Below are 67,354 nucleotides of genomic sequence, written 5' to 3' on the forward strand. Positions count from 1 at the left end.
TTTTTTTCCCGTAAGGCATTGAGCAAAGACTATCTCGCTAGCCCTACATTGAGCTTACGTCCGATATTGTCGTCTCCGAGTTCATTACCGGGGATCCCCCGGAACACGTCAATCGCGGACTGGCCCCCTTCACCGGGGGCGACGTCGATGTCGCGGAGCGGTTCGAGAGGATGGCAAGGGCCATGACGGACCGTGTGCGCAACGGGCTGAATGCACAGCGTGCGCGTGGGGAGAGGCTCGATGGCGTGCAGTATGTTCGAATCCAGTGGGAGTATCTTATCGGCCTGTGGCGATGGAGGCTGTGGCTGTTCTTTTTGCTGTCTTGACCATGTTTCGGAGCCGGGAGAGCCGCGGCGTTCCACTATGGAAAACCTCGGCGCTTGCGGTGCTGGCGTGTCAGCATGATCGTGATGCTGACCTGATACGGAGCACGATTAGGGATATCAAGGAGATGGACGAGGTCGCGGAGAAGTCAAAGGTGCGGTTGCAGTAGGTAGTAGGTAGTAGCGTTAAGACATGGGTGGTATATTATATCGGTGATTGTATCTTGTTGGAATCATGGGCAGCGCCATTTTCAGTCTGGGTTCGCGTAATGATGAATTAGTTTCCTTTTAGAACAAGACTTTAGATATCCACTTCAGATGCACTACATCAAGTACTAGGGCCTCCAATCACAAGAAGCCAAAGGGCAGACTGGTCGACTCGGCAAGCCGCTTGCCCATATGGCCTTGTGTGGCGGATCGGGCGCTCGCTTCTCTGGTGAAGTACGCTGGGCCTGCTCGATAAGACTTCGAGGTCCTAAAGGGCACGGCAGCAGCTCGGGCTTGGCAGGCAAATTTTAGAGGGCTTAAGGGCGTTCGGGTGAAGGACTGAAGGTAGGGGGCGGCAGGGGTGCAAAAAATAAAAACATACAACAGTAGGGATTCGCATGTGGTCACCCACCATACTACTAACCTACCGGCGTGTGGCTTAAGTACGGCTGAGCGGACGGGAAGCCCTGTTCTCCACACCCTGTGGTCGTATGTGCCGGAGACTTTTAAGTCTGAAATTATATGCGAGGTACAAGACGTAAAATAAGCAAGTAAGACGGGCTGAACGTTGGCACGTCAATCACAGGTCATAAATAGGTACCTTCATCCAATAAAACAAACACTCAAGCCTCTAATGCCGGACCACTACTGGCGAGTCTGGGAGGGCCATCAACCGGGCTGGATAGCTTAGAATCTGCTGCGTAAAGGGATCAAAGGCAAGCGGGAGAATAGTGACCCCTGCGCCAAACGAGACCATTGACCCCCCACGTTTGTCCCGCATATAGCGATAGAACAGCAGGCGGTGAAACATGCAGAGATAATTTCCCACAGCCAAGTGTCTTGGAAGGTTCGTTTTCGAAAGTATTTGTGGTCTGCTTTGGCGTGTGCTCGAAGGCTTTTGTCTGGCCTTGCGACGCTTCAGCGCCTTCGCGCTGGCTCAAACCAAGGAGCGGAAGCTCGGTCGCCATTAAACGTCGGTTTTGCTAGATGCTCAGTGGCGTGGGTGAAGATGGAGAAGTTAAGGTTGGAATCGCGCATCATGGGATGCTGGGGGGTGGCGCCCTAAAACGGAGAGGAAGGCACACCCGACCCTGTGGTGTAAGCTCTCAGCAATTTTGCGAAATTGGGAGGAGCACCTGCCAACAGTTCTTAGGCTCGCGCCTAAAGCAGATGGGAGAAGGAGCGCTGGTAGCTTCTGCACCGTGTGTTGCACGAGCAACAGCCACATAATCCCCACCAATAGGCCAACTACGCCAGCATATAAGTAGCCCAGCTCGCTTGCAGAGTAGCCAACTACCAGTGATAGTCAACTTTGTACTACCTAAACTCCTTGGCGCTGTCTCTTGGCTGATCAGCCTCAGCGGCTCGAGGCTCTGCAACCCCCACGGACAAGTCCCCCGAGCACGCAAGGCCTTCTGCCTTTGTTCTGGGCAAAGATACTTTCATACGTTTATCATTCAAACATCAACAATACATGAGCAACAAACCAAGTCTATATCTAGTCTATTGATAAAGGACACCCATCACAACCCATATCGCCATTCTCGATCCAGCATCTACTCACCAACCACTTTTTTCAACCACTCCAACCTCGCCCTCACAGCCCTCCGACTAACCTCTGCCCCCGGAACAAAAACATCAAACCCATGCCAACTCCCCGGCCAAACATGGAACTCTGTAGACACCCCACCGGCCCACAATTTGGCCGCATACGCCACATCCTGGTCCCGGAAAACATCCGCCTCGCCCACGTCCAGGTACGTCGGCGGGAGCCCCGCAAGGCTCGCGGCATGCAGGGGCGCAGTATACATATCCGCGTGTTCACGGTTCGCACCAAAGGCGTAGTCGTTTATGGTAACCAGGTTCGCTTTTGAGACGGGGGCTATGTCTCCGTATTGCTCGATGGATGGCCACTCGATGCTGTCTGAGACCCAGGGGTACATGAGGACCTGGCCGGCGAGCTGTGGCCCGTTTCGGTCGCGCGCGAGGAGCGCGAGGCCCGCGGCAATATTCCCGCCGGCGGATCCGCCGCCGACGATGAGTTTCTGTGCATTGAAGCCGAGGTCTTCTGCATGCTCTGCCATCCACTGCAGCGCCGCATAACTATCCTCCAGCCCCGCTGGCGCCGGATGGTCCGGAGCAAGCCGGTACTCAGCCGTGACAATCACGGCGCCGAGCTCCTCGATCCAGTCGTTGAATGTATAACCCAGGAACCGGGTTCCCGTCGCCAGGCCGCCGCCGTGGATGTGTAGGACGCCGGGGGTTTGGGCTGCGGTAAGTGTGGGGTTCTTGGGGCGGAGGATTGTGGCGCGCATGGGGCCTGCTGGGCCGGGGATGTCGAGTTCGGTCGTGGAAATCGTGTCTTCTCTGCCCCGGATTGCGTTTTCAAGAGTGAACATTGGGTGGATGGTTTCGCGGTAGGAGTGCAGTTTTTCGGGGGTGTCGATGTCGAGAAAGGGTTTTGTTTTGTGGGCCGATGCGAGGTCGGGGTTTAGAGGTGGACGGGGGATTGGAGACGTCATGTTGAGGTGTGAATGTAGACCAAAGAGACTCTGTATCTATAAAATAAGGAACAAGTCTGCCTCGAAGCACTGTCGGATGTTGATGAGAGAATCCATCACCGATTCTCCCCTGGAAGCCTTATATAGATCCCCCATGGTGTTCTCGTCGGCCACATTTCTAGGTATATTGACTAATCATCGACAATAGAGTGTTTACAACGGCTGGATAGTTCCGAACATCGAATTGAGGCTTACGATAACGCGGAGGATCACTTGGCTCTAGGGTTGAACTGGGGTTGGGGCTGGAGGGGAAAATGTCTCCGAGACGGGAGGGCGAACTCTCCGGGACCCACTTTGATTCATCTCCGAAATCATCAAGGTGTGTTTCCGAGATTTGTCTCCGAGATTATTGAGGATTTGTATACTGGATGGGTTTTGTTTAGCCGAGATGTTCGTTCGGCGCGTTCTGAGATATTAGAGCTTGGTGACTCCAGTATAACTGCTTGAGGTCTAGGTATTACACGCAGATGGGCAGGGCCCGGTATACTCGTAGTACTCGTTGGCATGTTATTCTGCCACCTGCCACTTGGAAGATCTGTGCCCTGCTTGAAATTTGCCGACGTTACAGATCCATGTGCAATAAAAGCTCCAAAGGTCTGCGACTCGATGGTGGTTACTTCACACTATCAACGAGGCTTTGGAGGCTTGACGTATTGGAGTGGTTTGTGCGGACGATTGGGGATAGGTTGAAGAAAGCCGATGCTGGTTTATCAGCCGAGCTTGGGTATGGATGGACTGGAGCTATGAAGGAATCGGCTCTGGATTTGCCAAGGGTAGGTACGTGGCTAATCGTAGGGTAAATTGGGCAGGCACGCCTGTCCCGCCCTCAGTCGTTCCTGCCGCCTCAAGCTCAAGTAAAGACAGGGATCGCACCTTCTTCAAAAGTCCATTATACTCCTGGGCTAACAGAAAAGAGCAACCTGGCGCCAGTGGTCCGGTAGCCTGGGTAACTGGCCCATTTGCGAGGCAGGTACGGTGCATGAGTCCCATACCCCTGGCCCAGCCCTAACTGCAGCCTCCCCATGTGATTTGGCTTATTATGCCCTGGCTATTAATTAATACGACATCACATCCAACCCTAGTAGATACCGACTTGAGTAGGGGTCTGGTGATTATCTCGAAGAGTTCCAAATAGTTTACGTGATCCTATTGACCGCTTTATCTGATCCTATATACGGGGTAGAATCCTCTTGATAGAGCGCTAGCGTCACAGGTTGGACGCTTGTTGGGAAGTCATTGAGCAACCAGCTTGGCTCTGGTTTCTTCTGCGACGGCGCCCATTTCATATGACCGCGACATCACTACGCTTGTAATGACTAGGTTATTTAGAAACAAGGATGCCCATACTAATGGTTCATATATACAGTAACCATCTCCTCGCAGTTTGAAAATTGGGTCCTCGGCGCAATATGTGGACACGGCATAACCAGGAAGGTCTTAGCTTAATTCTTATAGTAACAAACAGTCCTCAATTTAACCAAGTTGAGCGATAATGGACGACTCATATAGCGTGCGTCATATGACTAGCCGCTAAATGTACAGTGACACATGGGGCCAGGGGGCTCAACCACACGGGTGCGTTTATCACTGTTGGTTACGTCGAATGTCCCCGCGCCAAGATGCAAAAAGTTTCCGACCAGATCTATAAGTATAGGCATCTTAAGGCTTTCGGAGATCAGAACACGATAGACTTTTTAAGATTTCACCTTATATCGCTCAAGTCATTTCATACTGTATTCCTCAACATGTCTACTAGTACTACTACGCCTTGGCTCCTCTACGCCTACCCCTGGCAGCCCTTTCCACGCCGAGTAATTATCTACCTCCGGGAACGAAACATCCCATCGTCGCTCGTCACAGTCGTTCATGTGTCAGACGTCCAGTTCGGTGGCGAGACGCCCAAGGGGTTCCCTCCGAAGCCCCCGGGGAGTCTCCCAATCCTGGCCATTCCAACAGCATCCACCGGAGGAGAGTCCAAAGATGATTTTATCTACATCAAGCAGTCCATCGCAATCATGGAATTCCTCGAGGACGCCTGCAATACGGGCCGATGGGGGTTTCCGAAGCTTCCCCAACCGCCGATTTTGGCGCTGCCAATCAACACACCGTCGCTCAATGACGGCATTTTTGACGTTAATTCAGATGGAGATGATAAGCAAGGAGTTCCCCCCCTTCTTGCAGCAAGACATGGCGAGTTGCTTAGTCTCGCGAGCGGTCTCACTGATAGCTGGAACCCGATCCGCACGTTTGGATCCGGGACGGGGACGATGCGGATCCCGGCCGCCGCGAAGGAGATGCTCGGATGGACGCGGCGGAGTTTGCTCGCAATTGAGAACTGGTTCGAGGAGAATGGGTACTCCTCCGCGGACCTGAGATGGGACGAGAGAGAAAACGGCAGCGGCGACGAACGACATGTAGGAAAAAGACAAGCAACCATTGCAGAAATCGTGCTCTTCCAGTTCTTCGACTTCACACACGATTGCTATGGGATCGACATGACGCGGTCGTCGGGGAAGAAGGTGACTGATGTTTATGGTCGCGAGGTGTTGGAGAGTTATCCGCGGCTGGAGAGCTTCTACAAGGACTTTTTGACTAGACCGAGTGCTAGACGATATGCGGAGCTTGGAGACGTGCCGCATGAGAGCTGGGTTAAGAATATGACGGATTGGTCTGCGGGGATCTTTGATGATGAAGGGAGAGAGGTACTACAGGGAAAGAATTAATCATGTTATTGTCGCGAGGTCTTGAGGGTTGGTCGTAAATGCGACATCGAGTGATAAAGGGATAATATGCTATGGAGAGGAGGGGGTTGTAAAATTGTACTAGCAGACTTTAGTCCTGTTCTTCGATGATTTGACTGCTATTAACAATATCCGAACTTGAAATCTGTAGTTGTCAGTTAGGATAAAACACACAGTTGTCTGGTTACCAAGTGCTCCCAGGAAAGTAGTTGGTGGGGACTTCAACTTGGGAACCTGCCTAGAGAGAACACCTAGACAATCAACGTACGTGACTAGGGCCCAGGGGCTGGTATTATTGTTCCTATCCTCAAAGACGTGCATTGTGGAGCTATTGTGAATACTCGGGTATACTTCACCCGTAGCTTTGATTATAAGAGGACCAATTGCATGTCTCGGGGTACACGGCTGTAATTGCGGGACATCAAACGAGTTCTCTATACATATCTTAGCTAGAGCCAAGTTCTGGGTCTACCTTTCGGTGTGGAGACTGAGAGCAGTGACACGGGGTTCCGGGTGGCGAAGGCCCTGGGCTCATAAGAAATACTTGAAATTCTGCCCTAGATACCTGCTAATCCAGCTTCGAGCGGACTCAAAGGTCGTCCTATTTCTGTTTAACTTTCCCCGATCGCACGCTCCTTACAACGTACTGTTGCATCCCTTCTATGCTTGTTTGACTAGCGACTATGCGCTTGCTGTGCTTTATACTTCACGATATCGTAAACGGTCGAATGTTCTTTGCCAAGTCTGGCTTAGAAGAGGGAGGGTTGTCAGAGAATACATTTGATGATTTTATTGGCTATGCAGGGAGAGGGCATCCAAAGTTGAGGGTGATAAATAACTGCTGTGGTTGCACATCTATAGCTTGGTCCCGTCACGATCCACTGGGTCTGCCCACATGGAAAGTCTTGACATCAGCGTTAGGTCAATCGCCACATGCGACCTGCTGCACTATACATAAGTAAGATTTATCTCTCCTAGGAAATCCTAAACAGAATATATCCAGATACCTTCCTCTGCTCATCGGACCACAATCCAACCTCGATCGAAGCGAGCCCGCACAACGAACGCGAGAACCAGCTGAGCCGCACTGCCAACCACAAACAATCAAAAACTGTCAGCTGGCGTAAAATATGTCCCAGAGGAACTTTCCTGATACCAGACAACAGGAAGGCGGCCCCAAGTCCAACTATCAGAAGCCTTTCGCTACGGATCTCGATGACGATGAAGATGTAGATACACATGCCGAAGAGGACTTGACTCATCCCTTGGACCTTGATGTATCTCCCCCGTCAGAAGGACGAGGCTGGCTTGGGCAGCGTGCTGCGCGCGATGCGAATGCGGAGTTGGAGGAGGCTGGATCCGACGAATACGTTACTCTCACTGGGGTAGAGGATGAGGGGGAAATGTTTGCGTCGTGATTTTGTGGACTTGGGAGATTGTGAATGTTGTCTTAGGACTCTACTCAGCTCGATTTGTCTATTAAATTGGAATGTTCAAGCGAGAGCTTCATGCTTACGGCCTGTATTCCTGGGATGATCTGCTAGAAACATACTCAGGGCTGAGGGTGGGCCAATTTTTTCAAATCAACCGTCTCACCAGCTCCTGGGGTGTTGATAAAGGGATGCCCAGTTTCATATTATAATGTTCTCCTCTTCGCGCCCATTTCTGATTGGCAATTTCTCGCTTAATTATGAAGATTCGCTCAGCTCGTCGTCTCATCATTTCCCCATTCGCAGTCTTTGCGGCCGCTAGCGGCAGAGTGTCCCAGTATAACCCCCAACGAGCCACTGTGTAGGCGGTAATGCGGAGGCTAGCGGTGCCTGAACCTGCCTCAGCTCGCCATATTTAGGAGCTGAAAGCTGAAAAGGTCGCTCATCCAATTAGATCTAGGAGATCAGGGTCCCTGAAATAGCCAGTGCTCTCTGGCTGTTCCTGCAGGGGCGCAGAGCCCTCCCCGCTGGGTTTCAGCATTGGTGTGTTGAGTCTAAGCCTTGGGATAAGGTTCTAATGCAAGGTCGATCAGTGGGATTAGCCAGTTGTCTATCGTATTTCCTGCGGACCTTGCGGTCTAGCGGCTGGAGTGTGTAAATTTGGTTGGGATATTGGTTTGTATAAATCGTTGAACATTCAGCGGACTGAACAGCAAACATCAAGATTGAATCGCTTCGCAACCTTTTCAAGATGGGTCGGCTTCCTATCCTCAAAAGTCCTCTGGTAACATTATCCCCGCCCTCTATAGCAAGCCATAGCCTGACTCGATAGACCAAGGCACACTCCCACCGCGGCGACCATGTCAATGAACCCGCCGAACTCAACACGCAAGATGAGAGCCTCTTCGAGAACCCCCAGTTCGAGCACTATGAAGCAACCTCCAACATCCAGCTCTTCTTCGATCTCTTCTTTGTCGCCAACCTCTCATCATTCACCTCCGTCCACGAAATCAACAGCCGAGACAGTAAGCCCTCTAGCCCAACAACAAAAAACTCTAGAACCGACTTCTAACCCCTCCAGCCCTCGCCTCCTACATCGGCTTCATCTGCGTCCTCTGGTTCACCTGGTGCCAGGTAACCCTCTACGATGTGCGCTTCGCAACAGACAGCATCTTCGAGCGCATCGCGCACGCCTGCCACTTTGGCGTCATGGTCGGGCTCGCCGTCATCGGGCCCAACTTCCTCACGCCCGACGGCTGGGGTCCGCTGCAGCAGCTCTCGCTGATTCTCATGGTCAGCCGGGTGATTCTCCTGTGCCAGTACGGGAGCACGCTGTTTTTCACCTGGCGGTATCGCAAGACGCGCGCGCCGCTGATTGTCGTCATGATGTCGCTGGTCGTGGCTGTCTTTGTATATCTTGGGATCTCGTTTGCGTTTTATAAGAGGACGGCGTATGATGCGTATATCGCGTGGTATGTTCTTGCTGTCGCCGAGGTTGTCTTGGCTGTTGCTGTGGCGGCCTTGTGGCCTGCTGTGTCGCTGTGGAAGACGCATCTGGTCGAGAGGATGACGTGTTTGACTTTGATTATTGTAAGTATAGGCTCTTGTTTCGATGACACCGGGCTGACCAAGACAGCTCGGCGAAGGCATCATCGGCCTGACCGGTACAATCGGTAAAATCCAGAAGCTCGACGGCAAGTTCACAGCAACAGACATTGGAACCCTCATCTCGGCGGTCCTTATCATCGTAAGTCAAAATCACACTCACCCTCATTCTCAACATACGTGACATACTCATCTGAATGATAACGACAGTACCTCATCTACCAACTCTACTTTGACAGCATCCGCCTCGAACCCATCAGCGGCCGCCGGCAGCACCTCAGCGCAATCCTGCATTTCCCGTTCCACCTCGCCCTCTGCCTCGCAATGGAGGGCACGAACCAAGTCCTCCTCTGGGTGCACATCAGCGGCGACATTGGCAAGATCTTTGACCCTTTCCTCAACGCCCTCCTCGACGGAACAACCACGACGCCGCAGCTCCAGACCATTTTCACCGAGATGCTCAACGACGTCTTTAGCCGCTTTGACACGACGGATGTTGTGTTCAACGAGGTCCAGCATTCGCTAAATGAGACTCTTGCCCTCCCGGCTACCGCGGACCCTTCAGAGCTTCTGGTTACCGGATTGGATGCCGTCACCGAGGCTATGAAGACTGTCATCGAGGGTTTCGGGTGGGAGGCTCCGACGGAAATCGAAGGCGAGGGCATCGAGGGACTCGAGGCGGCATTTACAGCATTCACCTCGGTCTTCAAGATTACATTCGGGTACTTTACCATCTGCACGGGCCTGATCCTAATCTTCATCGCCGTCTTCTCGCTCCTCTCTCTCCAGCCGGGCTCGCACCACAGCAGTGAGAATCGGCTGCGGTATATCTGTACGGGTACCACTATGGCTGTGGGCCTGGGTATTGCGCTGCTCAGTCTGACGACCAGGAGTGGTGCCGGGGAGAACTTGGGCGAGTCGCCGTGGGCGATTGCGGGATTGATGCTCATTCTGCTGGCCTGTATGTTGCCCTTCACCTTGTTATATTCCAAATCTTGTTTCGGGGCTTGACTAATTGTGTTCTCTAGTGCTCGTGTTGAATCATCTTCCTCGAGGGTATTACCATGTCGTTGTTGAGAAGCACGTGTAGTCGACTCTGCAAAGAAACATTACGCTTCAGCGGAACTGATCGAGGTGTACAATATGCGCGAAAGCATTCATTTGGAGTTATCTCGGCTATAGTACGCCCTTTGAAGTTGAGGCTACATTGACCCGATGGTCTTTGGATTGGGTAAATCGACAGTCTGCAGTTTTTCTTATTTATTTTTACTTCATTACCTCTATTCTACTTCTTTATACATCAATCAGCCATATTTCGAATGTAGAATAAGACGAATTGGGTTACTGGCCTCGCGGGACGGACCTTGATCTTGATGGCAGACTGCAGCGTACACTTGATTAGCCCTAATTAGATACTCCTCCACGTGCTTAGTAGCCCATGATAAAATCAAGAGTGCGGGCTCAACAGTTCCAGAGAAAGCACAGTGCAATATGAGGACAGATTATAGACTTGTTTACAAATACCAATACCCTGGTGTGTGTGCACCACAAGCTGGGACTTTGGTCAGAAACAACCCACCAAGTCGCGATGTATTTGAGAGAACTGGGTGTGGCGAAACGGCGTAACCCTTGTTAAGCTGTATGGGTTTGGCTCGGCCATGTATATTGATCTCAATCAATTGTACATCATTAACCAGCGTGATCGACTCTAGGAACTGATAACCCATGGTTACCCTGAAATCCATCTCTCGAGCACCACCTGCGTCAAGATATATTCCCGACGAATCATGTCAAAACAAAAAGTGTCTTCTCTCTCGACCGGGATGCAGGTTGTGGCTATAGCTAGAGCTACGATGTAGCTTTTATTGCTGCAAAATACTATTCAGTCTTCTCAACCAAGGGTATGTATGCAGAAAGAACGATCAGTGGGAGTGCGAGTACCTGGAGATGGTCGCATAACAGATGCCTAACCTGAGACTCTAGAGTAGCTTCATAGATCTTGAGATGATTGGTCACCCCGTGTTCAGAATCCGCCCCATTTCGCACAGCACTGGTACCTGCGTATGATTGGTCCGCCCGTGTTCGAGCCTGATCCGCTGTGGAGCCCTCCTCATCTCCCAACTTTGAACTTTGAAGGCCAATTGAGGCTGAGCTGCCCAGCCGTGACGTAGCCAGAAGATCGGTTCTCGGGGTCTGAACGGCAGTCTACGAGCTCCTGCTGCCCACTTTGAAGCCGCTGTACGCTATTCTGATAGGTTGGTGCGTGTCCGACTTCACCAGGACCAGTTGGTCAGTTAGGGCTTGCTCTCGTTGGGCCCACAGCTATGCTAATATCAAGTAGTATATGCGGTATGGACCGTGGATGCTACCAGGTTGACACATGGCAGTGGACATCTATTATCGCATACTTGGTACCAGTTATAGGCGGCTAATCTAGTGCCCATCGCTCGCGCTAATTGGGCGGCGCGTGTTTGGACTCGCCAAGGTTGTTGCTTATGGTTGGATCAAGGGCCTGTTTTAGTCGGGATTTGTATAGAGCGGTTCTGGGGTACCACGATGATGGGTTGGGAGGGGTCTGCTTGGTGGATAGTGGCCCCGGAAGAGGGAATCCAGTTTGCTCGTTCGTGTTTGAGAAAGGGACTGATGACAAAGGTCCATCTGATCCAGTGGAGGTACTGCGACTGGTCAGGGGGACTAGAAGGCTCGTAGAAGTAGAGGAGGGTGTTATATATGAAGAGCTCAAGAGATAAATGGAGATTCATTCTCAGCATCAATTCATCTAAATCAGAGGACACAGGCAAGAAAGATCGATCCCCAGAACCACAAAGTACCCCATCGATCCCAAACCATGTCTACTCCCACCACCACAAACACCTACACATACATAATAGCCGGCGGTGGCCTCGCAGGCAGCACGCTCGCCTCCCTCCTCTCAACCAGCCACCCCAGCTCAACCATTCTCCTCATAGAAGCGGGCCCCGACGTGTCAACACACCCGTTGACATCCTCCCCACTCGCCTGCTTCGGCGCGCACAACTCGCCCCTCGACTGGGCATACACGACCGTCCCACAAGTCCACCTTGATAACAGAGAATGCTACAACGCAGCGGCAAAGGCGCTCGGCGGCGCGTCGGCGATCAACTACGGGACGTGGACGAGGGGTGATGCCAAGGACTATGATCGGTGGGCGGAGACCGTTGGGGATCAGGGCTGGAGTTATGCAGGACTCTTGCCGTATTTTCGGAGGGTGGAGACGTGCGTTGATGCGAGGGGAGATGAGGTAGATGATGTACATGGGATCGACGGGCCGATTCATAATGGGTCTGTTTCGGGGAGTCATGTGGAGAGGAAGTATCCCCTCCGTGAGCCGTTGAGGAGGGCGTGGGAGAGGGTTGGGGTCACGAGTATTACTGATATGAATTCGGGATCACCGGTGGGGTTGGGCGAGTTGGTTGAGAATTGGCGGGAGGGGAAGCGGCAGATTGCCAGTGAGGTGTTTGGGATTCGGGATCGGGCGAATGTGACGATCTTGACGGAGACGATGGTGCAGAGGGTCCTTGTTGAGGAGGAGGAGGGAGGAAGGAAAGTTGCCAAGGGAGTGCAGCTGGTTGGAGGCGAGGTTTACCATGCGGAGAAGGAAGTCATCATATCCACAGGAGCATATCGCACTCCGCAGGTTCTGATGCTCTCAGGGATCGGGCCGCGCGATGAGCTCAAAAAACACGGAATCGAGACTATCGTTGATGCAGAAGAGGTCGGACGAAACTTTCACGATCACTTTGCCTTTGTGCAGTGGTGGAAGCTGCGCAATCCGGAGAAAGGATTGTCTATTGGTACACCATTGTGGACCAGTCCCGCATATGCCCTGGGCCTTCCCTGCGACTGGATCGCTACTACTCAGGTTCCCCGCGATGAGCTGATTCGTGCATTGCATCGAGACGGAGAAACCGATATCGAAAATCACGCGTACCTCGTGCCCGGTGCTGGCCATGTGGAGACGCTCGTTGTCTATGCGCCCGCTGGTGCAGCGGTCTCCCGCGTCAATGTTCCTATGGACGGCACGCACATTGCATCTTCAGTCCTATGCATGTCATCAACGTCGCGAGGCCGTATCACTCTTGCGTCCGCTGACCCGAGGACACCGCCTCAGATTGATCCGAACTATTATGCGACAGAATTCGACCGCACTGTCCTCCGAGCTGGTATCAGACAGGTTGCGAGCCTTCTCCTGGAGACGCCGGAGGGTCAAGAGATTGTTGAATCTGAATCGCCACGTCCTGGCTTCAAAGCTCTCGGCACGCAGCCTACAGACGAGGAGATTGATTCCCAAGTAAAGGCAGGCGGGAACACGTTCTACCATCCTGCTGGCTCGGCTGCAATGGGCAAGGTCGTTGACACCCATCTTCGGGTGAGAGGGGTAGAGGGCTTGAGGGTCGTGGATGCGAGTGTATTGCCGCACCCGGTCACTGCGCATTACCAGGCGCTGGTGTATGCGATTGCGTACAAGGCGGCGGATCTCATATCCAGTTGATATCGCAATGTGACTGTTTATATGTGGTAACTTAGATGCGAACCACCACTTCAGCTGGTTTCTCGTGCACATAAGTAGCAAAAGCGCTTTCTGGCAACGGAGGCAGACACGGCGCATTGGGAGAAAAGTTGAGCATGCCCTCCCTAGCTTGATGGATTGCCCGGACGCAAGGCCACCTTTCCATGCATTTCGTAGAGTTCAAAGCATGTTCAAGTGAAAAGCCACTAATCTCGACGCCCGTCCACCTTCCCTTGTCCGCCTTGGAATGGCGGCTATAGGAATCAGTCGTTGTTCCGCATTCTGGAAGATTATTAGACATCGTCTCGGCCTTGATCTGCTCCGAGGCTATCCAAGCAGCCCACTCGGACTCGAAAGAGCCCTCGCGGTGGGGCCAGGATTTCAGGACGGCAATCGCGCGGCGTCGCACACTGTGATCCCGACACCACATGGCGGCCGAGTACAGAGGTGGAATGATGCCGATGTCGAGGGTCACGCTTGGGCGGTCGGGAAACCTGCTCATGATCTCCTCCACCATTGAAATGTGCAATTCATGCTCTGACGTATAGTAGTTTAGTGCAGTCTCATCGCGGAGGAGGCATGTCTTAACAGTCAGCGCGAGACTGCGTTGCACGAGCCGCATCATATCAGCGCCTCTTTGCTCCTTTGCGTTGAAAGTTCTCGATGCGCAAAACGAGTCAAAGCTGGTCTCGAATTGACTGTATTGAGACAGAAGCTCGAGTTGTTTCTGGTGCAATGCCGCGTAGTCTGAGAGGATTTCCTCTTCCGATAGGCCGCCGCACCGTGTAAGGAACCGAAACACCGCGCCCAAGATGGAGTCGAGTGACCTGCGAGCCTCTTGAAAATTGGAAAAGACTGGCGGAGCCTCAAAAGAGCATATTTGCGTCTCGATCCTGTTATTCTCCAGCACAACCTCGCAAGCCCCATACTGAAGAGATTGAATTTCCAGGTTGGTGAACGCCGCGACGATACACAGCTCAACGTTCGTCTCAAGGGAATCCTCTTTCATCTCATTCAGAATCCTCAACCCGCACTGTAAATGCCGAAAAGCCTCATCATACTGGTTCCGCAGTAGCTGCGTAAGAACAAACAGCAGACAGCACAAAAGCATAACCTCGCGAAACCGCGGATCTTGCGATGCTTGCCGTCGGCTGAGCAGAGAAAACGACCGTGCGCACTGATCGAGCGCGAAGCGATTCCAATCATTCTGCAGGTCCTGCCCCGGTAACGGTAAGCCGTGTATCTCAAGATCCTGGTGCACGGCACTCAACGCTACAACAGCGTGGTAAACTGCGGGGTCTGAGAGGCTTCGCTGGGGCAGGATCTCCTGCCAGAGGGGCGAATCGAAGAAGCCGGAGAGTGTGGAGATGGTCTGGGATTTGAAGTACGCGTAGCATCGTCGCTCATCGGTGGTGACTGCCCAGCGCAAACCGTTTTCGATTGCCCGAAGCATAAGCTGTTGGGTTGCGGCCTCCTTTTCGGTGCTGGCTCGACCCAGGCGGGGAAGTCGCTGGAGGTCATATTCGCAGGACCGACCGGTACTCGTGCAATTTTTGCATGATTCAGGCGCCTCGTCGCATTTGACGTGCCGAGCTCTAGATTGGAGTCAGAATTGCACTCCGCAATCGAGGTGTGCATGCTCACCTGCAAGTGCGACAGCCTGTCCTCGACTTCTTGGTGCCAGCGCGTTTTCTTGCGGGTTCTGCCTGAGGCCGTCTCATTGTTGTTACTGAACAGGAAATCTGAAGGACGGACAGATAGCCAGAAATGAAACTCTGTTCTGAAGACGAGGCTTAGAAATAAGGCTGATCGACTTCAGCCCCCCGAGGTCCGCTGTTTAGGCCCCCAAGCCCCGTGACCCGCGCTAACCACACGCTAAATATCTCCGCCTAACGCCGGCTCTCGGGGCACGGAGACATGATTGCCAACCCACGACACACCGCTTACCTACTTAACGTCAACAGACATTCTCCGATCGTCCACACCTTCCCTCCGCAAACTCTCCGACACCAATTCAATCAAACCACCTAGCCACCTACCTCCCCTTTCCCCCTCCTCCACGAAAAAAAAAACCGAAAATAAACAATGTCCCAGCCAAACCTCCTCCGCCCGCCCCCACACCACCGCCCTGCAACACAATCACACTCACAACCTTCGTCCGGATCCTCCACACCCAAACCCGCCTTACCACCCATAACAGCCAGCTCCAGCGCAACAATCGCAGAATCTGCTCTCTTCCAGGGCACATACCCGGTCACAATCGGCCGCGGCACAATCATCCACCCGCGCGCGCGAATCTACAGCTTTGCTGGGCCAGTCGTTATCGGGAATGAGTGTATTATTAGTGAGAAGTGTGTTATTGGGACTATTCCGGGGACGGGGACGGTTGTTTCGACGATGACGACGGGGGATAGGAATAAAGAGAACCAACGAGTGGGGCAGACAGGAGGAGGAGGAGGAGGAGGAGGAGGAGAAGACGGCGCGATCCAGATCTCATCGAGCGTTACGATCGGACCCATGGCGAGCATTGCGGCGGGTGTGGCGATTCATTCGGGGGTTGTTGTTGAGACGGCGGCGGTTCTCAATCCCGGTGTGGATATTGGTGCGCATTCGAAGATCTGTGCGCGGGCTGAGGTCTCGGCTGGGGCGAGGATCCGCGAGTGGACTGTTGTTTGGGGTGCTGGGAAGGGGGTTGGCCTGCGCAGGAGGGTGAGGGTTCAAGGAGCGAAAGTGAATCCGATTGTGCAGAGTTTGAATGGTGACAATGCGGCTACTGGTGGTGGTAGTGGTGATAAGGGTGAGGGAGGGGGGCTTTTGGAGGGAAAGATTATTGAGGATGCGAGGCTGTTGGGGATGAGAAGGGAGAGGGAGGCGCTGGCGAGGTTCATCGCGGGATCTAAGGGGAGGAGATGATCATTGATCTATTCCTTGATATCATGGCCGTTGATTTACTGGCTATTTGGTCTGTTATTTAGCGTAGATCTACTATACCCCTGTTGGTTATTTTATAGTCGGTGGATGTTTCCTATTTACACCACGTTCTGACAGTCACAGAATCACTTATTGTCGAAGAAGGACTCATGCCAGGGAGGTATGGGCCAGATCCGGAGTCTCATTTTCTATGTACGCAGCCTGCAGTGACTTCGATCGCAGGGCACAATGCCTGATAGCACCTGCTGATTGCCTCGGTGGTCATTCCACTTCAATGGCCTGCCGAAGGAGGTGCGATATCGCCATATAGCATCATCTGCCCCACTCATACTGAGCATTTTGTGGGAACCGGGGTTTATTTTGGAGAGAAATATGACGCGTGATTACAAGGACGGAATCTACTCACTAACATGTCCATCTTTGTTTGCAATCCCCATATAAGGGCTGGTATCCAATGCACTGTCTTAATCGCATCTCAAACGCGCCAACATGAAGGGGTGGAAGGGAGGACGGCGCGATCCTGGTAAAATGTCTGGGGTAAATTGTTAGGGGTTAAAAAATGCAGTGCGTTTTGGGAAACCCAATGGGTTGTCTGAGGTCAAAACCCCACCCCAACTCGTGCGTTAACAAGTCCACCCAGAATCCAGTGGGTCATTATACATAAATAACCCACTGGGTTTTTTGACCTAGCAACCCAACCCAGCACACAACAGGTCGGGTCGGGGTTTGTGGGTTGGGTTTAACAATTGTATTTAACATTGATAACTATTTTTGACAACTATTTCACTATTGGAAACGTTGGTAGCTTACCCAGGAATGGTGGCACACCTGGTACTAGAATTGATATAGCCGGTTCAATACTAACATATCTGACAATTCAAATATCAAGAGAGTCTCTTGAACATTCTGCTCACTTCCTGAGCCTTCAGTCACACCTTAATCACTTGAAATCGTCACCTCGAGCACCGTGACTGGGATAGGTGTTCTCCGCAGTACGTAGACCATCAACCAGTTAAACAAGGCCAAATTCTGTGATCATATCTACAACATCATCCCATAACACCTTTGGCTGCTCCAATGCTGCAAAATGGCCTCCCTATTGGACATATAAGCTGTGCCTTGTAGCGGAAGACCCTTAAGTCCGAGAGCTGAAGGAGAGGTTTGCTTACACACTCATGTTCGCGGAACCACTTCACTATGCCAATGATATCACGCCATTGCTTTGGTGGATTACTAATCTCAGACTTGAACCAAGAATATCCCAACGGACACTGGATGCCCACCCAGCCAGACCGGACATTTGGTGCTTCGGCAATCATTAGACGGTAAATCCAAACTGATGTTGGATAACATTTCGTCAGCCAATAGAAGGAAACATTTGTGAGTATGTACTCTAAAGATGGTCTTGAATCAGGATCTGACCACTGGAGAAACTTTTCCCCAATCCTAAGGAACACAGCCACAGCAGGAGTTAGCACAAGGCAATTGGTGATCGAAAATTGACCAAATGATACTCACCACGCAAGGAGGGCAACCGGGCTGCTACCAATAGCCAGGCCACAGGTTGCAGGTCTTGTTCCTTGGATCGCTGCGTAAGCCGCTCCATTGGCGTGGAATTTCATACCATTACGCAGAGACTCCACCTCATCCGCAGTGTACCTGCCAGCTCGGATGTCATCCTCAACATTTGTCCCAGCAGGTGGTGGCATTAAGAGCATATTGACATGTGTGAGACGACAGTTTTCAGGGTCAAGAACCGCCATTTTAGGAGCAACAAGGCCACCAAGATCCCCACCCTGGGTCATATAACCGCCATTTTTGACTGTAAAACCTAGGCTATGCATCATCTTAACAAGAATCCGCGCGTTATCCTCGTAGGTGTAGTCCTTATCCATAGGTGGGCGAGATGAAAAACCGAAGCCGACGAGATCGGGAACAAGAATGTGATAAGGTAGGGACTCAGCAGTCGGGTACTGCTGCTTCACAAGTTCTAGTAATGGAAGGAATTCCACTGCTGACCCAGGCCATCCATGAAGGAAGATAATCGGTAGCGCGTTTGGGTTGCTAGAAAAGAGAGCGTTGAATCGGATGCTGTATGGCTTCTGGTCATCGTCCTTGATATCGATCATGTATTGAGGGTACGAGTTAAATTGAGCTTCCCAGTGGCGCCTGAGTTATCAGTCAGAAATGCTTACAATAATTACGTCGGGAGCTTACCAGTTATAATTGTAACGCCAATCCTTTATAGCATTGTTTAGCCAGTCTCTGGTCACGCCAAAACGACCATCTTCTTGCGAATTTTCCCAGTTCGCATCAACCAGAGGGCAGTTATCAAGGAGTAAATTGAGCCTGTCGATCTCAAGCTGGGGTATGGAGATGTGGAAACGCTCTATGTGAGCATCCCGAGCCACTGGATGCGGCAACGTACCAAAGTTATCAGCAGACATTGCCTGTTGAATGATGATGAGTGCAGGACGAGTTGGGGAAAATAGACGCTTTTAAAATCAAAACCCCCACTACGGCAAGGCCGGAAGCCGCTTACGAAATAGAAGCATTATTAATATCATGCACTCACCCTGATTTGCAGATCTACAGGACTTGGGAAAGCTAGAGTGGGCCAACAATCAAGACTAATGACCTCCGCCTAACAACCTAATCAATACACCAGCTAAAAAGTGGTCTTCTTTATCTTACTCCTCAATTGCAGAAGCTGTTTGAGATGTCCTACGCACCAAGGAAAGGCACTTGTGGCGACAAAGGACGTTAATGCGGCGCAGTAATCTTCAGACGGCATCGCCAAATCTCTCCACACTACCGAGTGGGGGTTTACCAGTTACATTACTCAACCTGATTGTCTTTAGATACGTACAAGAAAAGTAATAACTTGATTTAATGCAAGATCTAATCTTTCAAGAATAATTTATTCATCTTATTAATATTTAAGCGGCTGACAAATTGAGTTTTTATATCATTCTTCAAGATAAATCTTCCACTTTAAAGAAATAACGTTAAAATAAGAGAGGAATATCTAAGTTAGTAATGCAATCAGCTATTATTCTTTATATCTATTGGCGGCTTGCTGCGAGATTGATGGATTATACAGAACATTTGAAGCGCTCGTCATATTCAAGACTCCGGCTAGGATTGCCGTGCTGCTTCCTGAGACTAGCAACTGCTAAAATATGGCTACCAAGGTAGAATGGACGCTATGTTCTAGTAAAGCTGCAGCCAACACCTGCAGCAGTATACCCGTGGCAAGTTTTAGGGTTACCCCACAGTCTCAATTCCACCCACGAGTGGGCCACACTCTTCTGAATGCAATATTGCCCAGCCATATACGTCATGAAGTCTCTGGTTTGTAATTACGCATATCATTTTATAGACTCACTTATATGTATTTTGTATAGGATGCTACAAAGGAGTTCTTGGGGCCAGCAGAAACTCTCAGGCTCACTGGGATATCTTTGATGACAAAGGTAGTGAGTGATAACTAAGCCTTGTACGCGGACTCGTACCCCACTTTGTGGGGTACCTCAATCTAAGCGGGTAACAAGTCTATATTGTTGTAGCCAACTTTCTATGGTAGCTGTAACTCCGGTTGACCACGGTAAGAATGTTAGTACGGTGGGACCTGCTAGGATTCGATTGCTTTGAAGCGGTGAGGCCTCCAACGCACCACTTTTTTAAACCAGCCTGATACAGCCATCCTCCTGAGATTTATGGTGGAGACACTACTAAGATGCTACCTACCAACCCTCTTGAGGCACTTTTGAGACGCCTGAAGCGCCTGAAGAAGCCTAAAGTCTAGATGGCTTAAGAGGGATGATCGAATTCGCATTTTGACTTTACAAGATGCTGGATTTACTTATCAGCAGATTTCCTCTTAGCTTAGATTCAACTATCGTCAAATACTGTAAACCGCCCGCGACGTAGCAAGCAACATCAAGTGTCGCCACCGCCACTACGGAGATCTCCAACCTGCAGCAGACCGGCAGCAAAACCGCGGCGATTGGTGCGGATTTTGCAGCGATCTAATGTTTAGATCTCCTTCCTAATTGGGAATCGCTAGTCTGCCACAGTCGTACACATAAAAGTCAGGTTATTCTTAGTTATTCAGAATGCCAGACCTCTTTTTGCTTTACCTCCTGATCTCTAGGATTGGGGCCGAATATCTCATCTATTAGTTATGAGCCCGGAGACGCTGGACTAGCTCTATATAACGACCTACATATGATATACCTTAATTGGTTGAACTTGAAGCTATTCCCACCATCCGCGACCTTCCCGCGGACCTTCGCCTTTAACGAAACGACCATATTCCCACTATGGAGGATTTAGTGACGACCAACCACCACCGCTAAGGTCTTAGTCATCTTAGCTAATAAAAATGACTAGGCTCTAGTATAAATTAATATAAATGACCGCGGTTTCCGTGCCTTTCCGCTACACCCAACCGCCTTCGCCTTATGGATGCGCCACATATTCTTCGTAGTCACGTATTCTTTGTAGTTTTTTAATATTTAAAGCTATTCAACAACCACAACAACTAATCATTAATAAAAAAAGGTCTTCTCCAGCCTCTCTAGCAAATCTCTCGTTTTCAATCGCCCTCTGAATTCGATTCTCCAAGCGCTGCGTGGTTGGTGCGTGTCTCCACTCATACGACAACTGGTTGTAAACACCCAACTAACTACCCCTTGAAGCACCGCTTCCTGAGGACGTGGAACGAGAGTCTCCTGGAATGGCGCACAAATGGAGTGAAATCCAAAGCACATTCAGGGTCTCCCCCGAGCTGTGCGGGCAGACCTGTGCGTTCATTTGGACATGGAAAGTTAAGGACCTGAGAGGAAGATACTTTGATTGGGAGCAAAGCATCATCAAGGTACTCTCTACTGGGTCAGACGTCCTAAACGGGCTGTACAAGCTAAAGGCCGACTTCTTCGATGGGCTGCCACACGATGGTGGAACAGCTCCTATGGATATGGAGGGCTGAGCTGTTCGTTGAGCAGACACCAGGCTATTATTGAAGTCGCTGTGTCGTTCTTTTAGACTTTCTTCTCCTATTCAGCTCAGAGCTTTCATACACGTCGAATAGTAAATCCAAACGTGCAAATAAACCAAGAGTAGAGGAAAATATTTCGCGAAGATCATCTTGTCGCGTGGGATGGAATGATACACATGGCAGAGCACACTACCATCATTGCTCCACCTCCATAATCTGCTGCTCCCCTAAAAACAGGCATTGTATCCCATTTAGTGTGTAAGATCCACGACTCTCCGAAAATATGGGTTATGTTGAAAGCTATAAACAGGAGATAGTACCTCACCACCCACCGGGCCATACTCAGTATAGGAGGAATCAATTATCCACTTTGTCCCTCTCCCTTTCTGAGCAATCCAAACCCGCACAAGCTTAGAGACGGATCTTGTCTCTATAGCCCTTTATTGCTAATTCAGCCCGCCAGACTGACGTTGCCCGGATAATCCCAGCTTTTTCAATTGAATATGCTCCAGCAAACGGGTTACCACGGTACCTGCCCTTGATGTGATATTGATTATGCATCCTTCGCCTCTCGCTTGCATAGATGGAAGCACTTCATGTAAACAGATCATAGCCTGAACCTCAGTTAGATCTATTTCCACTTCAACCATCAGGACTCGGATGTAATACTCACGGACTTGAGGTTCACCTCGATTACCTTCCAAAACTCGTCTAGAGTTTGCATTGGCATAAATATTCTGGGGTTGTGTCCAACATTATTCACCAATATGCTAGTCAAATGTCAGCCTTTTGTACTAGAGAATTACTCAATGTCATACTTGATCGGTCCGAAATCTTTGTTGATCCGACTAAATATTTCCTTCACGGCTGCTGGCTCAGTCACATCGCAGATGTATCCTATGGCCTTCACGCCATGGCGCCCACAGGCGACTTTTGTACAATTCAGGCGTTCTCCGCTAATGCGGAGTATGGCCACGGAAGCTCCAGCCCTCGCAAGTCTCTCTGCGATAGCCATGCCGATTCCAATTTTGGATGCATGCTAGGCACCACTCCTTAAATGTGAGCAGGTTCATACCTCGGCCAGCGCCCGTCACTACAGCAACCTTGCCATTGTTCGTACCCACAAGTCATATGGTTCTGTGTTCAAGCTTGCGCGGGACATTGCTTTCTGAGTGATATTACAAGTAGTCGTGCAAATTATTGCTGGAGCAGCTGTTGCTACCAAAAGACCAGATTATAGTAATACTTGAGATAGAGAAAAGCTGTATATTTTCTAAGTTATATTGATCACACCCCACACAAGTCTCTCATTAGAGTGGATGCGCTTGGACTGGCGACCCCCACAAAATCATACTTCCCCGGATCCCTACATGTCTACAAAATACATTATATTCTGACTAAAGAGCGATGGGCCACTGATGCTATACATTCTTATCACTTGCTGATTTCCTCACATTCTCCTCCAGGGTAAAGGGCCTGAGTTGAAAACCGTGATCATTGTTGGTGCTGGCCCAGCAGGGCAGCTCCTAGCCTTGCTTTTGGCGAAAGCTGGGATCTCAGTAGAGCTCTTTGAAAAGGCCGACGGGCTCGATACCAATCCACGAGCGACCCACTACGCGAGTTCCGCTATATACCAGCTCCGCCGAGCCGGAGTTCTGGAATTTTCCTGAAACCAGGATTCCTCCCTCGATTCGGCTTATGGCGCAAGCTCGACGGTTCGCTGATTGCTGGAATCAACAACGATGACCTTGAGACCCATCCTGACTGAATGGTGTGGCTTCCAGCCAACGAGCTCGGGAAGATCCTGCATGACCACCTCAGACGTTACCCGTCCGCCACGATTCACTGGCGGCATGAGGTTGTTGACGTTGGTCAAGATGAAGATCGCGCGTGGATAAGGGCGACTAAGGTTGGATCGTCCACCACCGCCTACGCCGACTATGTAGTTGGATGTGATTAGGCCAGCAGTTTAGTGTCATAGTAGTCTGTCGAATTCCGCTCACGGCGAAACGACATGTTCGGTATGCGGATTCCGATCTGCAGAACAAGCATGATAACCTCTTCCACCAATCCGGATTGCAAACTATCGAGCCCGTTCTACCCCCGTCTGTCACCGACAGTTCGAGCGAGCCCTGGGATATTTGCAGAAGTAGTCGCAGAAGGGGTTGCTGTCACTGGTTCGGATTTGATCAATTACATTGACCCCTTTGAATTACGGGAGGCAGAGGCAAAGGACGTCCAAAGTGCAGCACTGTGGGACGTCTACTTGACCCTATACCTCAACCATCCAGAGCATCAATGCTGACAACTAACCACCTATACCCTAGACGTGTAAAGGAGGTACAGGCTGTACTCTTGATAGCCAACGATTTCCAAATTCCGATTTGGTCAATCTTGAGAGGAAAGAACCTGGGGTTATGTCGACCGTTAGGGTTACTTGTTGTCATATACTGACGCTTCGGCCCTAGCTATGGTGGACCGGCGCCCCTGGTTGCTGGGTCTGTTGTCCTTGATCTGCATCGAATGAACCGTATCGTCAAGGTCAGCGAGCAGTATTCCTATGCTGTCGTCGAGCCGGGCGTGACCTTCTTCGACTTGTACAACCACTGCAGAAAAGAAATTCCAAGGTTTGGCCCAATGTGCCGTCCCTCGGCTGGAGTAACGTTTTAGGAAATGTCTTCAATCGACCACATATTGAATGCGGAGTGTAGACGCTGGCTAATTCCGCAATAGGCCCTTGACTGCGGCTTCGGCTATACGCCCATGGGAGACCATCATCAGCAAATATGCGGGATCGAAGTCGCCCTCGCAAATGGAGAAGTGGTACGAACGGGCCAGTTCGCAATGAACTATTCCAAAACCGCCCACCTGTCCAAACTATCCTTTGGCTCCTCAATAGAAGGGCAGTTCCTCCAAAGCAACCTAGGTGTTGTCACAAAGCTCGGTATCTGGATGCTCCCACAGCCGCAAACATTCATGTCCTGCACTCTCGACATGGATGAGCCGGAGGATATTGCGATGCTGGTTGATACACTCGGGGCGCTGCGGCACCAGGAAATTCTTCAGAATAGCCCGGTCATCCGCAACCTCATTGCCTAGACAAGCATGAAAAGCCGGCGGGATGATGTTTGGAAAGGTGAGGGTCCGATCCCCGCTTGGCGCTCCGAGAAGTGCAAAAAAAGCTCTGGGATGGGCTATTGGATGTCGCGTTTTGGCTTATACGGCCCGAGGAAACTGGTCCTAGAGCGATTCGAGATCGTCAAGGAGGCTGTAAAGCAGCGGGCACCAAGTCCACGTCCCAATGGCCATCTTTTCGAGGACGAGAAAGGATATGTTGAGGCGGAAACAATCCACACAGCCTTAGGTGGAGGTCAAGTCGGTGTGCCCGATATGTGGACGCTGCCCAGCGTGCAATACCGGTGTCCAAAGGCCGAAGATGGGGTTGGCGCACACACCGACTTCTCCCCTGTCCTACCACTGCGTGGAAAGGATGTGCTCGAAAGGTTTCTGGCTGCCCAACCCATCGTTGAGGCGGGAGGGTTTGACATATACTGTGGTGGTCACCTTCACCCGCGGTACATGATCCTGATCAACATGTTCGTCCTGAACAAAGCAGATCCTAAGCAGCGGACGGCGTTGAGAATATATTCCGCGGTTTGTATGCTGCAGCAAAGGAACGACGAATCAGCAAGAATCGATCACACCTCGATCACATAGGTACGTCTTCCGGAACCCCGTAAATGCTGCCATTAACATCCCCGGTGTACAGACCTTGTGGCGGATCTTTACGATTTCTACAGGCAAACAGGGAATCTGGCCACGCCAGTACCGTGGCTCCCGCGACGAATCCAGCAAGTTGTGATCTTATCTGAATTAGGTATTGTCTTCATAGATGTGACTGAATAAATTTGGACCCACTGGCTTCTTTCTGACGCCGCTGAAAGACGAGTGGGACATCTGTATCATCCTTGGGTGGACGAGACCTTGGCCCACAATGTATGTATTACTGAGGGATATAATATCCGCTGCACACAAGTTTTAGAGCTGGCCCAATGGGTCTCTTTGCTCTATACAGCCCGAGGACACTGCCAATTTCTATTTTAAGAGTTCCAGAAGCTGGCCCACTGCAGCCGTGTTCTGGACATGCTCGTTTGCATAATCAAGTACATAGGCAAACACAGCAGCCCGTTTCATCCGAGAAGGGTCCCAAAGCGGATCAAACATTAGCCCAAGCGGCATCGGTTGAGAGTCCTCCAAGGGAGCAATGCTCTTTATTGTTTCTTGTCCAGGTGTCGCCGGCTCGGGGTTTGTCAGACCCACCGTCTCGTCCAAGTCAAAATCTTCGATGCTTACGGTAGTAGATGCCGTGGCGTGCGAAGGTATACCCATCGTAGGATCACCCGGAGTGACGCACTGTATGGGAGGCATGAAAGCTACGGATCTTGCTGGAGTCGTAGTAAGTTCGCGGCTGTGAACGACTGGTTCCGATTCGGGTTCGACTGTCGGCAACTCTCGACCGTCGGAGTATGAAGTCCACCGGGTCATGAAAGACGTGGGGCTGCGAGAGCTTTTTTCAATTGACACACGAGACGAGTCCTCCGTCAATGGCTGCGCCGACTGGTGGGGTTCCAGGCCCGCCTCCGACACGCAGGAGCCCCGTGTCCCTAGCGTGGACTGCGGCTTGGATAGATACTCCATTCCGCCCAATCTTACAGTGTACAATGCTTCGTGGTTGGTTTTCTCGTGGCGGACTGTCACGTCCCTGTATGCAACCTGTTAGCATTCTTAGATCATCCGCTGCGCATGCTGATAGGCTACAAACCCTCTACCATACCGCTTGAAGCAATACCTGCACTGGTATGGCTTTTCTTGCGTATCTGGTACCTATTAGCTTGATTGAAGATAGGTAGTGACTCGATTGACAAACGGGCACGTGTGTGACGCGCGCAATGCTCACTCCGCTTGAACGCTTTGCCGCACACCGGACAAACATGGCTTCGCGCGGCTTCCAGAACCTTTTTCTTTCGCAAGTGGGCATGGGGCATGGCGAGATACAAACATGCGCTGTCCTTTCTCTCCTAGCGGAAAAGTCCAATATGTATCCTTGCCGTTATATCTGATTTGTAATTTTGAATTGAGATTGTAGAACAACAGGCTTTGATGATGGAGACGAGATTACCCCACCTGCTCTTGTGGCCTTGTGGGGTAATTCGTCTGTTGTTTGCCATTTGCACCGGATGGACCTCAATTCAGGCATGATAGTAGTCAATAGCTTACTCCCTTACTCTCTTACGTGACTGCACTCTCCCCTGGGATTATCCGGCAGACAGAGGTCATATGCACTTTAACAGTATTCGAATTTTCCAGACGCTCTAACTGGGAAACATCCTTCAGCCGAGACTCGGTCCAGGCAAGTCCTTAGTAACCAGATGCAGGATGACGAAACAACACCAGCAGGGCTTCTCTATCCCCGTCGTACGCAATGTTTGCTGCCTAATTGTAATGCTTCGTCTTGATCCCACCCACTGTTTCTTCCTGAACTCCCTCACCTTTCCCAGCAAACAATTTCGAGGTACCGTACGCGCTGATTCTCGCCGACCGATACATTTCCGACGTTGGTTCCTCCCCTGGCTCAAATCGCCGCCTAACACCCGCAGCACGCAGAACCGGTGACTCGTCCAGCAAGGTGTTGATCTTGACCTGGTCGTTGGGCAGCACAAAGTAAAACAGGCCGCACCGATCCTGGTTACGTTGGTCGGCCGGGGGCTGTGTCACGCGGTGGATGGTCGCCTTGTAGAATCCCCCCGTCCACCACTCCATCATCTCCCCGGCGTTGATAACAATTGCCCCAGGGGCGTAGGGCACCCAACGCCATTTCTTGGTGAAATGGTCCATCAGCTGCAACGAGGCCATTGGCTGGCTGAAGAGCATGGTCACGGAGCCAAAGTCGCAGTGGCCTTTCAGCCAGACCCCGCCGGTCTTCTTCATCTCCTCGGCGTTGTGATCGTGAAAGTACATCATGTAGCGGAACCATGAGTCATCCCTGACGTCGTATTGATGGCGGTCGATGAAGAAATTCTCTGGTAGCTCCAGCGAGATTGCAAACAGCGTCAAGACCCGGTAGAGGACTGTCTTGTGAATGTAGTCATTCAACTCTTGAATTTCGTCCTTGAATGGCACAAAGGTCGAAGGATGCTCACGGAGGGAGAGGTCTCTGTTCCAGTTGTACTGCTCGATCTGGTCCTTGACCCCTTGATCGATGGTCCAGTAGTTTCTCAGCTTGAAGCCCTGATAGCTTCCTTTCTCCTTCATTTTGCCCTCGAGCCGTCTCTTCTCTTCCAGGGGAGTTTTTGTCAGCACGTGGTGGCCGATGTCAACTTGCCGGTTGATGGTATTGAGGTCAATGCCGTGGTTTTGGATCAAGAAGAATCCCTGCGTACGCATGGCGAATTTTAACTCATCGGCGAGCTTCTGACGGGCTTCAGGGCCGTCATCGTACTTGGACAGATCTAGTGTCACAAGCTTCGCATACTCCAGCTTCTCCTTAGTGGGTGCAACAGGCACAAAGTGCTCAATTTCGGGCCCGGTGGTAGAAGGCATTTTGGTGCCGGCTAGGCGTAGTAGGCTGTCGTAGAAGGAGGATTCTTTTGCGCTTGTCTTGTTATTCAGGCTAGAGGCGTTTCTTCTGCTAGAAGCGTTACCTTCTGTTCAGTTATATGCATCGCGTACGGGAGAATGCATGCTGCTGATGTGGGGTATCGTGTGGAGTGGGCTATGCTTCCATTCCCGAACTCCCTTACTATACATCTTCCACGACATGTATAATGTGACGTCAATAATCCCTAGCAATACAGGCGAAGAGGGCCTGCCAAAGAAGGATATGTGGGGTGATAGCTCCACATGAAGTGTGCGGCACCGGATCTCCGTTTCGAACTCAGTGACATGCACCTGTCGTAGGATCTTAGTTTTGGGCAACCATCAAGTGCTGGGTCGGGCTTGAAAATTGTTGAGGAGGAGGACTAGAACTGTATAGGCCGAAAGATAACCTTACAATCAACAGACATACTACAATCTCAATTATGTACTAATAGCTATTTCATCCCAAACTGAAACAGATTCAGAGCTTTATTGAGCCGATCGATATCCAGAGAACGCAGGATACCAGCAGCACCGTGGCGATGCTTCGCGTCATACTCAGTGGTCGAGATGGTCCGTTCTTGATGATCGGTGTCGAATAGTACAGTTGTCCGACGCGACTCTTTGTCACTAGGAGAATCTAGCTTCCCATAGGCCAGATCTAGAAGGTAGTCACCCATTCGATGGGATACCGCACGGGATTCCTTAGGCAGAAGATTCTCATATGTCTGCAGTGCATAAGCGACATCAAGGACGTGGGTTGCATGGCCTTTGAATATGCCGTCAAAAGGGTTCGGCTGGTGCGATATTAGTTTGCGCACAACTTGACTCATTAGGATAGAGTGCCCACCTCATGGAAATGATAGGTACGGACGTTTGCATCTGAAGAAATCGCCTCCTCGACTAGAACAATGGGCATGTAAAACCTGACGTCGGAGACAAGCTGAACCAGCCCTTGGTGAAAAGCATCCGAGGAAGGCTGATTGTCAGCCAGCCCATATGCAGAGACAAGCATGTCTATGTCTTTGCGATCGAAGAACTGCGCAAACGCGGAGATGAAGCTGTCAAGCCACTTTGGCTGTTGAAGCGACATGACCATCGCGGATGCCTGGCAGCAGATTAGAAACAGGCGGAAGCCGCGCAGGGGGGAGAAATCGACGGCAGAACAAGGGATAACTTCTCACATCGAATCTACAGTCCCCAAGAACGATCGTCTTGCACCAGGATAGGCAATCCTCGACTTGCTGTCGAAGCTGTGCAGGGTCGTCGGCGAGTGGTTTGAACTGCCCGTCGAGCGTTGGGAAGCATCGCAAATTTGATTTCAACGATGTCAATGTCCTCCACGGCGTGTTGCGCAAAGATTGGATGCGCTCTTTCACTGGGAGATCCTTGATTCCTAGTTCCTCCAGTAAATTCTGGTAGACTCCCTCGTGTGCCTCAGCAGGGAGACATGGCCGCAGCCGAGGATCTCCAGACATGCACATCGCGCGCCTGAAGAGTGGCTTACCCCTGAGTAGGTGCTGCCAGACGGAGACTGTAGCTAGGTCAGATCGAAAATGCGGTGGTGTTGAAAGTATTTGCACGGCACTCACTCGCTCCTGCAGACTCCCCAAAGACAGTGACATTCTCGCGGTCGCCTCCAAAGCCGGCGATATGTTGCTGAATCTACAAGAGGTCAGTCTAGGGCTATCCCCGCTGACGAAATTATCCATGCATTACTCACCCACTCGAGAGCATTTGATTGATCATAGAGCCCGAAGTTGCCGCCTGGGCCCTTTGTACTCAGTTCGCTGGTTGCAAGGAACCCGAGCAGCCCAAGTCGATAGCTGCTGGTGTCAGCCAACCGATAACATGGCACCGGCGGAAGCTGCTACCTACTTTATACCGACAGTGATGATTGGTCGCTCTGTCTTTTCACCACGAGCGGCAAGAGCAGCCATATCTTGAAACGTAAGCATGTTTGCATTACTGATGTAGAGGAACGCCACCTACCATATTGCGGCCAGCTGTTACACCCGATAAAGAAGCCACCTCTGTCCAGAAGTTAACAATGGATAAGTGTGGATAGCAAAACTGTCACTTGCCCATGAATGCTATGATGCATTTAATTAGTGATTATCGTCAGAGAGCAGTGCATAGAAACGACTCACAAAACGACCACGGGAAGCTTTTTGTCCTTCATCAGCCCAGCCGACGGTACAGTGACACAAAGATTCAAACATTTCTCCTCATCGCAGTTCAATTGGTGTGTATACGGAAGAGGCTTTTGGATCAAACCAAAGTCGAAGTCAATCGAGTTGTCTGGCTGAGGGGGGATTGGGCCCCATGCGGTCCCGTCGTAAAAGTCCCGGCCATCGTAGAATTTAGTTAGATTGTTCACAGGCTCTGATCGAGCCCACCTGAGTGGCACCGTAGCGTAGATAATATTACGGAATTGGACCAAGTGCTCCGAGAGCCGCTGTCCCTTGAGCTTCCCCAAGTTGGGGTGTTGGTGGAGAATCGTCGAGGAAGCCATGGATTGGTACCGTACGTCCAGAATTTAAGACCAAGTAGTATGATACTGTGCCAAAAAGCAAACAGATGTCTACAGGGAAAGTGAAGGGTTTAAATAATTCCCAAGTGTGGGGACCTGATATATTTGTCGGGTTTCCTCCACCATCCACCATCCACCGGTAAGAGAAAGTGTGCTATGAGAACCGCCATTTTGCTATGCCTTGCTAGGAAATATTTGCGCGGTACCGTTCTAGGACACTAGCTACAGTGGCACACCCAGATCACATCTCCCTGTGGCTGGACGCTTTTAGGGGCGTGAAGCAGCGAGGAAGGTCGCAAATCGAGCCGGCTCTGAGCCCCGGTTCTCCCAGGCATGGCTCGTGCCTTTCTGGATGTAAAAGTCCCCTTTTCTGGAACATGTGTATGAATTAGACAACTTGGCTCAATCTGTAGCATGGCACGAACAAGGCCCACCTTAGAGTTCTTTCCTCCCCTGAGTCAAGGATCAAGGTGATTTCGCCTGTGAGTATCGTGCCAAAGTCGATGGATGGGGTAGCGTGCATGGGGCTCTTCACGCCGGGGGGCATCTCGCACTCGAGCCACTCGCACCCCGTTTCGTTGGCGATCCCCGCGGTATCATGGGCGGCATCATAGTTGATTCCGGGCACAGGAACTTGACTGATACTGAAAATACGACGCAGGACAGCGCCGCTCTCGAGTTGTTTTGTTTCGACTTTCAAATCGGGTTCGAAGACTGCCTTGCCCTCTGCGTTCACCACGGTCACCACAATCTTTCCGCGCGGAAGATAAGACATTGTAAAAAGTGGCTGTACAGAGGAATACAAGCAAGGTAGACTGTGATGTTCGGCTGGGTATTGCGACTACTCCCTGGAAAGGTTCCCTTTGTATCTGGGAAGGTGGCGGTTTATATGCAGTCATCTGGGGAGGACCGGCTGTGGGGAAGTGTGGGGTTGCGGAGTATGAATGTAGACTTGGGTGAGGATGGATTTTAGTTGACTAACGAGCAAGAAAGACTACAATTTGGCTTTAATTTCAACAAACTCACTAGTCCCGAATAGTGCACTCCAGAACAGAAGTAATGGTGCGGAGAATGTACAGTTGCGAGATCACAAACCCAGCGGAATTCAGTAACTTCTCCATTTCCTCGTACGACCGCTCCTTCCCAGCGTAGAACAGCGTGGCGCTCATTGTCATGAGGTTACCCAGCACCGGCATATGCGTCTGATTGGGTGGTATGCACCCTGAGGGAATAGCACCTTCCCCAGCCATAGGCGGTTTGTAGACAGGGGCTGTGCAGAGGGCTTCATTTATGATGAGTCGTGACCCCGGTGTGTCCCTCATTGCTTCTGCAATGTTTCTAAGCACTTTGAGAGCGAGCTCATCATCCAGCTCGCGCCTATACAAAGCCGTTAGTTTATAAAACGCTCAATCTTCGATACGCAAGCTCACAAGACCCCGCGAATGTACCATATCTCCCCACGACTCAGATTGCGGTCAAAGAAATCCTGGACCACCAGTTGAACCTGGCCGGAATCAACTCTATCTTTCATATCCGAAGGAATTGCCTGGAAGGTGTCAGTTTCTCATGACCGCGATCTTAAGAGTAGCTTACCTGGCTGATTGCTTTGACCCCTGCTGGTAGGTCCTGGAATATCCACTTCAGCTTGGGGTTCAGTCTGAGAATGTCAAAGCCGCTGTCTCCAGGACCAGCCCCAACGTCAACAACGGTGATATTTTCCAGATCACGCCATGGAAAGTCGTGCAACAGGGGGCCTCGAGTGACACGCTTGATAGGAGTTAGTGCTTGAATCTATCTTCAATTTTACCCAAGGTGCCACCTACATTCAGCCAAGGAACAACCCCTGAGATGATGTCGTTGAGAAGGTCGCTCCCAGCGGGACTCATCACATACTGAGCGAAGCTTTCATCCCTCTGCAGATAGGTCCGGCTAAAGGCGCTTTTGACGGGGTCAAATGAGCTTCTTGTATCTTCCGCGGTGAGATCCTTGTAAAGACCTGTTGCGCTTATCGCATTTGGTCCAGTTCTGCCACGAGGATTCATTAGTGCTGTTCACCGACTGGCTACGAAACCGCGGATTGGGTCATGTACGCTAAGGAGAGGAAATATTCTGCCTGGCTCTGTTTGAGAATTGCCATGCTATGTCTGGTGTTCTCAAACACATTCAAAGACGGCTCGCAGTAGATATAATCGGCCGTTAGAATTCGTAGCATGCGCCCTGGATCTCGTCAGGCCTAATTTTCACCAAAAATGTGGGATTAAATAAAAGATTGGGCTCACTGACCGAGCTTATTCTCGTTCACGTTGAGATCTTGCGACAGCTGTTCAAGGGTCGCGGATCCGCCGTGACTCTCGATAAAGTCAGACACGCCCAGCTTCGCCGCAGTGCTGAGAGCTGCTCCCTTGATCGCACCGAATCCAGTCTCGAGAAGCTTTTGGTGCGAGGGCGTTATAATACTTTCGATGGCACGGAGGTCAGTGAGAATCTGGTTGAGATAGTCGCCGGCTTCACGCGGTGGGAGATTTGCAGGGTTGTCAAGCAGATGCGGGCGCGCCTCCCATAAATGAGGTTGTTCAACGTGCCCATGTTCAAGGGCAGCTTCATATTTGCCCACGTTTGCCTGGACAGAGTAGACGAGCTTTTGCAGTAGAGTCATTATCGCGTGCTTACCCAGTAATTTGCTGTTACTGAAAGGAGAGCTGTGGTTTTTATTTTCGTTGTTTTCGGTGGTGTTTAGGGAACGTGAGCTGGGTTTAGACCGTCGTGAGACAGGTTAGTTTTACCCTACTTAGTCTGAAGCGTGTGGAGGTGATGGGAGCAAGAGCAACCCCACAATCCCCGCAGTTGTGACATTGGGAGGCGCAGTGGGGTAGTAACCCCATCCGTCAACACAAATGCTTCATTCCGTCCTTGCTCGTCCTCCTTCAATCCATCAAACTTGACACACTCACTGATCCCAGTTTGTAGACACCATGTCCAGACCGACTCTCAACACCGAAGTGTATGCGGCCATCGCTCCCGAAAACTTCAAGGACTCCAATGTGGGCAAGGTGGCGGTTGTAACTGGGGCGGCCCGCGGTAAGTGAATTGCCCTGAGAGTGCTGGAGACGAAAGCTCATGTGTTTTAGGTATCGGAAAGGCAATTGCAGAGGCCCTCGCTAAGACGGGGGCCAACATCGCCATTCTAGATCTTGACATCGAGCGGCAGCAGCAGACCAAGTCGGACTGTGAGCGCCATGGTGTCCACACTGTAGCGTATGCTTGCGATGTGACCAACTTTGAGGTTTGTGAGCGAGTATTCAAACAAATCGCAGAGGACCTGGGACCAGTTGAGTATGGTGACTTCTTTAAACTAGAATGGGATTCGTGCTTATCCTCAGACTAGTATTCTTGTCAATAACGCAGGAAGGAACTCGCGCCTGCCAATGGCGATGGAGGCGTTTGATGAATTCTGGGGCGCTATTAACCTAAATTTGAAAGCGGTATGTTTTGTTCTCCTGTGGTCCCCCATCAGATCACAAGCTCATTACCGGCGCAGGCGATGATCTGCTTCTGGCAGGTTTTGCCCTCAATGAGGGAGCGAGGAGAGGGCTGCATTATAAATATTGCTTCGCGCGCTGGAACAGTGACTACCCCGTTTGCTGGCGCCTACTCCATCGCCAAGTGTGGACTGATTCGTGCTACTGCATGCTGGCAAGCGGAGCTTGAACTGGATGGGTTTGGGGACAAAATTCATCTATACGCGCTTCACCCAGGCGCTGTCAGAACAGACATGATTCTCCCAATCGCGGACAAGGTGCGCGCGAAGTACCCGGAGATCACTGAGAAATGGACAACCTTTCAAAAAGCCTTCCGCGTCCTCCCGGAAGTCTGTGGCCAAACATGCGCCTATTTGAGCACTGGTCGAGGAAAGATTCTTCGAGGGAAGTATTTTGACTGCGAGCAAGATATTGGAATAGTGGTGGCAGCAGGTGGAGAAGCGCTCAAGGGTCTTTATGATCTCAAGGTTGACTTCCTCGGCGGGCTTCCCAATGATGGCGGCACCGCAATCGCTGGCATGGAACAGAAGCAATAAGGCACGGCTTTAGTCTAATTGTTTCGGAGGGCTTGCTTCTTTGTCTATGTTACACCTGTTCGTGATTTAGTAGCAGAACCGCCATGTCAATCTATCTTTTGCTCACTTCGCGCAACTCATTGCTGGTGTGAGATGTAAAGTACCCCAAGTTGCTGGTTACTTTAAGTTTGCTTGTATCTCACATTCACCTTCTGAACCATAATTGAATTCTACAAACTATCTCGGTTCACAATGTCGGCCTCCTGTAAGGATCCAGATGTAGCTAAGCATCCCCTTTGAACGGTTGCCTTACCGCAGGGTAAAGAAGGTTCTGCAACAGTTGAATTTACTAGGTAGCGGTAAACTAAGGAACTTAAACATCCTGTATTTAGCAGCTATTCTTTTTTTATGAATTATAAGTGACTTTCAATTCCCTATCTGATATCTGATGTAGCCAATACATAAATAGGATATGAGTTTGTCGAGTTGTGTGGTAGGTAATGTCCAGATATATCTTTCGGACCTGCGGCTGTCCATTCCGTAGGTTTTTTTTCCTTTAATTTGCGACGCCCAATCTTCGCGATATTCCCTCAGTTCTATAGAGAATACCTATTGAAAGTAGATTGTATCCCCATTGAGATTTCTCTCGCTCACCACCACGAAGTTCCTTGGATAGCTATATCGCAATAGAGTCTTTCGCTTCGTGTTCCTTGTTGCCGTTTCCCTTCAGAGGTTATGAGCTGGAACTCTTGCAATGGCACTCCTCAGTTGCTCAACTTTTCAACAGTGATAGATAAAGCGAATCACAATCGTTGACTCCTACTCCACGTGGGAAACAGGTGAAATTGGGCTTGAGATTTATCTTTACTCTACAAAATTCTATTTTGAAACGTACCTCCACGGAGATGTTTGTACTGGTCAAGCGAAACATCAACACTGAGCACAACAGGCTGGATTAATTACATGATTCATGCTAACGCTGCTGCTATAGCATCATTCGGAGGCCGCAAAGCCATGCGACGGTCAACAATATCCTTATCCTCATACTCGGCCATCCACAGCGGATCCATGGTGATTGCCCACTGCCGCATCCGGCTTTTCAGCTGACTGGCTGGATCGTCGAGTGACCGGAAAAAGGCTGCATCTGCACTTATCATGGCTGATGTGGCAGTCGAAATCCACCGCTCCATTCTATGTTGCTTTGCGACATCATCCAGTTCCCAGATTCCAAGGGGGTCCACGCCGTGACCACCTTTCTGAATCATGCGCTTGTTTTCGATGGAGAAGGCGTTTGTAAAGGTGAGCCACTTGTCACGGCGAGCCTCCGCCCAAGTGTCTAGGATCGACTCTGGGGCTCGCCCGCTGATGACTGCCCCCAGCGCCCGACCAAGCGGCCCGGCGTCCAGGAGCCCAGTGGTCAGACCAAGCCCTCCGACTGGATTGTTGCTCTGAATTTGAAAATCAGCCCCACGAGTGTACAATCATGGAATCCGGAAACTTACATGAGCCGCATCCCCTGCCAACAGGCAGCGCCCTTTGCGATACTGGCTGGCGCACCGTTGATGGGGTTTGTAGCGGTTCAGCTGCACCAACTCGTATTTTCCACCCTCCTCCTCCCATCCTGGCAGGATATGCCTAAAGTGCTCGTCGAGCTCGGCGCGGATCCTTTCGTTATCCATGCCTGGTTTCACGCCGAATGCGCACCTCCACAGCTTCCCGTCTATCACAGTGATGACGGCCCAATGGACCGGGTCTACGAGGAAGTTGGCCGTGCTGAACCCATACTTGTCAAAGGGGTACACAAGATTGGTGGCGACAAAGTCCTCCTTGGGCCAGGAAAATCCTTCAAATTCAATATCCAATAGTTTGCGAACGGTGCTGCCAGCCCCGTCGGCGCCGATCAGCCAGTCGCAGGTGTAGACGGAGGGTTCTCCTGTTGCTGGGTCTGTACACGTGATGGTGACGAGCGCGCCAGTTTGCGTTAGGTTCGTAACTTTCTGTCTGAAGAGGACTTGGGCGTCGTAATGCGTAATCAGATGGTCGAGAATGATAGTGGTCAGGGTCGGCTGGCCGCAGTTGAGTCCCTGGGGGAAGTGGTCGCCGCCCTCTTTTTTGTGGACCTGGGCGATCCTCTTCTTCTGCGAACCCTCCGAGACCCAGAATGAGAGGGCGTCATTCACAACGGCCTGCCTCCGCAGATCCTCGTAGATCCCTGTTTCCATCATCTCGGCGAGTACACAGGCCTGGTAGGAGGTAGCTCTAGGAGACTGGTCGATGGCAGCATTCCGTTCGAGGATGAGCGGTTTGACGCCGAGTCTGGCAAGGTTGATGGCTGCAGTGACTCCCACGGGCCCAGCACCGACCACGATGACTTTGTGATGATTCTCTGCTAGCGAACCCATGTTCGATTGCCGATGATCAGATGTGTTGTGGCATACTGGGACGGAAACAGAGAGGGAGCACTTATAGAGAGAGGCCCGAGGCGCTTCTCCACATGCTGGGCAAAGGATGTGGGGTAAGCCTTGCACCTTGCTGGCAAGATACTCCGTACTCCGTTCCTCCGGACTTCGGACCACGCCCAATGGCGCTGTGCATTACAGGGTGATTACATAATGCTTCCCCAGAGCCAGTCCCGCATTTCGGTGGCACAGATTACGCGCTCCCCGACTTTCTCAGCTACTGGCGGATTTCCGATCCTCTCCTCATTTCTTGGATACTGCATGCCTTGAATGAGCACCTTTTCACACACTGCTCTACCCACACAATGGCAGAAAGTACGACTCGGTCTCCTTCACATACCTCGCTGTTACCCTGCCAGCTAACACCTTCCAGACAGGCCCTCTTCAGGGCAGCGCCGGCGCTCACATACCTGCCACTACTGCAATAAATCGTTCATCCGCTCCGAGCACCTTCATCGCCACGTGAGATCGCGTACGTCTTCGGCTAACTTGCCATCCAGTGGGACCCTTCTTTTTTAACTCTTCTGACGCAGACGAGAACAAACGGCCGTTTCTCTGTCCGGCGTGTGGCTCTACCTTTGGAAGGGCAGACGTCCTCCAACGCCACAGGAAAAAATGCCCAACGCTGCGGAGCCGTCCTGCCTCACAGAGCCAGATAGAAGAGAGGATTGACTCGCATCAAGACCCCCGACATGCCTCCGATGCACCCGCCTCCGATCCAGGTGGCTTACTGTAAGTGATGCACCTCCTGGTGGGACTACCTGTCTCTGACGATAATGTAGCGTTGCCGCCGACGTTGTTGCTCTTGGCGCACCTGCTGGAGCCAACTCTTTTCCCGCCAGAAATGATGTAGCACCGTCAGTCTGATGTGTTTTGAAGATGCTCTCCGGAATCTCAGCTAATACCTACGTCTAGCAACCGTGCGATGCCTACCCAGGATTTCCCGCCACAGCGCCTTTCTGAGGGACAGCCTAATGTATGCCGCCTGCTTCTCTGTCATTTACAACCCAGCCCGAACCAGAACCTAATATCGTTGTACAGGCAGGTTGGGCCGCAGTCCAGGAGAGTTCGATCCCTGAGGAAATGACCCAGACATCGAGAACGTCCCACAATGGCAGTTCTCAAGTCATACCAGATGGTGAATCGGGCTATGACTCCGCTCTTCCAGCTACGCCCTCTCTGTCTGCTCTTCCGCCACAAGGTCCAGATCTCAATGGCGAGACTCTTTTCAATGATCCTTTCAAGCAATACTCCTGGAGTCTAGACCGGGATTTGCATAACATGGACCCTGCGGTCCTAAACATGGAGAACTTTATGTTCCTAGAAGATACACTCCTTCCAGACTTTCATTTCGACGCCGACGGGGTGGCAAGCCCATCCCGTCCAACATACCCGAACCATCAGCTCTCACGGGCAGTTCTGCTGAGCCGTACACGCCAGGTAACTCCGTCCCCAGAAGAACATATCGCCCGGACATATCCCCAGCCAGAAGAATGTACCTCGAGACTGCTCCGCCTTCGGGAAGAAGACATCGATGTATTCAGAAACAATACGCTCAACAGTGATCAACAAGGCGTCCTTGCAGACTACAAGTTTCCAACACGTGCCCGAATTGTCCGGTTATTGAGTGCCTATCTGAAATATTTCGATCCACATACGCCGATCGTGCATCGTGCAACCTTTGATATCAAAAGCAGTCACCGTAAGTTATGCGCGACGACTATCAAGGGCTACTGCGCTAATTGAGCAATAGCCACGCTGGTCCTGGCGATGCTGTCTATAGGTGGTCTACATGTCTCGGAACATGCGTTTGCGAAAAAGACATATGATATATGTTGCCGACTACTGCACAACGTAAATCTGTCACCCCGCTAATACCACCAATTGCTAATAATGCCCAGGTCGAGGATGGCAAAGACGAAATCAACCAGCTCACAGATATTGGAATTATCCAGGCGTTGCTTCTGTGTGCTCAGTTTGGAAGTCACGGTGAGAGCCCAGTCTACTTCCGACGCGCGGAAAAGCACTTGACAATGGCGAACTCGGTAAGATACTGCTCTGTTATTCCCAACCTACACGTGATAGTGATTCTGACATGTCGACTCAGTTTCTGCGTCAATATGTTGATGAGGGTGCTGCTCATACTGGATTGTCCTCAGACTGGGCCGCATGGTCTACATCGGAGACCTGGCGTCGGTATATTATCCAACCTTGTCCGATACTATAAGAAATGAGTCGGGTCTGACTACTGCGTGGTATCTAGACTCAGCGGCTGGTTGACTGTTCTTAGTGGCATTGTCCTTTCCTATCAGCCCGCAGCGACCATTACAACCTTTACCCTCGAGAGCAACATGCGCTTACCCTGCAGTGAGGAATTATGGAAAGCTGGGTCGGGCCTTGAATGGTCCATTCTCTGCAACACCATCCCACTACATGACCAACAGCAGAACAACTTGGCCACGATCACAAAGTTACTGGCCTCCGGTGGGCAGCTGCCGCTAAATTTCAGCTCATTCGGACTTCTAGTTATTGTGGGATCGGTACTAGCCCATATATGCAGCCACGAGCGCGTTTATCTCGGGATGAATCAGGACCCGGATATGGCTTTGATAGGCCACATTGAACCCATTCTTAGGTCCTGGGAAGTGTGCTGGCGCCAACACCCACAGGCCTCGAGAGCACCCGATGGGACAGGAGAGCCTTTACTTGTGGATTGTCTCTCCCTGTTGGCGTCGGCCTATTACCATCTTTACCTGGGGCCGGAATTGCGTGCGCTTAAAGCCTACGCTCGCAACAACGGCCAGGTTGCTGCACTGCCCGAGTACCGCTCTCGCAAGTTTGCTCTGATAGCGGTGCAGTACGCCGCTCACTCATGGTTTGTCCGGGTCAAACTCGGGGTTGCCCACCTTCGACGCACTGCAGCTTTAGAGTTTGGAGCCCAAGCCCTTGTGACTGCCTACGAAGGAGGTATGTTATCCTGTTCATTTACTGCTTCGGATTTATATTCCATTCCGTAACATTGGACTGATTGTTTATCTCTCGTAGCCTTGATTCTCTCCTGGTGGTTCAGAAAATACAATACACCGCCAGCGACTCCAGACGAGACGGAGGAATCCGAGAGCCACAGATGCCTGCTCGAGCTCTTCGGCGACATTACTACTGAATTAATAGACCAGGATATCGGATGCAACGAGCAAACCCATCCTTGGCTGGTCCCACTCATATGCTATCGATCCCTCCTCGTTCCGTGGATCTGGAATTGTACGCTGATCCTTGTGATTCTAATTCTTCCGATGCTCACCCTAACGCCTCTTCTAGTTACATATATTATGCGATCTCATCTGGATAACTGCTGCGATCTTCTCGATCGGCCAACCTGAAGCTCATCCCCGTGTCCCGGCGACCCTTGCGTACGTCCGATCCAAGTCTGGTAGGAGGATTTCCGCTGCAACGATGCCATAGTCTGGAGCTGCACTGTGCAACTTTTCGCCGCCATATTATTCGTATAACCTTAACACGACTGGAATGGAAGGCAGACAAGCAGAAATCAACAAAATGAAGATTCAAGGGTACGGATATAGAGGTCGTGGGCGCGTCCGAGATCAACTCTGCAAGCAAGCCTACCACCAACAGGGTAATGCTGTCACAACTTTGTCCTGCGCCCTGAGGCTTTCGCAGCAAAGTAGTCCTTAACTGTGCCACGGGCCCTGCTCACGACAGCAGCGTCTTCAATCGTAGGAGGAAAACTGACCTCGGCGCCAAAGTCGCCTCGGGCGGCGTTCTCAACGAGCTCCCTCAACGTCCGTCGCAGCACTTTACCGCTGCGTGTCTTGGGAATGATGGTGTCCCCTTGGATGATCCCCTCCAGTGAGGCAACCGGACCTAGACTGGTGCGGACCAGGCGGTTGATAGCCGCAAAGAGTGGTCCTGGTACAACGGGTGAAGTGGAACTCGACACCGAACGAGGGCGGACAAATGCGAACGGAAGATGGCCTTTGACCGGGTCTGGAATGCCAATTACAGCAGCTTCTGCTATCTCGGGATGCAGGAGGATTGCCTGCTCAATCTCGCCTTGCCCGTGGTGTTAATCCTTCAACTTCATGTCTCTGGAATACGGAGCTGCCTACCTGCGCTGAATCGATGTGCCGCCACATTTATCACGTCGTCTGATCGGCCCATGATGTGAATGTATCCGTCCTTGTCAATTGTTCCCCTGTCTCCAGTATCCAGCCATCGGCCCTGGAAGCGCTCAAGATATCCCCGATAGAACCTTTCTTCATTGTTGAAGAGGGTAGTAAAGGCTGTAGGCCCGAGGGGCAGTCCAAGGACTAGATTCCCGGTTTCGCCGGCACCGAGTTCCACCCCTCCCTCGTTGACAACATGGACATCAAATCCAGGCATTGCTTTGCCGGCCGCGCCGGGTCGAACCGCAGCCTGTATGCTTCCAACTCCTAGCAAACCCTTGGACGGATAAGGCACTCCAGCTGGGTTCAGAGCGATACCAGTGATGGGGGAGCCAGTCTCTGACGACCACCACGTATCAATGACCCGGGCATGTGGTGCGGCAAAGCGGGCCAGGAGGTCCTCGTACTTTTGAATAATCTCTGGCTCACTTCGCTCGCCTGCAACGAACAAGGCTCGCAGTGTTCGTAGTGCACCGGCCTTCCCCAGAGCTCGCAAGATGGCACTCTCGGGATCGTCCCTAGAGATTGCGCGGAGAGTCGTCGGTGCGGTCGAAAGGACATTGACTTGGTACTTCTGGATCAATCTCCACAGGGCACCCGCGTCAGGCGTGCCCACCGGCTTCCCTTCATAGATGAGAGTCGTTGCGCCGACCAAGAGAGGGCCGTAGAGGATATATGAGTGCCCGACTACCCACCCAATATCTGATGTACAGAAGATAACATCACCTGGCCCTTTGATGTCAAAAAGGTACCTGGTCGAGAGCAGCAACCCCACCGCATGGCCCGCTGCTGGCCGCGGAATACCCTTGGGTGTACTGGTTGTTCCTTGGTCGGGTTAGTTGGTTGCTTCAACTTCCCCAAGCGAATAACGGTTCGGTGACTTACCACTTGTGTAGATGATGTACAAAGTATCAGCACCTTTTACTGGCACTGGGCCAACCCTATTACCAACTAATTTTGCCTCGGCCACCAGGCTTTTCCAATCCTTCTGGCCGGATTCTGTATCTAGCTCTCCCCACGGACACTCCTGTCGATCCCAAACAAGCACAGAGCTCGGCTTGAAGGAGCTGCGCTGAATCGCATCCTCCACAATCTCGCGGTACGGTTGCGGCCCTTTGCTCCTTCTATTCCGCACGAGGCGGTTAGGATTACTCGTGGCTTTGCATCCGAAATTCTCTCGGCCAGGGGTCGAGCTGCAAAGCCCCCAAATACAGCTGCATGAATTGCTCCGAGGTTCACGATAGCCAGGGCAGCCACCAGGGCGGTAGGAATCGTTGGCACTGTGCGAACCAGTTAGCTCGGCTAATACATCGAAGCAGGCAGAAAGAAGCCAACGCAGATGCACGCGGTTGCTCGTACTGTAAAGGAGAACAACATCGCCCTTTTTGACCCCAAGGGCACGCAGTACGCCGGATAAATGCTCAACCTCGTCCTGCAATTGTCCATAGGTCAGTTGCTCTTGTCGGCCAGTAACCAAGGACTCCCAGATGATGGCGACGTTGTCTGCATTGCCACTTTCCACATGTCGGTGTACACAGTTGTAGCTGGTTGAGAATTCCCCGTCGGGAAACCAGCTCCACTGATGGTGTAAAGCAGAATATGCTGTGACCTTTGGTGTCTGCACGACAAGATTCAAGTAGGGCTTATGCCACAATAGCTGCTGGGCCTGATTGTCCCAGAACTCCTCTGGATGGTCGAGAGAAAATCGATGCACTTTATCCTGCGGGGTGGACACATCCATTGTTTATGATGACGAGCCGATTCTTCATGAAATGGTTCACCGAGGTGTTGACGATGGTGCGCTTGATGAGTTTAACTGGTGATGGTTATGAGATAGGTGGAGGTGGTGGTGGTCCAACCCCACCCAGCCCCCCACAAGGGGACTTGGGTGGGGGTGGACGCGACATTACTTGTAGGATGGGACGAGAAGACTCAAAAACAGCAAACCGGTGGCGCGAGTTGGTTAGGCCATACACTCTAATCCCAGCGATGGTCGCAGCAATGAAGCCCTTCACCATCTTCACCCCGTCACCGATCCTTGGCTACGGCTATGACACGGACGAGTTCTGGACAACGGTGCACGAATCCCGCCCATCCGCCATAATCCTGGACGGGGGATCCACGGATCCGGGGCCCTACATGCTGGGAACCGACAAGACCATCTGCTCTCGAGCCTCGTACGAGCGTGATCTCCAGCCCATCTTGCACGCCTGCGCCTCGACCAGCTGCAAATTCCTTTTGGGATCGGCAGGGGGAGCGGGGACAAATAGCCAAGTTGACTTGACGATCAGCATCATCAACGATCTCGCTGAGAAGAACGGGTGGGCTTTCAGAGTGGCAGTGATCAAGTTCAAGGACGACCGGGAATTGTTGGTCCGCAAAGTTCGAACTGGGTCCGCATATTCGTGCAGTTCCAGCCCCGATATCTCGGAGAGTGATGTGACCGAATCTCAGACCATAGTTGGCCAGATGGGCGCTGAGCCATTCCTTGAGGCCCTCAAGATTCCCGACGTCGATATCATTATTGCCGGTCGCTCATACGACCCTGCGCCTTTCGCCGCATTCAGCATGCACCATGGGGTAAACCAGTCGCCGGCATGGCACATGGGGAAGATTATGGAGTGTGGAGGCCTGTGTGCCACCCCCAAGGGACGCTCAATGCTGGCAACCATGCACCAAGACTCTTTTGAACTCACGCCTACGGCTCGGGGTCAGCGATGCACTCCTCTGTCAGTGGCAGCCCATACATTCTATGAGAAGACCCGACCCGACCGGCTCCCTGGGCCTGGGGGCGTTCTCCATCTGGACAATGCAACCTATACGCAACAGCGTGACGGGAGGACGACTTTGGTGAAAGGGTCGGAGTTTGTCCCGACGCCAGTCTATCAAGTCAAACTTGAAGGAGTCACAAAGCTCGGGTACCGTACTGTCTTTATTGGCGGCATAAAGGACCCTATCCTTATTAGAGGCCTCGACTCTTTTCTAGAGACCGTTCGCATTACTACTAGAGAGGCATTCCCTTCCTTGGATAGTCACGCCGGATATCAGCTCCGCTTCCACGTTTACGGTCGGGACGCTGTTATGGGATCTCTAGAATCAACCGCAACGACTCCGCACGAAGTCGGCCTGCTGGGCGAGGTTGTTGCTCCATCTCAAGCAGAGGCTGATGCAACCGCCAACTTTGCTCGCGTGACTGTCCTCCACGCCTCGTATGCCGATCAGGTCGCCACGGCGGGCAACTTTGCGTCTCCCCTTACGCCTCTAGATACGTCTACAGGCCCGGTATTCAAATTCTCGATTTACAATCTTGTCGATGTGGCCAGTCCTATGGAGCTTTTTTGTATTGATACCATCATGGTCGGGAGTCCCGGACAGCCACAGCCCCCTCCAACCGTCCCCCAGAAACGAGATCCGGCGATTGACCAAACAAACGTCATCGCCACTCGGCAATCACCCCGAATACATTCCGGCATCCCAGGGCTATACCCCCTCTCCTCCCTCGCATCCGTCATCCGGTCCAAGAATTCCGGACCGTTCGAGATCACCCTTGATGTGATGTTCGACGATGTGGATAACTTCGGCCTTGTGCGCCAAAGCGGGATCTTGAACATCGAGACAGTCAAACAGTTATATGGGCTACGGGACCAGGATATCGTGACCATCATGTTCTACGAGCCTGCACTCGGGTGGAAGTGTACTTTCAAGCGCTCGTGGCCGCAGGGGAGTTTCGGTGAGAGGGACACGTTTGGTTGCCAACAGCATGCGCCTTTGCTGAGCATCAATGTCCCTGTCCCGCTCCGTGCGACGATGTGACCTGGCTGGATAGAAATTCATCTGCAGCAGGGAGAAGATATTTTTAACTCTCTATAAAACCGAGATTCGGGAATGAATTCAGTGTTCAACTGGGAAGCATCCATTAGCCTACATCTGAAATCACATGCTGCGTATAATCCAAGGCTTTAATATACATCGACCAATCGATACGTCTGTCTTTCCATGTGGGCTCCTGTCTTTCTACCACACATGATAGCACCTACCAAGCCCCCGTGAAAAGCAATCTATACAGACCCTTTGTCCAGGTTCAGTGGGCGCCCACTGACGGATCCAATGCTCCACAAAGCCAATATCGAGAAGCGAGAATGCTGCGAGCCCTTCGCCAAAGATGGAAAAATCTGGAGCAGGACCACGTAGATTTGTATTGGGTGTCGGCACGGGCTGTGCTCGAGGTGGCTGGTGGGCCGTAGCTGAGGCAAAATGCAACAATTCGTTTTCCCTTTCACCGCCTCCCACTGGTGGATTATGCCCAGAGGGAGTCACGGAATAATCGCGCGTTTGTTGACGTGGCGGTAATACAACACAGGGTCGATTCAGGCGCACGCAGTGAGAGCATGGTTTCGCCGCGTCACACTGGGGTCACGAATGGGACTGTCAGCCCGGCCATCTTCTGCTGCTCGAAAGAAATTAGGACGGCTTGCACCTACTCGTTTTTTGTGGCGCTTGCAGAGTTCGCATGCCTGGCGGACTCGGCTGAATTTTGGCGGGTTACTTGGGATGCCCGGTGGACTCTCTGGTGTCGACGGCATTGAATTTTCAGCTTGACCCTGCGGGCAACTGCATCTAGCAGTCACAGGATGATATCGAAACTCTTCGAGTGAGGTAAATAGTTCGGTGTCAGTCCATCTCGGCCAAGGTGCCCTTGTGGGGGCTCTCGTCCTTACCCCACACCATAGTTTGCATAGCCCAGAGTATTATGGATGTTATCGTATCAGCCAAGGCAGCCAGACAGACTAGCCAGACAGACCAGATGGCGGGCAGTAGAATGATTCGGAGTCCCAGTCGCACGCCACAGCCGGGACAGGAAGTTTCTAGTTATCCAAACTTGTCGCCGCGAGCCCTCCCTCTGCCGACATTTTGCTAAGCACTAGCCCGCTTCATCCTCTTTGTGCGGATAGGATGCGACCGAGTATGATAATCCAGTCGTCCTAAACGGCACTGTCCAAACAGGTTTATGATATAGGTTGCACAGCAGTGGGTATCGTAGATGTGGGGTGGATCACTTTTGGGTGCGTGGGGCTCGGCAAGTCGCAAGGATATTCTCTCTTGCATATACTTGCTCCCGCCGATCCTGTGGCAAGATACGCTTGTCCTCCTTTACTCGCTGCGGCTGTTGATGCTTCAAAAGACTTTCCACACCTTCCACATATCGAAACGTATCACATTCCATACAACCATGGCGCCACGCCTCCGGAGCCGAGTCAAGATCGCATACTACAGAGGAGGATCGAGCAAGGCAGTGTTTTTCCATGAAGGTGACCTTCCTCCTCCAGGAGCTGCGAGGGACAAACTCCTAAAGAGGGTCATGGGCACGCCGGATCCGATCCAGGTTGATGGTCTTGGAGGAAGCCGTGCCATCACCTCCAAGATTGCCATCATCCGCCCCTCCGACCGACCTGATGTGGACGTGGATTACACATTTGCTCAGGTCGGCGTGCACCAGGACGTGATTTCTTACAACGTCAATTGCGGAAACATTTCCGCCGCCGTCGGCCCATTTGCTATCGAAGAAGGCTTGGTCAAAACCTTTCGCCGCGGTAGATCCATTGACCCCCTAGTAGCCGCACAGGAGGTGCGCATCTTTCACACGGGTACGCAGAAAATCCTTATTTCGCACGTCCCCATTGCCAACGACGGAATACCGGGGGAAGAGGGAGATTTCCGGATGGATGCCGTTCCAGGATCAGGCGCCCCAATCCTGCTCGATTACCGGAAGACCATCGGGGCAGCGAGAAGTCGGGGCCTCCTCCCAACACAACGCGCCCTCGATGAGTTGGAGGTAGCAGGCCGCCGAGTGTCCATCACCATCTGTGATGTGGCCAACATTACTGTCTTTGCCTCGGCTCAGGACTTTGGCATCTCCGGCCATGAGTCTGCGTCCGAGTTGACCGGAAATCTGTCCCTGGTGGAGATGGTACGTGAGCTGCGGGGGAAAGCAGCGCAGCTGGTTGGTATGTGTCTGGACTGGCAGCAGGTAGACACGCAGTCACCGTTCCTTCCCATGGTGGTGCTGGCGAGTAACACTCGGCTGTCTGCAGACAGCGGTCACGTCGCCTCGCGGCTGTTCCTGGACAACATGTGCCATGAAAGCATGGCTGGCACGGTTGCTATCTGCACAGCCGCGTGCAGCCGGGTCAAGGACTCGCTGGTCTACAACTTGTTGGATCCAGAGGCTCGGAGTTTGAACACTCTGAGAATTGCACATCCCCTTGGCGAGATGCCCGTGGCCGTCCATGTAGAAGCCGGCACCGCCGATACCATGTCGCCTGCGTTCTCCAGCCTGTCATTCATTCGAAGCGCCCGACGGCTCATGGACGGCCACGCCTTTGTCCCGAGTTTACCCATGTGAATACTGAAATTGGCGCAGAGGCATCGTCGAGCAACGATCTATGCCGTGGTCGAACTGCCTGCTCTAGGTTCCAGTTCACTTCTATAGCCCGTCGCTTTCAGATATGGCAATTGCAGCTAGCATAATTGATGTAATCAAGCCGTTTCATAATGATGGACCCGTAATCTCCCAGTAAGAACTACCCGGGCGATGTGTTGATTTGGATGTGATGGTGTTGGCGCGAGTTCGGAAGCTACAACTTCCCCAGAGTTGTTAGTAGCAGTAGCCAGTAGGCCACTTACTCAGCTGCAACAGTATTATGGCCGGGATATTACTCTGCGGTAATCTTCTGGGTGTCGCTCTGTTAAGCTATACAGTGGGTGATCGCTGACGATCGTCCCCATCTGACCGTATTATCCTTTTCAAGCTAGAACTCCTCCTTAACCTAAAAATAAGTAATTAAGGGTTACAGGATTTTAGATTATATATAGATCAAACTAATTTTAATAAAAATAATAAATATTATAGTACGGATTAAATAGTAACTCTAATACCTAAGATGAGGACTAAAAGAAAATCTTATATAATAAGAATGATAGGAAAATACTCTTAGTTAATCTACTAATAACTAAGAATATCTTATCTCGAAGTTAGTTAGATTTTACTTCAATAGGTAAAACAACTCACCCTTATCTAAATAAGTTTTAATCTTATAAAACAGGTATTGAATTTATTACCTAAAATCTCACTTAGTTGGATGCTAATAAGACAAATAATTATTAAAAAGTAACTATAACCTATTAAAAAGACTTATTTTATTATAATATACTTAATAAACTATCCTAATAACTAAGTATATATTTTGTCGTCCGGGCCGTCGATCTAGGTGGAGGATTTGAAGAAGTTGAGAGGTCTGTCATTCTGAATAACTGGGGAAACGACACTATTTAAACACAGGAATCGACTAAGCTAAATAAGGAAACAGGGGCTATCCAAGATTACTGCTCTAATCACTGTATCGTGTGAGTCCTGAGAGGAATATTCGATGGAATGGTAAGAGGAATGCTTGCGCAGGGTCTGGAGCCAGGGGCTCCGGCTAACACACCCCCTTAGCGGTTGGAGGTTCCTAATTAGGATGTGATGAGGCTTGAGATGTTAACTATATTCAACATCTTGACAAATTCTTAGTGTAGTGGTTTTAGGAGAGCCTTGGTAAGTCTATCCATAGGTATAGATTATAAAGGAACCCAGGTGACTTGTAAGCAATGTTATTAAACCTCTTAACGTAGCCAGGCGCGGTGTACGTCGACGTGTCGTAGCTTAGTATATATTATTATCATCTCTTTACTTAGTAAATTGACTATAGAGCTATTATTATAATATATTTCAAGGTCCTCTTCAGGGTTAAAATTAATATCTCTAAAAATCCTCTTCTACTAGTATAATAACTTGGTGGCTTTAATTATTAATATATATTCTGCTTTAGTGGTTGATAGTAAGATAATATATTATTTCTAAGATCTCTAGTCAATTGGTCCTCTGTATAGTAGGTAGATGAATCCTCTAGTGCTCTTTTGATTATAGGTATCGGTAAATGTAGTATTAGTAGTAGTAAGAAACACCTTACTAGCTTGTATTAAGCTTCCTCTGTATTCTAAAGTAAGGAACCTCGTGTTATAGAGGTAAGTAATAACCTGATTAGCAGCCCCAATATGCATAGTGAATAGATTAACAAGAAATCAGGATAGTATGCTATATATATAGGCTATATCCAGCTGGGTGCAGGTCGCGGTATAGCTAATTAAACCGACTTTTAACTAATATTTATATATTTAGCTGGGAGATACTATTTCCTTATTAGGAACTAGCTTCTGAGTAGAGAGTGGTGTTATTAGCTACTATGCAAGGTCATTTAGGTGGTATCTCGCGGTGATAGCTTTAATATATAAATCCTAGGAGAGCCAGATCTTCTTCTAGGGTCAGTCCCGGGTCACGCGCATCTTAAGGAACTATTTCAACTCCCTTATATCCTTCAGTTCATATTTCTCTTCAAGCGCTATGGTGAATCTGGTAGCTATAGTACGGCCTTTGTACATTAGAAGGTTAATAATTAGTATATTATTAATATATATAAGTACCAACATGAATTCGTTGATAAAGAGGTATTCTTTGTTCAGAACAGGTCATAAGCCATGTACTTTAATAGTTATAGATAGATCTTCCTACTAGAGTCGTGGTGATTTCTATAGGCTATATAAAGCTTAAAGAAGCTTCTAAACCTTCCCAGGTATACCGTGCCCTAGTAGCATCCTAGTATAGACAGGTTCGTATAATACAGTATTAAGGAAGGCGTTAACAGTATCTTATTACTTTGAATTAAGGTCATACATTGCTATTAGGACTATAATTATTTAAAGAACTCTAGCTAAAGTAGTTATAGTATAATTCTCCTCTTCACTACGTGGTTATAGGTCTCCGCGGACCACTAGGCGTGCCTTAGCTTTAATATAGTATCTATCTTTATTAAATTTATACATGAAAACCTATATAAGTAGAAGGATCTAATAGTTCTACGCCTCTACTTTATCTATAATAATATAAGACTTCTTCTGCTTAATCTCTACTAGTTCGCTCTATATAGCTACTAGAAAGTCTTAATTAAGTAGATACTTCTATACTTCTAACTAATTACGTGGCTCTAAAGGCATCTGGGTTTAATGAAATTATTTAGTTATCTTAATAGTATTTATCTATAGATTATTAATATATAGTAATTAAAAGTAATTATTATTATTATCTACTTTAATATATTAAGCTTAAAGGTTCTAGTTATTTCTATAGGTTCTAGTTTAATTACCTGTAATAATATTCTTCTATAAAATATCTAAGCTAGGCCACTATAGTATATCTATTATATCCTCTTCACCCCCTGAACCAGTATCCGCGGCAAGGGGATTCAGACGTGTAGATTATCATATAGGTTTAGTAGCAGCTTACTAGAGTGATTCCTAAAGTGCCCAGCTTGATAATAGGGGATCTAGCACTATTAGTACTGATATTAGCAAGATATTTATATAAGCCTGTATTAGGACCTATACAGAGACCTGAGGACCTGTAGGTGACGTATTTAGTATAGGGTTATTATCTAGGAACTCCCCAGGCGTGGTTTATTATACTAAAGTATTCTATACTAGAGTTAGCATTGCTTCTAGACTAGGAAGGAGGGGGGGGATTAAAGGTTATTCCTATATAGAAAAATATTATTCCCCGCGTCTGTTAACCTTATTTTTAATATTAATTAACCTTCTATTAGTACCCTGCGGCACCCCCTCAGCTTCAAGCCTCTTATACGATGTTAATATGGTACCAGGATTAACTATAGGTAGCTTATTCTAAGTATCTTGAATAGTAAATAATAGGACGACTTCTATAGCTATATAAGATAGTATAGTTTTAGAGAAATTAGTTAGTAAAGGTTATAGAGGATTATATTAAGACCCCTCCTAAAAGATAATATCTCTAGCCTATACAACCTTCTTCTAAGTTAGCAACCAAATATCCTATATATTTGACGCGTCGTAGGCTACCAGATAGCCTAGCTTAGCACGTGGTTTGAATTTTATTAAGCGCTTGACATTGTCACGGATATACGCAGTGGATCTAACTATATAGTAGTTTAATATATTAGGTTTCTAAGCTATTAGTACTTTATATAGAGTCTTCTAACCTAAACGCTTCGTTAGGGTCCTATTTAGTTAGTATACTACTACTTTAACAAGCCACAGCTATAGTTTATGCGGTAATTAAGCAGTAATCCAGATTCTTTAAGTTCTCGTGATAATTACGCCTCCAGATCATTCTATAAATCTGTTCTACTCTGGCGTGCCTGGTATACTTGTCTAGTATATGATCCCTTTACCTGCTATAAAGGTCTTGAAGTCCCTCCCTAGGGATACCTTATTATTAGAGAAGATAGTCTTGACTTTTTATTCCCACTGGCGTTTAACTAGCTAGATGAAATCTTTAATCTTCACTATATATTTATTCTTCTAATAATATATATAGGCAAAGTACATGCCAGTGACCTCCTCATATAGATAGGTAACGTATTAATAACCATTCAGCCCGGGGTTAATAGTAATAAGGTTAAAATAGACTCTTCTAAAAGGCTCTATAGCCCTGCGCGTATCTTGTTAAGATATCTAGTAATCTACTTTAGCTATACAACATGTATAATAGCTAGCCTCTCTAAATAACTCTCACGTTGAAATATCTATTATTTTAATACCTTAAACCACTGTAGGGAGCTTCTCCAAGGCTTTAAAGCTTATATATCCGTAGTGGTTATACTACTGCTTTATATCCCCTTTCAAAATAACTGGTTTCGAGGATGACTGGACTGGGAAGATAGTGAGGTCGTATAGGCAGTTGGTTTCAATATACCAGAGGTGGTTAATATATTAAAGGTTATAGAATATCTCGCCTCCACGTTAACATATGACGTCATGCTCAAGGTCTAGGAATATGCCTACCTTCTATATTACACCAGTAGAGACGATATTAGTATGGAAACCAGGGATATAGTAGATATTATTAATTAATATCTCCTTCCCCTTTAGGCTAGTAGGTCGAATTGTGACTATTCTAATACCTTAGATATCTATACTAGTATCCCCTGACTTGATATATTCCTCGTGAGGCGTATAGTTATTAAACTAGCTAAGATTATTATACATGCTTATTTAGCCCCCTGTATTAACTATCTAGGAGTCTTCCTTCTATATATTAACTATAGAGGTTAATATTACTATATTAGCAAGAACGCTAAACGTGACCTTATTATAGTTAACGCTTGTAGAGTTGTTAGATGACTAGTAGTTACTAAGGTAGCGCTTCAAGATTCGACCTTTAAAGCTATTTACCTTGATTTCCTTTATTACATAATCAATAACTTCAGGATCTAGTTAGTAGTCTGTTAAATGACCTTTAGTATCCTTATTAACGTGCTAATAGTCCTTATAGAAATAGTTCTTACTATATATATATTTTAGAGGTTTCTAGCGGGAGTTTTAACCATTTAGTTGACCTCTAGAAGGTTATTAACCATCAGATTAACCCTTAAAGGTCCTATACACAGTGTTATGTGCTTCTAGAGTATTCTAGGTGGTTAGATATTATTAAAATCCTATTATAAGCTTGAAAAGGTCAGCCCTATATCCTATATTTATTATATCTTTAAGATAATGATCTGTAAAGCTAGGAAACTAATACTTTATTCTATCCAGGAAGTCTTTCTCTGCTTGCTAGATATCCTAGTAGTCCCTATAAAGCTTTATTATTAAACCTATAGCTACTTTGAACTTAGTGATCTAATTATCTATAGGTCTAGTATCAACCTTGCTGTCCTTCATAGTATTATATTAAATTAATGTACTAATCTTCTATTCTTCTAGTAATAGAGTAAAGTCGTTCTTAAGCTTCTTTAATAAGTTATACAGGTTGGTTAAAGAATATAAGCTATTAAGGCACCTTAGGTTTTGGTATGATATTAGGATTAATATATTCCTATATTCCTATAAGAATTACAGATGTCTATATAGCTTCATACCATAACTACTAGTCGTCCTTGCTATTCAAGACGACTGAGACCTTAATAGCTTAGCTATGAAGTAAAATATCCTCTATATTAACAGACTGGAACTACACTAGTTCAGGGAAAGTTTCGCGCGTAATTAGCAAGGTCGGAATAGCTTTATATAAGCCTATTTAGGTAATAAAGGTCTAGAGGTAGGTTCTAGGTAATAAAGAAGAATATTCCTAGTAACCCAGGTTTATAACTATCATCCAGGCCGTCGATCTAGGTGGAGGATTTAAAGAAGTTAAGAGGTCCATTATTCTAAATAACTAGGGAAACGACACTATTTAAACACAGGAATCGACTAAGCTAAATAAGGAAACAGGGGCTATCCAAGATTACTGCTCTAATCACTGTATCGCGTGAGTCCTGAGAGGAATGTTCGATGGAATGGTGAGAGGAATGCTTGCGCAGGGTCCGGAGCCAGGGGCTCCGGCCGACATATTTTCTCTACGTTATAATATAAAGCTTGAACTACTTAAGAGTATGAAAGTCCGTTATAGGAATAGTTCAATTAATATAAATACTAGGATATTTCTCCCTATAGCATTTATAAAAGCTAATTAGGTTAGCTTTATAATATATAGCTTAATTAGACTTATTATCTTCTTATAAGTGTTACAGATTCGCTGGTGTTGTTATCTGGAAGCGGAAGAAGGCCTCAGGCACCACACTTCATGGGAACGTCACTGTCAGAGAGCCGCGCTAAGACACGGGATACTGTCAGCCAATGGATTTACCTCGTAAGATTATGGTTGACGTGCTATCACATTAACAGGATGGAACAAGGTTAATCTAAGTAATATAGTAATACGGGAGTATTAATATATGCTAAGAGTTACGTGATAATTATAATATAGTGAAAGTAATATGTTTAATATATCTACCTATATAGTAGATATAGCAGGAATAATATATTAGCTATATTAAAGAATAATATTTAGGAATACTTATTTATATATATAATTAGTTTTAGTTACTATCTATTACTTTTAGAATTAAAGCTACCCTACCTTTTAGAAACTTAGTTTACCTTCTTAGTTTATTAAGAAGTAGTCTTCTTATATTAATATAAGAATACCTTAAGCCCTTCTAGGCCTTAAGTAGGATTAATTAGACTTATCTAATAGTAATAGACCCTTATTTTAATTAAGAAGAAGATATATCTATTATTACTATAGGTAATAGTAAAGGTAAAGTAGTATAGCTTACTTTAGCTTCTAAGGAGAACCTTATAACCCCTACTCTTACTAATATAGAGAAGATTACTTAGCTTAAATAAGTTATTACTTATCTACTTATAAAGACCTATTAGCTTAAAATGTTTAAAGAGATTAAGGTAAATAAAGCTAAAGTATTTAAAGATAAGTATTTAACTCTTAGAAGTTATCTAACCTCTATAGATATATATATTAAGATTAATAACTTAGATAGAGTAAATAAGTATAATAAGGTTATATTTATAGGAATATACCTAGGAGGATTAGTATTTATATAGTTTAAGCTATATATACGTAACTATAATAAGAATACTACTATATAATAGAAACCTTTAATAAAGAAGATCTTTAGGGATTATAAAGAGTTTAAGAAATAAATTACTAAAGCCTTTAGAGACCTAGATACTAAATAAACTACTAAATTAAAGATTACTAACCTATACTAAGATAAGATAAATATTAGGGAGTATACTACTAAGTTCTATTAGATTATATCTAATCTATAATAGGGAGATAAAGCCCTTATATCCTAATATTATACTAGACTTTAAGATAAGACTAAGGATGTACTTACTCTTATTAATAACTAACTAGATAACTTAGATAAACTTATTAATACCATGTTATGGATTAAGAACTAGTAATTTAAATAATAGATAGACTAGTAGAAGTAATATAAGTAGTTTAGTAATAATAAGAAGATTAGATAAGACTAAGATAGAAATATAAAAATAAATATAGCTATTATTACTAGAGAATAAAAGGATAGACTATATAAGAAGTAATACTTTAAAGGAAAGTATTATAGATATAGAAAAATTAGATATATTAAGAAGGATTATTAATTAAAGTATAAGAAAAATAGACTAGCTACTTATAACTCTTAAATTAATACTATCTTTATAATAACCAGACTAATCACTATAATAAATAATAAAGGGAATAAAATAGATATAATAAAAGAAATCTCTAAGGAAGAAATAATATAATACCTAGAAAAAGATAAGTTTATTTATAAATTACTTAGTTATAGATTTAAATAGCTTACCCTCGCTATAATTAAAGAATTAAAGAAAACTAAATAAGTAGTTAAGAATATAAATAAATTAATCTAGGAAGTATATAAGATAAAATAGATAATACTTATAGCACTTAAGAAAGACTATAAGATAAAGTAATAATTACTCTAGATATTAGCTAAGAAGAAGTATCTAGTATATTACTCTATTATATAATCTAACCTAATAACTAGGTTAATAATTAGATAAAGAAATATAATAAAGCATGTAAGATATAGAATAGAGAGATTAGAATTAAAGGCCTCTATAAAATTATTAAAGATATTAAGCTAAAGCATAATAGAGGACGCTCTATAACTTCTAATAGGAGATATAGCTTAGTATTAATATAGGAAAACCCTCTATTTATATACTAAAGTTAGAGAGTAGCATGATTAATAGATAATTATAAGATCCTAGAATTAAAGGAGAAGTTCTACTATAATCCTTTAATAATTTAGATTAGTAATAAAATAGTTATAACTTACTATAAGACTTATAAAACTTAGATAGAAACCCTACTTAAAAGTAATATTAAGAATAAAGAATCTTATAGTTATAAACTAGCATGAGTAACTTACTAGGAAGATTTAGGAAAAATATAATAAGATTATATTTTAAAATATAAATAATATAGAGATTAGATATTCTTAGAATACCCTAAATATAAAAAAGTTAATATTAAATTTACTAAAGAATATAAAAGAGTATTAAATAAATAAGGAACTAGTTTATATAGTAGAATTCTAGGTTATATATACTTGTAAGACCCTCACTACATGTATATAGGATAGCTAGAACTTCGCGGGCTGAGTCAGCCCCTGGCTGACTTAGCACATAAAAGGATATCCTCCCTTTATAAAGGCAGAGACTTTATAACTTAGTATTAATCTATAATATTAACCTAACTATTAATTTACATATAGATTCTACTATTTATATCTCTTATTAAGTGCCTTTATACCCTTTCATACTTATTATAACCCCCTTTAGGCCTCAGGTCCTTATAATTTTAATACTTAAACTTTGTGATTTATCTGTTAGGAGTAAAGGATACTTAGTATTATAGGATAATCCAAGTAAATACCTAGATATTATAAGATAAGATTATATAATATAACTATCTAACTAGAATTATCTTATAATATAACTAAGTTAATCTATCTAGCTTATAAAAGAATAATAACCCTAGAGGATATAGAAGCAACCTCACCCTTAGCTTCTAGTAGTTCTATGAATAGGAGTAACTAAATAATTAAGGTTATAGATATAACGCCTTAAGAAGACCTTAAAAATATATCCTTTAAGGAACTTTATAAACGAGCTAAAGCTATTAAGAACCTTTATAAATAAGTAGAATATATTATAATTATTAAAGGGGACTACTAGTTATCCCTTTATAAGTATAACTAATTAGAATTATAAGTATAGTAACTACCTTCTCCTAAAAGACCTCTCCTTTTATAAATACCTACTAAAGATAAGTAGTATTATATAATAACCTATATAAATTACTATAACTTTATATAAAAGATAAGGGCTTTTAGGGAAATAAATTACTACTTAGAGAAGGACTATCTAAACCTTATAATCCTATACCTTAACTTAATACTCTAAGGGTTATAAGAGCTTAAGGATATCTAATATACTTTATAAATATAGAATAACTTCTACTAGTTTCTCCTTTATTAGCTAGGAGATCCCGTGGACTATTATTATATAGTCTAGAGTAAGGCTATTCATATAAAGTCTTATAAGAGTAAGGATAATTATGTCTACCTAAGCCGCTGGCGTGACTAGTAGGCAGAAATTAGTAATAAAGGCTACTCTATAGATACTATTATTCTAAGGCTATTCTATAAGTCCTTTCTATTTATAGTATGCTAAAAGGTTTATAAATAAAACTAATTCCTAAAGATACTAGTGAAACTAGTATTCCTTATTATAAAACTCTAACTAAGCATCTAGTTAAATATCTTATAAAAGAATTAATCTTAATAAGGGAAGAAGAATAATAGGTAAGGTAATAGAGTAAAATTAGAAGGGTCCCTATAACTAAGACCTGATTATAGAGGATAATAATCACTATAGGGCTAGATAGGCAACTATTAGGTTTATAGAATAGGTTAATACCAGAATAATTATAAGGGTAGCGTGTAATGCTACCTATATAGGAAATCAGGTTATATTAAACCAGACTGCCCTAACCTCGTGAGGGAGAAGGAGTAGAAGAAGTAAGAATAATATAAGGTACCTATAATCATAATAGCTATAATAACTAAGGAACCACTACTAGAGAGGGAATAGCTAGTAAGGGAGAGGATAATCCTCCCTATAAAGGCTACCTTGTCTAGTAGAATAACCATGGATTATAAGGCCCTAATTAATAATAGAAGTAAGGTTAATTTAGTCCTATCCTTACTTATAAAGTAGGTAGGATAGGATATCCTCTTATATTAAATATTCACGTGAACCGTGAATAAAGAAAAGCTTTAAAATAAAGAAATTATAGAAATAAGGATTACTCTCTAAGACTTATAAAGGGTCTAGAAGGAGTTCTAGATTCTTATAATAATATCTCTAGATATAGAATAAGTAACTCTAGGAATACTATAGCTTAGGATACATAACCTAGAGACCTACTAGGCTAAAGGGGAATATATCTTCTATAAAGATAGTCTTAGGATTAAGACTATATCTATAAAGGACTTCTTTAACTCTACCTATAAAGCCCTAGACTAGGTGTTCTGGGTTAGTATAGTAGATATAGAGAAGGTTACTATAGAGGATAACTTACTAGAATAGTATAAGGACTTTATAAGTATATTCTTAGAAAAGGAATATAAGGAGCTTCCTTTCTATTATAAAGGGGTTAACCTATAGATTAAGCTAGTAGATAGGAAGGAGCTACTATTTAGGCCTCTTTACTATTACTCTCTATAGGAGATAGTAGCTATTTATAAGTATATTTAAACTATACTTATAAAGGGCTGGATCTGACCCTTAAAGTTATCTATAGGAGCACCACTACTATATATATCTAAGAAGGATAGGGGAGTCTATATTTATATAGACTTTTATAGGCTTAATACTATTTTAATTAAGAACTACTACCCCCTTCCTTTAATTAATAAGACTATCATGTGACTAAGTAGTATATAGATTTATACTTAGCTTAACCTTTATAATATATATAATTATATCTGTATTATAAAGGGGGATAAGTAAAAAATAGCCTTCTATATAAAGTATAGGCTCTTTAAATATTTAATCATGCTATTTAGATTAACTAATATACTAGTAATATTCTAAAGATATATAAACTAGGTGTTTTATAACCTCCTAGACATCTATATAGTGATATATATTAATAATATTATTATCTTCTTATAAAACGTGGAAGAATACTAGAAGTATATTTATAAGGTCTTATAAAGGTTATAGGGAGTAGGGCTCTACTATAAGTAAAGTAAATACACCTTTATAATATAGAGGATTAACTTCCTTAGATATATTATTACCTTATATAGGGTGGAAATAGAGCCCTTATAAGTAGCTACTATTATAAAGTGGCTTATACCTAAAATAGTTTATAAGATCCTAGTATTCTTAGGTTTTATAAACTAGTACTAGAGGTTTATTATAGATTATTCTTTAATTACTATAGTATTAACTAATCTTCTTTATAAGCTAATAGACAGGCCTATAAGAATAGTAAAGAACAGGGCTAGTATTATAACCCTAGATACCTATAAAGTAATATAACTTCTTAAGGAAAAGTTTAGAGAGATAGTTAAGTTAAACCACTTCCTAGAAGATCTAGTCTCATGAATAGAGATAGATATATCTAGAGGGGGTCTAGGCAGAGTCCTAAGCTAGAAGTATATAAATAGTAATTAATATCCTATTATATTCTATTTATAAAAGCTAAGTATTATAGAGTGTAACTATATTATAGGTAAGTAAGAATTACTTATAATTATAGAGTGCTTTAAAGAATAGAGGTACTACCTTAAAGGTAGTTACCTAGAAATTAAGGTGATTATAGACTATAAGGCCCTTACTATCTTCTAGTTATTAAGTAAGGTACTCTTATAAATATAAATTTAGTAGTTATAGTTCTTAGCTAGGTTTAGATTTAATATTATATATTACATAGGGATGTTAAACCCCATAGATGGGCCCTTATATAGGATTAACTATCTAAGAGATAGTCTATATAAGAAGGACTATAAAGATTAATAGAATAGAGCTAAGTATAAGCTCCTTATCTAACTAGGCTTTATAATAATAAAGGATACCCAGGAACCCTCTACTAAGATTATAGATAGAAGTGTTACTAGTATTAAGGTAATACTAGCTTAGGGTAGTAATAGATATACTAATTTCTCTAGAGTATCTAAGTAAGAAGTGCTTATAATAGTAGTTATAGTATATAGTAGTCCCCTTATAGAGATTAAGATTCCTATAGAGGAAGTTTAGAGAATTTATAAAAAAGAAGGACTATTTAGGGTAGACCTATTATAAAGACTACTAGAGAGCTTGCCATAGCTTCTTATAAATAATAATTTCACGTAGTAGGTTTTAGAGGTGATCTAGAGGTTTAAAGCTTATAAGAAGAAGTAAGAGAAGTAGAAAAATATCCTATAACCCTAGAAGTACTAGTAACTTTATAGAGGACTCCTCTACTACTAAGGTAAACTATATATACCTAATTAGTACTAGTTAAAGATAGAGATCCTTATAAAGCTATATAATAACCTAATAGCTAGTTACTTTATAATAGAGAGAACTCTAGAGCTTATTTAGAGACACTTCTTTTAGCTAAAGATATAAGAGTTTATTATAGAGTACTATAGTACCTATAGGGTATATTAGGATTTATAAGTAAAGAGAGGTAAATAATATAAGCTATTATAGCTACTACTAATCCCTGTAAACCCTTAGGAGTAGATTAGTATAGATTTTATTATAGATCTACCTATAAGTATTAAGTATAAAGACTTAAATAGCTTATAAAAAGCTTATGATACTATCCTAGTAATTATAGACTATATAAGTAAGATAGTATACCTTATTCTAATAAGGAAGTTACTAAAAGGGGAGGAATTAGCCTACCTCTTAGTTTATAAGGTGTTCCGCCTATATAATATACCTATAAATATTATAACTAATTAAGGTTTAGTCTTTATAAAAGGGTTCTAGTCTGATTTTATATATTACTTATAAGTTAAGTATATAATAAGCATAGCCTACTATCTATAGATAGATAGCTAGACAGAATACCTAAACAGTATACTTAAGTAGTACTTATAAGGGTATATTAACTTTAATTAGGATAATTAGGTGGACTTTCTACTACTAGTAGAGTTTATATATAATAATATAAGATAAGTATTAATTAGGATAATACTATTTCACATGGTCTATAGAATAGACCTGTGAGTGATTATATTAGACCCTCTAGAGAAGGGGGAGGAAGGCTATAAAGTATATAATTATATTACCTACCTAAAGGAGATTCGCAAGCAAGCCTAAAAGAGGATTATAAAGACTTAGAAACACCAGGCTAAGTACTATAACTAAAAAAGAGTTATAAAGACCTTTAAGGTGGGTAACTATATCTAGGTTTCTAATATAAACTAGTTATATATATAACTAAGTAAGAAGTTTGATTAGCTTAGAGCAGGACTGTAAAGAGTAATTAAAAGGATAGGTATAAGTACCTACTATATAGAGTTACTAGTAGGATTATAAGTATATAATATCTTCTATATATTAATACTTCACGAGTATTAGGAGATAGATAGTCTAAATACATAGGATAGGTTTAAGACCAGGTTTATAAATAAGGATAATTAGCTATATAATATTAAGGATATCCTAGGACCAGGTATTAAGGACCTTATAAAGGTCCTTATAAAATAGAAGGGCTACGTAGAGTCTAGTAAAGAACTATATAAAAATATATAGTATCTATAAGCCTATAAAATAAAGTTCCTATAGAAATAGATTATATAGAAAAGTTTATAAAAGGTAAAAACCCTATTTAATTTATAATAAAGAAGGACTCTAATAGTTATAGGAGTAAAAAAGTATATTTATAACTAAATATATAACTATTCCTCCCATGCCTAGGTTTATATAGGGGGCCTATGGTACTTATTACTCTACTAATAAGGAATTAAGCTACTAACTTTACCTAGTTAGTTAGGGGCGTATATAATAACTATAAAAGGTTAAGGGTTATAGTACTTCTCTAAGAGGTACTAAGCTTAGGTAAGAAAGAACTTACAGCTTTATAGATAAGTTATCAGGCTTAGGATAAGATTATAGTAGAAGAATAGTATAAGGGTATATTATAACTAGTAACACAGAGCTAGGCTTAATATAGTTAGGAGGAGTAACTATATATAAGCCTTATATAGCCGGCTACTACAGGGAGTAGTTATAGTATCTATAAAAGAGATAGTTATTATACTTCTATCTAATACTCTAGAGATATAAGGACTAAAGAGTATTATATTAGAGTTAGTATAATACTCTATATACTTAGAACTAGTTAGTAGCTATCTACCTACTTATAATATAAGGAAGGCCTCATAGAGCTAGGTCTAAATAGTAAGCTAGTAGGGATTCCTACTATTATACTAGATAATATAGTAAAGGATTAGCTGGTTCACCTATACTAACTCTTAGTTTAATAGGGCTTGCGCGCCTGTCTAAGGGTAGAGGCTAGGAATAACTACAGGATTTGTAGCTATACAAGGTTCGTAGTACGCGGCCGCGGGCTCTTTAATAAAGCAGGTATTAGCCTACTCTAGGAGGGTGCTCTATGCTAGTAGTATAATATCCTATTATACCCTTGTAAGAGGTCCTTGCGGTGGAGGGGGTCCTAAAACCTGGAAGTTTGCAGGGAGCTAGTATAAGGTTAGTAAGGGTATTTATACTTATAGAAGATAGGTAGACTTACCCTATTAATAGGTGCCCGCGTCACGTTCAGAAACATGAGGTTGATCCCGCGCATGGTCCGCGCAGGGATCTGGGCAGCATGGAGGTGGTTTGGCCAGTGTGCCAAATGACCTTACTTAACCATTGTCAATTACTGCGAGACGCGTAGCCCGGGCGGAGGAACAACAGGAGTAGCAGCGGCAGCGGCGGCAGCGGCAGGGGCAGTGGTGTTCGACATCTATCTCGCGGAACCAGTGAGCAATACAAGCACATGTGAGTGAAACACGCAAAGAAGGCAGCAACATGCAAACAAGCAGCAACATGCAAGCAAGTAGTAACATGCGAGCAAGTAACAACATATGAGTATAGGAAGAAGCTTACCTTGTGAAAGCAGGGGGGGGTAAGACAGGTAGTTAGAAGAGAGTTATAGAATAAGAGTTATAGTAGGAAGCAAGCTAGTATTTATATTAGGGTAATATTACTAAAGGCAGCTATAACTAGTATTTACTAGAACCTTTTATTTCTTTATTATAACCCGGAACCTTCTAAGCTATAATATTATATTCACCTTACTAATTAGTGACTTCTGTAACTCTTATAGGACTAAGAGAAGATAAAGGAAGTAGGTATAAAGGAACTTAATAACCTCGTAGGTGGAATCCTGATGTTGCTAAGTAACTAACAGCTTTATATAAGGGTTGGTTCCTAATACCCTCCTTATAACGAGTAACCTGACGCTAGTATAGCTAATAGTGCCTTGTAAGGAGTTTAATAACCTTATAGGTAGAATCCTAATATTACTAAGCAACTAATAGCTTCGTGTGAGGGATAGTTCCTAATACCCTTCTTATAAAAGGCAACCTAATACTAGTATGGCTAACAGTATATTATAAGGAAGTAGTAACTTTATAGGTGGAATCCTGACACTACTCCACGGCTAGTAGATTTATATAAAGGATAGGTCCTATAGTTATAGAATCTATAATTCCTTATCTACTCACGGGACTATAGGTTAGTTATAAGAGTATAATACCTTTTTCTTACTTACAAGCTAGAGATTTTTTCCCTAAGGGGTTTTTAGCACTTGTGAAAGGTTTTTTAAAGGTTATAAGTAGGTCTTAAGAGACCAAGACCTTAAGAGGGGGGGGTAACTATAAGACCCTTACTATATATATATAGGATAGCTAGAACTTCATGGGCTAAGTCAGCCCCTGGCTGACTTAGTATATAAAAGGATATCCTCTCTTTATAAAGGTAGAGACTTCACAACTCAGCGTTAATCTATAATATTAACCTGACTATTGATTTACACATGGATTCTACTATTTATATCTCTTATTAAGTGCCTTTATACCCTTTCACACTTATCACAACCCCCTTTAGGCCTCAGGTCCTTATAAATTCATAGGAACCTATTAGGCATTTAAACTACCCTAATAAGATTTAGGAATTTTAGTATAAAGATAGTTAAAGAAAGGGTCTAATAAAGAAGGTAATATAAAGGCCTTAGTAGCTTCTATATTAAAAGCTACTTATAAAGAACTTTTACTATTTAATATAATAACTAACTAACTCTTTTCCTTTTTCTTAATTTCCTTTTATTTCTACTCCTCCTCCTTAAGCCTCTCAAGCTCTTTGATTTCTTTTATATTATAAATAATAAAGTCGCTAGCACGCTTATAAAGGAGATTATCTTACTTTTAAAGATAATCTATTTAAGCATTTACTTTAGTAATCTATTATATTAAATAAGATAACTTTTCTCGTTCCTCTTACTCTTTTAATTAAATTTTATTTTAAGCTTCTACTAACTAATGCTACTTACTATTTAAAAATATTAGCTTAGGCATAATATACTTCTAAATTATAGTAATACACGCTTTATAATAAGAAGAACCTTTAACATGAATATAAGGCTTGCTAGATTAGGAGTAATAAAGGCATAGAGTTACTATATTAAAACTACTTTCCTCAACGCGATGCTTAAGGGGTTAGGAATAGAGTATAGACTCTATAGGTATTATAAGAATATTAGTAAACTAGACTATATTAAAAGAATAAAGGAATTAGGTAATAGAACCTTAGTAAGGATACTATACTACTTATATCTTTAGAATAAAGACCTTAAAAGAGGGGGATTATTAGAGAGCCATGCTAAGACATAGGATATTATTAGCTAATAGATTTACCTCATAAGATTATAGTTAACGTGCTATTATATTAATAGGATAGAACAAGATTAATTCAAGTAATATAGTAATATAGGAGTATTAATATATACTAAGAGTTACGCGATAATCACGACATAGTAAAAGTAATATATTTAATATATCTACCCATATAGTAGATATAGCAGGAATGATATATTAGCTATATTAAAGAATAGTATTTAGGAACACTTGTTCATGTATGTAATTAGTTTTAGTTACTATCTATTACTTTTAGAATCAAAGCTACCCTATCTTTCAGAAACCCAGTTTACCTTCTTAGTTTGTTAAGAAGCAGTCTTCTTACATTAATATAAGAATACCTTAAGCCCTTCCAGGCCTTAAGCAGGATTGGTTGGACTTATCTGACAGTCACCTCTCCACTATAAAATAGTTAAGTTATAACCAGGTTATGTCTAGAGTACCTAAAGCAATGTATTCAGGAAGCTTGAGATAATTAGCTAGGAGGATTAAGGTTTAGTCTTAAACAGTTCCTACTTCCCTTCTCATTACTAATGCCTATGGTATCTAGTTGCCAGGAAGCGCCAGAGCAACACGATGCTGTCCGCCAATGTATCAGCCTCGTAAGATTACAGTTGACATGCTGTCATGTCAAGAATTGGATCTTAGGATGTTCCGGCCCGATCATATCAATGTAAGCGGCGAGGTCGGATTGGTGGCGGATGCCAGTCAGTCTTCACCCGCGGCGAGGTCTTAGCAAGCAACGAGATGTTGAGCTATGAAGGATATACAAAAGAGGAAGGAAAAGCTAGATACTAATTAATTTAGAAATAAATTACTAGGGATTAGAAAAACTAGTAATTCTCTATTAGTCTTTTATATATAGTGATACTAAGAGAGTCATTTAGGGCTTGGCCTAAAGGGGTTAGGCCTAAACGGGTCAGATCCTGAGTGGTGGTCGCACGGCCTCCTTTTAGGGCTGCCTGAGGCACCCACTGTGACAAGCTCCAACCACGTGCATAGTACTAGTAATATCATCCCTCTGGTTCATGGTCGTGCCAAACCATTCTGGCGACTTCCAGTCCTTGGGGTTGTAGCCTGCCACTACCACTTTAATAACCACATGATTAGGGTGCTCAACCTGAACCATCGGAACATCTGTGACGTGGACACGAGGCCCAATGGATACTTGTGTCTCCTTCATAACTGGGTCAATTGTGATGGATTTCTCAATGACTTGCTGGAGTAGTGCTCCAGGCGAAAAGGCAATTAAGCAGATGTATTATTCTTCCCTTAAGAGTGACCGCCATTCCTCCAGTGGCAATTCTTGTCAGCGGTGAATTGGGTAATTTGTCATTTGTGGGGGTTAAACGATGTGCAGTCGCGCTTACCCCACAAATGGGGAGCTTTTAAGCACGCTCCACACGCTTGGATTTAATAAGGGCTGATCACGAAAACCTAATGTTTCTGCTACTTTCACAATTTCCAGTTCTACACTGCACTAACTCTGCGATACCAGCAACATGTCTCAATCACTTCCTCTGAAGCTATTTACCCCGACACCTATGCTAGGCTATGGCTATGATATTGACGAATTCTGGAGAGTTGTTGAGGCCGAGAGACCTTCAGCTATGATCATCGATGGTGGCTCTACAGACCCCGGACCGTTTATGCTAGGGTCTGGCAAGCCCCTTTGTTCGAAAGAATCTTACGTGCGCGATTTGGGTCCCATCCTGGAGGCCTGCGCGAAATATAAGACAAAATTCCTGCTAAGCACTGCTTGCGGTGCAGGCACGAATCCCCAAACCGACTATCTAATCTCCATCATTGAAGAGATAGCAAGGGACAAAGGGTATCGCTTCACCGTCACCAGTATTAAGTTCAAGGAAGATCGTGCCCTGATCAAGAAGAAGCTTGATTCACAAGATATTTCGCCATGTGGTCCCGTCCCGGACCTCATGGCCCAGGACATTGACGAGGCTGTTACAATCGTGGCTCAAATGGGGCCGGAACCTTGGCTGGAAGTCCTGAAAGACGAGACTGTCGATATTATCATCTCCGGACGCTCATACGACCCAGCACCCTTCGCCGCCTATGCCATGCATCACGGTGTTGAGGCAAGCTCTGCCTGGCATATGGGAAAGATCGTTGAATGTGGTGGCCAGTGCGCAACGCCCAAGGGCCGCTCAATGTTGGTCACATTGAACAGAGAGAGCTTTATCCTAACGCCGACGAGGGAAGGAGAAAAGTGTACCCCACTATCAGTTGGTGCGCATTCTATGTACGAGAAAACTCGCCCGGATCAGCTGCCCGGCCCAGGTGGAGTGCTCCACCTTGACAAGGTAACCTATCATCCACAGGCGGACGGCAAATCGCTCCTTGTGAAAGGTTCAGTGTTGGTTCCAACACCTAAATATCAGATAAAGCTTGAAGGAGCCCAAGCAATTGGTTACCGCACCACCTTTATTGGGGGAATTCGTGACCCCATCCTCATCGCAGGCCTTGATGGCTTCTTGACGATTGTTCGCAAAACAACCAAGGAGCAGTTCCCTAGTCTAGACGAGGAGGGTGGTCCAAAACTAATCTTCCATGTCTATGGCAAAAACGCGATCATGGGCCCTGCTGAGCCTTCCAAGCACGTCTCGCATGAGATAGGCTTGTTGGGTGAAGCCGTAGGAACCACGCAAGCAATTGCTGACGCCATTGCCAACTTCGCACGCACTAC

General features: G+C 46.3%; 21 protein-coding genes across 21 annotated transcripts in view; 11 read left to right on the forward strand and 10 right to left on the reverse strand.

The window, feature by feature from the left end:
• Nucleotides 1–2,086: 2,086 nt before the first annotated feature.
• Nucleotides 2,087–3,122, reverse strand: BJX68DRAFT_280122 (alpha/beta hydrolase; the record flags this gene model as incomplete). Its single annotated transcript, XM_071048868.1, has 1 exon — nt 2,087–3,122. The coding sequence occupies exon 1, from the start codon at nt 3,050–3,052 to the stop codon at nt 2,087–2,089; it is 966 nt and encodes a 321-aa protein (XP_070892703.1). The 5' UTR covers nt 3,053–3,122.
• Nucleotides 3,123–4,790: 1,668 nt separating this feature from the next.
• BJX68DRAFT_249469 (uncharacterized protein) lies at nt 4,791–5,889 on the forward strand. The gene has a single exon (XM_071042116.1). It carries the CDS (start codon nt 4,837–4,839, stop codon nt 5,812–5,814), a length of 978 nt encoding a protein of 325 aa, XP_070892704.1. The 5' UTR covers nt 4,791–4,836; the 3' UTR covers nt 5,815–5,889.
• A 2,124-nt stretch (nt 5,890–8,013) lies between these two features.
• Nucleotides 8,014–9,957, forward strand: BJX68DRAFT_272886 (bacterial low temperature requirement A protein-domain-containing protein; the record flags this gene model as incomplete). Its single annotated transcript, XM_071047304.1, has 6 exons — nt 8,014–8,046; nt 8,095–8,287; nt 8,344–8,852; nt 8,899–9,009; nt 9,078–9,828; nt 9,896–9,957. The coding sequence occupies 6 exons, from the start codon at nt 8,014–8,016 to the stop codon at nt 9,955–9,957; spliced, it is 1,659 nt and encodes a 552-aa protein (XP_070892705.1).
• A 1,661-nt stretch (nt 9,958–11,618) lies between these two features.
• Nucleotides 11,619–13,414, forward strand: BJX68DRAFT_219153 (GMC family oxidoreductase). Its single transcript, XM_071037871.1, has one exon. The coding sequence runs from the start codon at nt 11,716–11,718 to the stop codon at nt 13,396–13,398; it is 1,683 nt and encodes a 560-aa protein (XP_070892706.1). The 5' UTR covers nt 11,619–11,715; the 3' UTR covers nt 13,399–13,414.
• Nucleotides 13,415–13,429: 15 nt separating this feature from the next.
• On the reverse strand, nt 13,430–15,137 carry BJX68DRAFT_272888 (Zn(II)2Cys6 transcription factor; the record flags this gene model as incomplete). Its single annotated transcript, XM_071047305.1, has 2 exons — nt 13,430–15,011; nt 15,061–15,137. The coding sequence occupies 2 exons, from the start codon at nt 15,135–15,137 to the stop codon at nt 13,430–13,432; spliced, it is 1,659 nt and encodes a 552-aa protein (XP_070892707.1).
• Nucleotides 15,138–15,501: 364 nt separating this feature from the next.
• On the forward strand, nt 15,502–16,329 carry BJX68DRAFT_259453 (transferase hexapeptide domain protein; the record flags this gene model as incomplete). The annotated part of the gene is made up of 1 exon (XM_071043698.1): nt 15,502–16,329. The coding sequence occupies one exon, from the start codon at nt 15,502–15,504 to the stop codon at nt 16,327–16,329; it is 828 nt and encodes a 275-aa protein (XP_070892708.1).
• An 827-nt stretch (nt 16,330–17,156) lies between these two features.
• Nucleotides 17,157–18,800, reverse strand: BJX68DRAFT_249479 (epoxide hydrolase family protein). The gene is made up of 4 exons (XM_071042117.1): nt 18,565–18,800; nt 17,866–18,516; nt 17,517–17,793; nt 17,157–17,443 (listed from the first exon to the last, which is right to left on the reverse strand). Exons 1-4 carry the CDS (start codon nt 18,792–18,794, stop codon nt 17,360–17,362), a joined length of 1,242 nt encoding a protein of 413 aa, XP_070892709.1. The 5' UTR covers nt 18,795–18,800; the 3' UTR covers nt 17,157–17,359.
• Nucleotides 18,801–23,399: 4,599 nt separating this feature from the next.
• On the forward strand, nt 23,400–24,448 carry BJX68DRAFT_272891 (FAD-binding oxidoreductase; the record flags this gene model as incomplete). The annotated part of the gene is made up of 4 exons (XM_071047306.1): nt 23,400–23,602; nt 23,677–23,736; nt 23,818–24,007; nt 24,083–24,448. The coding sequence occupies 4 exons, from the start codon at nt 23,400–23,402 to the stop codon at nt 24,446–24,448; spliced, it is 819 nt and encodes a 272-aa protein (XP_070892710.1).
• A 102-nt stretch (nt 24,449–24,550) lies between these two features.
• Nucleotides 24,551–25,211, forward strand: BJX68DRAFT_272892 (uncharacterized protein; the record flags this gene model as incomplete). The annotated part of the gene is made up of 2 exons (XM_071047307.1): nt 24,551–24,945; nt 25,067–25,211. The coding sequence occupies 2 exons, from the start codon at nt 24,551–24,553 to the stop codon at nt 25,209–25,211; spliced, it is 540 nt and encodes a 179-aa protein (XP_070892711.1).
• Nucleotides 25,212–25,444: 233 nt separating this feature from the next.
• BJX68DRAFT_272893 (uncharacterized protein) lies at nt 25,445–26,394 on the reverse strand (the record flags this gene model as incomplete). The annotated part of the gene is made up of 3 exons (XM_071047308.1): nt 25,445–26,111; nt 26,172–26,226; nt 26,307–26,394. 3 exons carry the CDS (start codon nt 26,392–26,394, stop codon nt 25,445–25,447), a joined length of 810 nt encoding a protein of 269 aa, XP_070892712.1.
• Nucleotides 26,395–26,842: 448 nt separating this feature from the next.
• Nucleotides 26,843–27,949, reverse strand: BJX68DRAFT_280124 (uncharacterized protein; the record flags this gene model as incomplete). The annotated part of the gene is made up of 1 exon (XM_071048869.1): nt 26,843–27,949. The coding sequence occupies one exon, from the start codon at nt 27,947–27,949 to the stop codon at nt 26,843–26,845; it is 1,107 nt and encodes a 368-aa protein (XP_070892713.1).
• Nucleotides 27,950–28,440: 491 nt separating this feature from the next.
• Nucleotides 28,441–30,500, reverse strand: BJX68DRAFT_272895 (Alpha/Beta hydrolase protein; the record flags this gene model as incomplete). The annotated part of the gene is made up of 8 exons (XM_071047309.1): nt 28,441–28,782; nt 28,836–29,093; nt 29,170–29,519; nt 29,578–29,650; nt 29,709–29,811; nt 29,864–29,927; nt 29,978–30,018; nt 30,136–30,500. 8 exons carry the CDS (start codon nt 30,498–30,500, stop codon nt 28,441–28,443), a joined length of 1,596 nt encoding a protein of 531 aa, XP_070892714.1.
• A 285-nt stretch (nt 30,501–30,785) lies between these two features.
• Nucleotides 30,786–31,293, reverse strand: BJX68DRAFT_272896 (cupin domain-containing protein; the record flags this gene model as incomplete). Its single annotated transcript, XM_071047310.1, has 2 exons — nt 30,786–30,888; nt 30,953–31,293. 2 exons carry the CDS (start codon nt 31,291–31,293, stop codon nt 30,786–30,788), a joined length of 444 nt encoding a protein of 147 aa, XP_070892715.1.
• Nucleotides 31,294–31,543: 250 nt separating this feature from the next.
• On the reverse strand, nt 31,544–33,174 carry BJX68DRAFT_272897 (S-adenosyl-L-methionine-dependent methyltransferase; the record flags this gene model as incomplete). Its single annotated transcript, XM_071047311.1, has 6 exons — nt 31,544–31,895; nt 31,949–32,064; nt 32,112–32,285; nt 32,342–32,543; nt 32,609–32,735; nt 32,802–33,174. 6 exons carry the CDS (start codon nt 33,172–33,174, stop codon nt 31,544–31,546), a joined length of 1,344 nt encoding a protein of 447 aa, XP_070892716.1.
• A 316-nt stretch (nt 33,175–33,490) lies between these two features.
• BJX68DRAFT_280125 (SDR family NAD(P)-dependent oxidoreductase) lies at nt 33,491–34,593 on the forward strand (the record flags this gene model as incomplete). Its single annotated transcript, XM_071048870.1, has 4 exons — nt 33,491–33,596; nt 33,647–33,851; nt 33,904–34,000; nt 34,057–34,593. The coding sequence occupies 4 exons, from the start codon at nt 33,491–33,493 to the stop codon at nt 34,591–34,593; spliced, it is 945 nt and encodes a 314-aa protein (XP_070892717.1).
• Nucleotides 34,594–35,540: 947 nt separating this feature from the next.
• On the reverse strand, nt 35,541–36,974 carry BJX68DRAFT_272899 (uncharacterized protein; the record flags this gene model as incomplete). The annotated part of the gene is made up of 2 exons (XM_071047312.1): nt 35,541–36,020; nt 36,075–36,974. 2 exons carry the CDS (start codon nt 36,972–36,974, stop codon nt 35,541–35,543), a joined length of 1,380 nt encoding a protein of 459 aa, XP_070892718.1.
• A 362-nt stretch (nt 36,975–37,336) lies between these two features.
• On the forward strand, nt 37,337–40,411 carry BJX68DRAFT_272900 (uncharacterized protein; the record flags this gene model as incomplete). The annotated part of the gene is made up of 12 exons (XM_071047313.1): nt 37,337–37,346; nt 37,405–37,503; nt 37,565–37,763; nt 37,814–37,888; nt 37,947–38,007; nt 38,073–38,733; nt 38,785–38,885; nt 38,933–39,076; nt 39,139–39,227; nt 39,295–39,998; nt 40,077–40,292; nt 40,350–40,411. 12 exons carry the CDS (start codon nt 37,337–37,339, stop codon nt 40,409–40,411), a joined length of 2,421 nt encoding a protein of 806 aa, XP_070892719.1.
• A 263-nt stretch (nt 40,412–40,674) lies between these two features.
• BJX68DRAFT_280127 (acyl-CoA synthetase) lies at nt 40,675–43,012 on the reverse strand (the record flags this gene model as incomplete). The annotated part of the gene is made up of 5 exons (XM_071048871.1): nt 42,575–43,012; nt 42,368–42,495; nt 42,101–42,308; nt 41,159–42,040; nt 40,675–41,102 (listed from the first exon to the last, which is right to left on the reverse strand). Exons 1-5 carry the CDS (start codon nt 42,954–42,956, stop codon nt 40,675–40,677), a joined length of 2,028 nt encoding a protein of 675 aa, XP_070892720.1. The 5' UTR covers nt 42,957–43,012.
• Nucleotides 43,013–43,216: 204 nt separating this feature from the next.
• Nucleotides 43,217–45,099, forward strand: BJX68DRAFT_280130 (uncharacterized protein; the record flags this gene model as incomplete). Its single annotated transcript, XM_071048872.1, has 1 exon — nt 43,217–45,099. One exon carries the CDS (start codon nt 43,217–43,219, stop codon nt 45,026–45,028), a length of 1,812 nt encoding a protein of 603 aa, XP_070892721.1. The 3' UTR covers nt 45,029–45,099.
• A 1,346-nt stretch (nt 45,100–46,445) lies between these two features.
• Nucleotides 46,446–47,618, forward strand: BJX68DRAFT_280132 (PrpF protein; the record flags this gene model as incomplete). The annotated part of the gene is made up of 2 exons (XM_071048873.1): nt 46,446–46,787; nt 46,839–47,618. The coding sequence occupies 2 exons, from the start codon at nt 46,446–46,448 to the stop codon at nt 47,616–47,618; spliced, it is 1,122 nt and encodes a 373-aa protein (XP_070892722.1).
• An 18,534-nt stretch (nt 47,619–66,152) lies between these two features.
• BJX68DRAFT_259460 (uncharacterized protein) overlaps nt 66,153–67,354 on the forward strand; it is a gene marked incomplete at both ends in the record, with an annotated part of 1,882 nt that continues 680 nt past the window's right edge. The window contains one exon of the mRNA XM_071043699.1: nt 66,153–67,354. This exon is cut by the window's right edge and continues 293 nt beyond it. Coding sequence (XP_070892723.1) covers nt 66,153–67,354 — 1,202 coding nt within the window.

Source organism: Aspergillus pseudodeflectus (genome assembly GCF_044049435.1).
Source record: "Aspergillus pseudodeflectus strain CBS 756.74 chromosome Unknown BJX68scaffold_92, whole genome shotgun sequence".
In the NCBI taxonomy this organism is placed as follows: domain Eukaryota; kingdom Fungi; phylum Ascomycota; class Eurotiomycetes; order Eurotiales; family Aspergillaceae; genus Aspergillus; species Aspergillus pseudodeflectus.

Coding starts and splice junctions, on each gene's coding strand:
- BJX68DRAFT_249469 (XM_071042116.1), top strand. CDS start 4,837: ATGTCTACTAGTACTACTACGCCTTGGCTCCTCTACGCCTACCCCTGG.
- BJX68DRAFT_219153 (XM_071037871.1), top strand. CDS start 11,716: ATGTCTACTCCCACCACCACAAACACCTACACATACATAATAGCCGGC.
- BJX68DRAFT_249479 (XM_071042117.1), bottom strand. CDS start 18,794: ATGTCTGCTGATAACTTTGGTACGTTGCCGCATCCAGTGGCTCGGGAT. Junction 18,517..18,564: donor TGGCGTTACAATTATAACTG/GTAAGCTCCCGA, acceptor CTGATAACTCAG/GCGCCACTGGGAAGCTCAAT. Junction 17,794..17,865: donor CCGGTTGCCCTCCTTGCGTG/GTGAGTATCATT, acceptor TGTGTTCCTTAG/GATTGGGGAAAAGTTTCTCC.